Source organism: Aulonocara stuartgranti (assembly GCF_965226115.1).
Source record: "Aulonocara stuartgranti genome assembly, chromosome: 8".
NCBI lineage: Eukaryota > Metazoa > Chordata > Actinopteri > Cichliformes > Cichlidae > Aulonocara > Aulonocara stuartgranti.
In genome coordinates, this window is record NC_138959.1 from 5573908 (window position 1) to 5634855 (window position 60948).

At 40.8% G+C, this 60948-nt stretch overlaps 3 protein-coding genes across 4 annotated transcripts in view; 2 read left to right on the plus strand and 1 right to left on the minus strand.

Annotated features, from left to right (window-relative positions):
- psmd11b (proteasome 26S subunit, non-ATPase 11b) overlaps positions 1-2041 on the plus strand; it is an 8633-nt gene extending 6592 nt beyond the window's left edge. The window contains exons 10-13 of one of the 2 annotated variants that reach the window (XM_082543921.1): positions 500-535; positions 642-693; positions 784-926; positions 1021-2041. In XM_082543921.1, coding sequence (XP_082400047.1) covers positions 500-535; positions 642-693; positions 784-926 — 231 coding nt within the window. In that variant the 3' untranslated portion in view covers positions 1021-2041. Of the gene's footprint in view, positions 1-499; positions 536-641; positions 694-783; positions 927-1015 lie in introns of both variants that reach the window. The other variant, XM_082543920.1, reaches the window with a different exon arrangement.
- Positions 2042-3721: 1680 nt separating this feature from the next.
- LOC309712940 (vesicle-fusing ATPase-like) lies at positions 3722-35168 on the plus strand. Its single transcript, XM_082544160.1, has 22 exons — positions 3722-3834; positions 8082-8167; positions 8920-9016; positions 10984-11023; positions 13818-13984; positions 14214-14321; positions 14541-14616; positions 15035-15190; positions 17812-18011; positions 20512-20677; positions 20831-20905; positions 21572-21759; positions 22602-22697; positions 23853-24009; positions 24128-24261; positions 24431-24497; positions 24623-24702; positions 27182-27316; positions 27544-27657; positions 31859-31914; positions 32127-32199; positions 34201-35168. The coding sequence occupies exons 1-21, from the start codon at positions 3823-3825 to the stop codon at positions 32155-32157; spliced, it is 2241 nt and encodes a 746-aa protein (XP_082400286.1). The 5' UTR covers positions 3722-3822; the 3' UTR covers positions 32158-32199; positions 34201-35168.
- A 2378-nt stretch (positions 35169-37546) lies between these two features.
- On the minus strand, positions 37547-60207 carry wnt3 (wingless-type MMTV integration site family, member 3). The gene is made up of 4 exons (XM_082544438.1): positions 59800-60207; positions 47474-47715; positions 42818-43083; positions 37547-40193 (listed from the first exon to the last, which is right to left on the minus strand). The coding sequence occupies exons 1-4, from the start codon at positions 59877-59879 to the stop codon at positions 39714-39716; spliced, it is 1068 nt and encodes a 355-aa protein (XP_082400564.1). The 5' UTR covers positions 59880-60207; the 3' UTR covers positions 37547-39713.
- Positions 60208-60948: the final 741 nt, after the last annotated feature.

Here is a 60948-nt window from a genome sequence, read left to right on the forward strand (position 1 = left end):
CTGGGTTAATGCGATACCATCTCTTGGCCTGAAAGCTTGATTTTATAAGCAATAATGCTTCCCCCTCCCCTGCTGTTTGGTTTATTACACTTTCATTTTGGTGAAAACTTTGGGAGATACTGGCATCTTTCTCTCTAGAGTCACTGCTTAACTGAGTGAATATATTTTAGATGCATCACCTTATTTCCCAAAGGTATATCAGTTTGAGTGATCCTGGAGAAACCCTGCAATATCCAGAAATGGCACACGGACACACTGTGGACTATTAGCATGATGAGGCAGCTACATTAAAAGCCTTTCTATTTGATTTAACTCTTGTGCTAATCATACAGTTTATACTGCGTATTTCTATCAAACAATAGAAGCTGAAGTCTGCGTGACTGCAACAGGTCTATTACTTAATACTAGTACAGACTGATGTTATTGTTTGTTCTTCATCATTACAACTGAAAAATGTATAATTAAGATCTGTATTTAATTTGTGTCCTTCGGTTTTCAGATAGAACACATATCAGGTCTAATCAAACTATCTAAGGTAAGTGTTGCTGCATTTTGGATTTATTATTTATTTAAATTTTTTTAAGCTAACATTCAGTCTTGTGTATCAGCTCATTTTTAATTCCTCATCTTTATCTCTTTAGGGCGATGTTGAGAGGAAATTATCACAAATGATTCTGGACAAAAAGTTTCACGGTAATTGCGTTGTTGTATTAAAAAAAAGTATTTTGCAAAGCTATACTCGGCAGTCTGCTGTAATACTGTTTTTTTTGCACGCCGCCTTAGGAATCCTCGACCAAGGTGAAGGTGTTTTGATCATATTTGAAGAACCCCCAGTGGACAAAACATACGAAGCAGCTTTGGAAACAATTCAGAACATGAGCAAAGTCGTGGATTCGCTTTACAACAAAGCCAAGAAGCTGACATAGGTGAGTAAAATTAAAGGATTCGGTTATATGTGCAGTCTTCTTTCTCTCGTCTAAATCTATTTTTCTTCTTCTTTTTTAAACCCCCTCAGAGCAGATCACTGCAGCAGTGAGATGGAGAAACTGTGTGTTTGACCAGCGTGTGCAACATTTTCAGAGGGGACAAGGGAGAGTAACAGGAAGTCTCACAAACTGCAACAAAACAGGATCCCCCAACATCAAACCCTCCCCCCTCTCTACCCCTCCTCCACGGACAATTTCATCACTTTTTTTTTTTTCCTTTTCTTTTTATTCTTTTTAATTTTGATATCTCTTCAGGATTCTGTATAACACTCAGCGGCCATATCAGGCCATCAGGGAATATTGTACAACCACAATAAAAAAAGATGGAAAGGTTTAAGAATATATATATGTTTATATCTGCTGTAAGGTTCGGCCTGCCAAGCCTTAAAGCTGACTCCACTGCAACCTCAAAGGTGCAACTTTGACCTCTGTGGCCTCGGGCTCTGCGAGGCTTTCTCTTCCTCCTCCATATCTTTCAGAAGCACACTGTTCAGTTTTTGGAAGGTTGGGATGCTCCTTGGAGTGCTGATTTTTAGCCCAAGAGCTCCCTCTAGCTCTTTTTTTTTTCTTTTTTTTTTTTTTTTTTTTCCCCCCTCCTCCTCCTCGCCATATCAATGCCAACAGTTAGTCCCCTCTGTATTTCAGATATGTATTAAACACTTTCTTTGTTTTTGGCTTTTGTGTTTCTTTTTTTTTTTTTTTTTTTTTTAAAAAGGAAATCAGATGGTTGCCACGTCTGCCCCTCCTGCTATTATAATTTTCTAGAACAGACAGGATGCCATTTCACCACTAGTGCCATGTTTTCGGCGCTTCTGTTTGCCTCAGTGTTTGGATGCAATGAGATCGCAGGGTAGAGGTGGAGATCATCGCCTCTGAGCGTCTGTGAGTTAACCCGGGTGAACAGTTCTCCATTGTTAGTTCCTAGCACTAGTGTGGTATGCTAGCAACCAAACAATTTGTATGGTTTTGATTTGGTTTTTGATTTTTTTTTTTCTTTTCTCGTTTTGTTTTTCTCTTATAAAGACATTTTCGAAAATAAATATTTTGTATTTTAAGGATTTTGTCTTGTCTCTTGCAAAAAAGAAAAAAAAAAGTTGATAATTTGGGCCAATGGAGCTAGTTTGTTAACCACAAAGCTGCATGAGGTGGTTAGTAGGCTGGTGTTTCATGTTGCAAAATTCTCTGACATGCATTTAATGATGGTAGAGTATCCCAGATGATGTATACGATAGCAAATGTCTTTTTTTTTTTTTTTAAAGAAGAGGTGTTTACATTTAAAAAATTAAAATTACTCCCAAAATGGAGATGTTAACACCCTAAGAACAAGACTACACTTTTGTGTGCTGCTCTGTCAGTAACAACTTTACATCAAAGGGCATTAAATCCATTTTTTCTAATGGCTTTGATTTTCATTTTGCTTTTTTTTTTTTTTTTCACTAAAGGTAATTTGTTTTATCACATTGAATTAACCTTTTCTATGATTCTAAGCAAGATTTATTTCTTTTCCTCAAAAAACAAGAAGCACAAGTCGTTACTGTAGCTGTCATGATAATTAAGAGTTCCAGATCAAATACTGCATCATTATGAGTAACTTTGGATCCCCTCGCAGCATTTCTACAGATTTTTTTTTTTTTTTTTAACAGATTTTCCACATCTGAAATAAAGATTTCCATTTGCCTTTGAAATTTAAGCATCTTGTTTTCCAGCTTATGTTTTCATAAATAGTTTTCTGCTGTCCACGTGATTTGAAGGCAGTTATATTTAAGTTTTTATAACTCATAGAACAAGACGTGGTTATCAAATTGCACATTTATAGTAGTTCTTTATTAGAAGTTTTTCATGTGGAAACGATATGATTCCCAGAGCAGACAGATCATACACTCACTGGACACTTACATATGCATTTTCCCTTAAAAACAGCCTTATTGCTAAGTAGCACAGGTGGAACAAGCTGCTGGAAACAATCCTCAGATATTTTGGTCAATACTGACATTACCGCATCATATCAACACTTCCTGCAGATTTGTTGGCTGCACGTCCGTGATGTAAATCTCTCCCCTCCACCACATCCGAACATTGCTCTACTGCACTTCTTCAGCTACAGAAACTATTTTGAGAAAACAAAACAAAAAAGTTTCACACATTATCTTCTTCACAGAATCCACAATCCATCTGACTAAGCACATTTACATTTTAGCCACATTTTTTTGTTTATTTGTTCTTTTCTCCCATAATTCTTGTTCCCAATGATAATAATGCCTATATGTTTAATATGTGTTTTCACCTTTATATTGCAAATTACAATGTTGTATAATCCACAAATTGACATTTTAATATCTGATTTCCTAAAACATTTATTTCTTCAACGCCATTGTTTTATTATAGCTGGACTTAGGACCAGATAAGCCTGGTCCAAGGGCTACATAACTTTTGATATCCCTAAATAATATCACAGTTTGAAATTTCTGAGGGTTTCTAATATGAAAGGAAAACACAGGCATAATAAAAACTGAAGACTGTAATCTAAAACTAAGTCTAAACCCAGCCTAATGTTATTGTGGATCATTTTTCCCCATATAGAAAAGATTTCGTTTTATCTATTATCTGACACAGCCTTTTTTTTGTCACCTTGGAGCAATCCAACCTGGGAGAAGATCACTTTTATGGGTGTCTAAGGATTTCAGAAACAAGCTTCCCGTCGCTTGCGTGATGACGTTACAGTACGTGTTGAAATCCCGCCTCCTTCGACGTCAGTCTGTGCGTTTACCTCTGTCAGCGGAAGCTTGATGCAGAGTTTTACCAGAAGTAGGATAAAAAACAAAAACAGCCCACAGTGATGTCTACACGGGTGAGTTTATTTGAAGCTCAGACTCAGAAGTACACTTGGAGCGGAAAATATTGAAGAATAAGCCGGAAGTACACTTAGAGGACTGCAGGGGGGTTTGTACTCGGACAGTGAGCCAGCACAGCACTAGCTGTGTGGCAGATTCAGTTGTCATTCATAACTTCGTAGGCAGCCCGGAAGACAAATGGAGTATCTTATGACCAGTGTGAAACTCAGCATTCATGCAGCTGTTTTTGTTTCCCACCTGTGAATTATTATAAGTAACATTTGCCATATTTGGGCTGTTTAGCTGTGTTTTTAGCCTCGATATAAAAAACCTGCTGTTCAGGGTTGGATGTGTCTCTGAAGTGAAATGAAGGAAGTGTTGCGGTGTTTAATGGGTAAAAGGGAACAAGAAAGGCACATAAAGAGAAACGTTTACTGAAAGCCCAAACTTACTTTTAACTCAGTGTTAAAAATTGCATTTTTACTAATACTTTAGCTACTTTCAATTAACCAGTAATTAAGCCTGAAAAGCCCCATGTTACTGGGTATAGGGCTTTTCAGAGATATAGGGTATTTGGTGATTTTAAAAGTGTGATATTCTAATATATCATCCTATATATTAATTCACACACATGAAACAAACACATTTCAGCAGCATTTTTGTTATATGCAGTAATATATTTGCTTAGGTACTGGGGCCTGTAATTGAAAGTAAGGTTAGTATATCCAGGGTATGTTTCCTTTGTCTGGATTCACCCCTGACATGTCAATCAGACTAAGCAGTCACATGAAGCTGGTCATCATCTCATTAAGTTAACCCAGGATTTCCCAATCTTGCTACAAGTGTATTTGTAAGGGGAGGCGTTAACAGCACAGCCGCTGATTTTGCAAAATAAGATGCACCTTTAATAGCAACCCTGCTGCTGCAGACATATCAGCATTGTAAGAGAAAAAACTCTATACAATAGTTTAGCATTAAAAGTACTGTATTAATGTGTGTGTATTCTAAATGTTTTGATCAGTAATACTGGAAAAGAACTACTAGGCTATATTAATAAAATTTAGTGTATTTGAAGGCATCTCTGTCAAGACGTGAGAGAATCTGATGCATTATAGTCAAGTTGTATTTAATACAGTTAATACTATAGCATAATTCATGCGCAAAATATTAGTAACCATAGCTTTAAAATTAATGTAGTGATCGCCGTTTAGATTCACCTCGGCATAGTACAGGTGTTACTGTCAAAAAGAGAAAGAATGGGCTGTTCTCAGCCAGTGCAACATGTAAACGTGCATTTTGTCTGCGTACACACAGCCTTAGTTTTTAGTCAGTTTTGCTGTAGCTGTGTAAAACAAAGTGCCGCTGGATGAGAGTAAGAGGAAAGATCAATTATCTTCTTGTTTAAGCTCGTTAAACAGATGGTTTGCTAAAGGACTTTTATCAGATTTTTCCCAGTAAACGTCTTGAATGTTGATAACAGAAGTGAGGGCTGCTGTGGACTCTAGAAAAACATGTTCTTTCATTCCCCCAGTTCAACATCGCGGTCACTGTTTGCTGTGTGGAGCTAAGTTGTTAACTACACCCATATTGACAGTAAGCTTCACTGCTGTTCTGTCATCAAACTTATTGCTGAGAAAAACAGAGGCCTCTTGGGCTAAATCTTATAATAGATACTGAGTGTAGTTGCAAATGTGAGTCAAGTATGGTTTTACATGCCATGTCACCTTTCTGCTGTACAATAAAATTGAGTCTGTTCACCTGGACGTAGTGTTTTCAATGGGAGAAACATTTCATGATTCATCCAGGTGACTTCTTCAGTCTCAGAGGCTTTTTTAGGCTTTTTTTTGGTACTTTAGTACTCTTTTTGTTCAGAGAGGAAGGGGAGGCAGCCCACTGAACATGGGCCAAGACACCTTCCTGCTATTGTTTTCCCTTTTTCAATGAACAAACCTAAAACAGTTCTTATTATCACCAACAACTCGCCAAAAAAATAACAATTCTTAATACTTTTGACCTCGGATAGACTGACAATCTGAGATTATCAGGAGAGCTAAAAGGCACAAGAAAGCCTACTTCCTGAAATGCTCAAAGTAGGCCAAGATTAACGTTTTTAGATCTAGGTCAGCACTTAATCATCTTTTTGGATATTTGAGATGAAAGCAGGTTAAATCTTGGTTGCTTTCTAAGAAGGATGTAATGAGATGGGGGTTTTCTTGTAATTTTCAAGATTTTGTTTCTACAGTAATTTGGTTTGGTAATGTTTTTTTTTTGCTACGCAGCCTGTGTGTGTCAGTATAAAGACTTGTGTATGAATTTGCCTTGAGACATTTTCTGTTTTCATAGTTTCATAATTATTTTTTTACACAACAGCCTGATGTGGAGTCATAAAGATCACTGAGCTGCAAACCTAGTGTGCAATTACAGTACAAAATGATTCTTCAAGGCCAGTCTAAGAGTTGACTAGGCTACGCAAAGAGAGTAGTAAAAAAAAGCATGCATGCACGTGACTCAGGTGTGCAGAAAGTTAATGTTCTGCTGTGGCTTTGACATCATTGCTTTGCATAGTGCAACTGACAGGAAAAAACCTACCAGCACAGAAAAAAAAGATTGTACAGGCCCGTGGTGCATTGGACTGCTAGTTTTAAACCTTTTTAAAGATTAGGGTGCACTAAACCAAAATTTGAAGGCACACTTCATTAATACTAGCAATAAAAGGCTTCTTGGTTCAGCCATGACAGCACACGTGTGCTTCTATGCCAGTAAATTCAGCTGGGTAAATCCAAAAAGGAAGGAAATAATACAAATTATCATGTCACTTTCCCCATGATACCTTTAACTGGTAAAAGAAGTGAGGTAATGTGCTAACAGTTTTAGCTAAGTTGCAAAATTTAATTAATTAATTTACAATTAGTCTGGCCAAGTGTGATGATCTGATTCCTTTTTCAAATTCAAATCAAATTCAAATTTTATTTGTCACGTACACAGTCATACACAGTACGATATGTAGTGAAATGCTTGGACAACTGCTCGTGACCTAAAGAAAACAAAAAAGGAAAAGGCTATGAATAAGATAGGAAATAAATATGAAAAATTAAAAAGGGTAAATTTAACTAGGAAGGAATAAAATATAAATTAAGGTTAAAAATGAAATAACTGTACAACACAAATTAGAATGAAGGGTAAATTTAACTGGGAAGAATAAGATAAAGATAAATATATAAATTAAAGTTGAAAATAAAATAACTGTACAACAAAATACACAATACACAATATAGAACTATATAAGAATGTATGAAGAAATCTAAATCTAAATAAATATATACACAATAACAGCAGCTGTACAAGTATTAACCGGAAATGAAGAATATAGTGACCAGTGTTGTGCAAAAACAATGTCCAGAAAGTCCAGTGTGTGTGTAAGAACCATATGTGTGGGTCAGTACTGTGTGGTGGTGTGATTGAGAGACCGTATCGCCTGCGGGAAGAAGCTCCTCCTCAGTCTCTCTGTGTTGGTCTTCAGGGAGCGGAATCGCTTTCCTGACCTCAACAGAGAGAACAGTCTGTTGTTGGGATGGCTGAGGTCCTTCACGATCTTCCTGGCCTTAGTCCAGCACCGCCTGCTGTAGATTGAGTGCAGGTCAGGGAGCTCGGAGCGGATGGTGCGCTCAGCTGACCGCACAACCCTCTGTAGAGCTCGTCTGTCCTGCATGGTGCTGTTCCCGAACCAGGTTAAGATGTTTCCCGCCAGGATGCTCTCTATGGTGCACGAGTAAAAGTTCCTGAGCACCTTGGAGGGCAGTTGGAAGTCTCTCAAGCGTCTGAGGTGGTAGAGACGCTGTCGGGCCTTTTTCACCACGGTGTTGATGTAACAGGACCATGACAGGTCCTGCGTGATGTGAACTCCGAGGTATTTGAAGCTGTCCACTCTCTCCACTGGGCACTCATTGATGACGGGGGTCTGGTAGTTCCTCTCCTGCTTAGTGCTGAAGTCCACTATCAGCTCCTTTGTCTTACTGACGTTTAGAAGGAGGTTGTTCCTCTGGCACCAGTTCTCCAGATTCCTAATCTCCTTCAGGTAGGCCGTCTCGTTGTTATCAGAGATCAGGCCCACCATGTCATGTATGACCATAGGCCGACCAAACCTTTTACCCTGTGGTTTTTCTACACAAAGCCAACACAAGTGATGTAAAGACATAACTTGAGAAATGCTTTTATTTGTATTTTTTGTCTTTTGCAAAGTCACATTTTTTTTTTCTCTGTTCAGGTTATGCAAACGGCTCGATGCCCGTCAGACGAATTGTCGCTCACCAACTGTGCTATCGTCAGTGACAAGGATCAACATTTTGAACAGTGAGTCAGATTTTTGGTGTGCATCTACACAGGCTGTGTGTCTAGTTTCGTCAAACCAGTGGGTTTATGTATCAGCTGATAGTGATGTCTGCATTCAGATTTTTGACGTTCTAGTAGATCAGGGGTGCCCAATCCCGGTCCTCGAGAGCTACCGTCCTGCAGCTTTTAGATGCATCCTTGTTCCCACACACCTGAATCAAATGAATGGCTTGTTATCAGGCCTTTGCCAAACATGATGGCATGCTGAAGAGGTAATCAAACCATTTGATTCAGCTGTGTTGGAGTAGGGATGCATCTAAAAGCTGCAGGATAGTAGCTCTTGTGGACTGGGATTGGGCAGCCCTGTAGTAGATGGACAGACCCAGTTAACAGACCCCATTATGGGATGGATGTTTGTATGTCCATGGAATTTTCTGAGTCATGGTCTGATTAATCCAGTAAGATACAACTTAAAGTAAAATAGATACAAACTGTTGTTGTTATGCTGTTAAAAGGCCAAGAATGAACTGTCCATCATTCAGTTTATAATCATAAATTCATCAAAGACAATTAACGTAAACATGTTAGGTGCTTCTGTGAAGGACAGTCAAACATGTTACCATTACATTTATAATATATGACTTCATTCGTAACTCAAGCCAAGGTATCTTGTTTGAAAACCTTTGTCAAGACAAAAAAAAGTAATGGGATTTTGTTTGTTTCAAGTATTTGCTTCATGTTTGCTTTCCTTCTAATTCTTCGTCTCGATGCAGACACGTGATTGTGCGCAATTCAGCCCACAAGTATGTTTTCACCTTGAAGCCGCATTCCAGTGTGAACAGCAACACCATCGCCTTCAGTCAGGCTCAGGTAGGCTTAAATGTTTGAGAGTTTCAGATGATCCTTGGCTGCATGTTGTCACTGATTACTCAGTTCCTTGATGTATTTCCTGCAAATATGATATCTCGGTATTTTTACCGATACTTTTTTACCACGACTGTTTTCTGTAAGTACAGCGTCTTTAAATTCAAAGGTTGTAGATGTCAGGAGGACGTTAGCAGGTCTTAAATTGGGTAAAAACAAACTCAGATAAACTATAAAACATGACTTAAATAAATGTGTCATAAATGAATAAAGTTAAAATGCAGAAACAGTCTGTGCAAAATTAATTATCAGACCGTGCAATGCTCAAAGAAACAGCAAAATAACCCAAGAGATCTACCTCAGACTGTACAGGCCTCAGCTAGCATGTTAAATGTTAAGGTTCATGACAGCACCATTGGAGAAAGAGTGAACAAGTATGACTTGTTTGGAAGTGCTGCCAAAAGAAAGCCTCTTCTCTCCAAAAAGTAAACAGCAGCATGGCTCAAGTTTGCAAATTTATATGTGAACAACCCATAAGGATTCTGGAGCAATGTCCTTTGCACAGGTAAAGCGGAGATGTTTACCCATGATGTACAGTGCTACTTTGGCAAAAACTAAATAGTGGATATCAGTAACAACACCTCATGAGGGGGGGGGGCTTGTTTTTCAGCCAACCTGAGCACCTCGCAGTCATTGAGTTGACCATGAACTTCTTTACATACAAAAGTATTCAGGTTTTACATGTGAGGCCATCTGTCCAACAGATACTAAATCATCAGGGGTAATTACACACGCTGCTTCTCCATTGTTTATTTTTTGTTAAATAATAATTACATAGTGTAATTTATGATGTGTTTCTGTTCATCTGAGGTTGCATTTACCTAACTTTAAGACCTGCTGTAGAATAGATCATTTATTATGTCCTGAAATGTAAAACCTTAGACTTGACAGAGTGTACTTTTTCTGTTTTATTGATGGTATATACTGTATTTTGAACAAAAGCAGCAGGTGAGCTGTTAGGTGTACAGCAGTGATTAGAGTGATTGACTGGAAAATGTGACTTCCTAGCACGTATTTAAAAGCAGAGGTAACCTGCGTCAGGAGCTGCTGTAGTTTTCAGGAAACTTAGTAAAACACTTCAACATTTTCACCTTTTGACCGATTGATGTTTTTAATCAGTAATAAATAGCTCAGTGTTTTGGATGAGAGGTTTCTATGAGTTCCTGAGCCACAGCTCATTACCTACAGTAGATTGCAGTAGTCACATGACCAAGCTGACCAGCATGGAAACTAAAACAATGCACTGTTTGGGACACAGTGAGCAGCAACAGACACAAATTTGTGTCATAGATAACTTCCACTTATTAAAAAAATGCATGAAAACACTTTGATGGTGTTCAACAAAGCATATTGTTGTGTATTGCTCTTTTAATCTTCATAGCAGTTTGCAATCTGATATTCTGACAAGTAAACTTAAAAACTGTGGTAGTCTGAGAGCTCTTTGCATGGACCTCTTTGTTTGTCTCAAACTGTCTGTTCCTGCTTTTTCCTCTTTTTGCCTTGCCTCTCTCTGCCTGCTCTTCTTCCATCTATAAACTTGGCAGCTACGACCGCACACAGGTACTACTGAAACCCCCTCAAAATGGTCTTATTTTACCACAAGAATTATACTTACTGAATGACCATTTAAAACATGGAAACTGAGTCTGCCTGCTGTCTCAAATAAAAATGGCTAGTTGCCCATCAAAGACACGAGTGATGTATTTCAGTGGAGTTTTGTGAAATAAGACCATCTCGCAGAGGAATGTTGCACTGTGAAACGTGCAGTGATGTTTTCTGTGTGGTAGCTTCGTAGGAAATGTTAGTGCCTTTTAGACTGCTAAATGTTAGCAAGGTTGTTGCCATAGTGCGTCACATTTTAAGAGCAAATGATAAGGCGTGGAACTAAATCAATCACTTCTCTTTGTTCACAGAGAAAATGGGCAGGTATAATAATTGGACAAGAGATTGAAGGTGAGTTGAAGATTTAATCTTTTCAATGCATTTTTTATTTAAAGCTTTCCACATTTGGCCACTTGGGGGCAGCAGAGCAAAATGAATACAAAACATGAAGTTTTTTTTGCTTTTTGTTAATTTGTTTTCTCCCCATCTGACTTCTTCTGGAGAAAGAAGTCCCTCTTCACTTTACAGATATGTGATACCTCGTAAATAAGTAATAAAGTGTTCACTTCATTTTTCCTGGTTCATATTGGGGATGAATTTGTGAGACAGTACACAAGATTGACAGAAATCTCTGCATTTTCATCCTTTTTTCATCCTGTTATTCTCGAGGCTTTAGAATGCAGTTATACTGATATAGCTGATAATTAAGATAAATTCTGATAAAATATGGATAATTTCTCTTATGAGCAGCTCTCAGTAAAAGTTTCTTACATATATGTACAGGGTGCATAGACTAATGATTGCTATAGTAAATAGGTGTGAAACTCATTTTAGTTCACAAGCCACATAGGGCCCATTAAAGAGAGCCAAACTAATGAAACCAGTGCACCACCAGTCTAAAAACACCTCTGACTTTAGCCTGAGTTTTGTGTAAAGAGGTTTCAGTATATTCTGAAAGGTCTAACACAAAACCTTTTGTGATTGCTACTGTTACATGGTTGTGTATTTATCAACAGAGTTTCAGTATTTCTCTCATAGAAGTGAATACCTTTAGAGTCACTGGCAACCAGATAAGAAGCACTAGCAGGGACCTTGAGGGTTCTTTGATGTAGCGTGCATACTTCTGACTGCACACTGCAGTCTTTCTCACTGTGCTAACTTCTGATGGTCTTATCATACAGATTTCTAATTGTGCGTGAGGTTAGAGGGTATAGCTATTATTCAAGTGTCAGGAAGGAATGAGGGAATATGATTTGCCCGGCAGATTGAAAGACAGTTTAACAATATGTGTAGGTGTTGCCTCTGCATATCTGTCACAGAGGCTAGCCAGCATCCAGTGAAAGAGGAAGACTTTCCTTTGATAGATATTTTTACTTAGCCCCTTCGGCTAAAGTGGTGCGTCTTACTTGATTTGGGGGGAAGAAAAGAATAAATGTCGTCATAGTTTTAAAATTTGATCCCCGTGAAAAACATGAAAGCCCTTACTCTTATTCTTCACGTATTCTTATTCATCAAATCACTATGTTTTGGTATTTAAACCTACCATGTATTTAATCATTCAAATCATTTTCATAATGAATATAAATGTGGTAGCAGTGTCTTCTAGTGACTATGATTAATTTGGGCATATTGAATGTGGATATTTCCACTACCTGGCAGCAGTGGAAATATCAGCACGCTACTTGCAGACTATCTCATTTTCATAACGAGATAGCAGCAGTTTGAAGAGATTCAGTTTAGAGTGAAAGGGGATGATGGATCATATCTAATTCAGGAGCTGCCTGGATTTCATTTGGTTTCTCACATTAAAGGCTGAAGGAGCTGCTGGCTGCTAACGAGGAGCTAGTGATGTGGTTATCCCTCCATATGCACTAATGAGCTCAAATTCAGCTATTTAGTTAGCATTTAACAAGAGATGAGAGGGATACTAGTAGATATAGCAACACTCTCTTTAAATTCTAAAGTTATACCTATCAGAACGTAATAAGTAACCTGGTTCTTAGCAGGTCTTAAAATTAGGTAAATAAAACCTCATATCAACTGCAAAAAAACTACATATTGCATTTCTTATTGCTTATTTAATAAAAACTAAGCCAAATGCAGAGGCAATGTGCAAAAAACTAGGTATATTTTACTGCCCTGTGTTGCTAATCAGCTTTATAAAAGCAACATTTTATCAGTTTGCTGTTCTGGACACTTTAGGTGTTAACAAAATGCAAAGGAGGAATGATGCCAGCAGTAATCAACTGTAACTGCTCATCAATCTGGGAGTGGTTAAAAAAAGTCAATTTTCACATTCCGACACATTTTGAAGTCCATCATTCTGCAGTGAGAAAGATTATTCACAAGTGGAAAACTCTAAACAGTTGCCAGTGTTCCCAGGAAGAGACCTAGCACATTCTTCTTTGGAAGTGTTGCCTCCTCTATTTACAAAGAACATGGCAGCATGGCTCAGGTTTGCAAAATTGCATCTGAAACTTGTGGTTTTGCACATCAGTTTATTCTGCTTTTATTTACATTTTGTGAGGCTTCATAGCCTTTTCAAACAGACAGTTTAGTACAGTTTTTTAGTTTTAGTAAAGCTACTAATGTCATAACAGATTGAAATGTTTTTAGGCAACGGTGGTGATAAAAACAGCTTTCATGATGTCTTTTTTGAAAGTTTCTCCTTTTTCGTTTACATCAGCAGGCATAATAAATCATTTGGGATCAGTGTTTGGAAAGAGTCGAGGAGCTAAATAACAAGATGGAACAAGAGAAGCACTGACTTCTATCCAAATAACATGACTCCAGACAAATTCTAATGTTGCGCTTTACATGGTGGATATATGAATTGGCAACTGTTTCCTCACTTGTTCACTATGAAGTATTATCTTCAATGTAACTTTGTGTTTTGAAAACTGCTATACACATAAAGTGATTTTTATTATTCGGACAGCTTTATTAGGTGATATAATAAACATTTTTACACATGCACTACAGTCCTACACTTTTTCAAACATTACTTTAGCTGTTTGCAAAAATACCAACTGTCACATCCAGCGTTAAATAGTCTGCCAGCTCCCCACTACAGTGCCCATGAGCAATGATTCAGGTTAACGAGAAATACTTTGTGCTTTCATTTTGTTCTTTTCTGCCATCACAGTGTCAAACTACACGTTTGACAAGTCCAAACAGTGTGTAAGCAGCATGACCGTGGAAATCGACTTCCTGCAGAAGAAGCATGCAGACAGCAAGGCCTACGACACAGACAAGATGGCTGCTGAGGTTCTCCAGAGCTTCAACAACCAGGCCTTCAGTGTTGGCCAGCAGGTGCTTTTTGGCTTTAACACTTTAAATACTGATTCTAAAACAAAACCGGAGACCAGTTTTAAAATGAAGCTTAGTAACACCTTTACACATAAATTTAAGAGTAAATATGTGATCATTTAAACTTGTTTACTACTTAAATGTGTGTGTGCTTGTGTGCTTGTTAAACTGATTATCTATGTGTGTTTTTGTTCGTTTTGTCCTGTGCATGTATCTTCTTTTTTAAAACCAGCTCGTGTTGAGTTTCTGCGAAAAGCTGTTCATCTTGGTGGTTAAAGATATGGAGGCCATGGACCCCAGCATCCTGAGGGGAGGACATGGTTCTGGGAAGAAACAGAAGGTATCTGGAGAATATTTTTAATGCTGTCCCTTGATGTTCACTCACCTATATACCATGGTAGCTATTAATTTTAATCCATACAGTTTATCTTAAACCTTCAAAAGGGCCAGATGTTGTACCTGAATGTTGATTTCAAACAGGTTGATGCTGTTATTGAGGCAGTGAAAACAGGGCAGTGTCTCAAGCCAGTTATCATCTTACTTTTGCTTGTTTCTTTAGATTGACATTGGTTTGTTGGTGGCAAACAGTCAGGTGATTTTTGAGAAAGCAGAGAACTCATCCGTAATCCTGGCCGGTGAGTGTCGGACTTTTACTTTTTCTCTCATTGTAAAAATAGATTCTCATATGCCTACACTTAATACAAAGTGCAAATGTGACTGCTAAAACCACTACACCTGTTACACCTGCATTTACATACATCTACATTAACTACATCTGAAGCAATTCTCTAAAGTACCACAAGGGGGCACACTTCACTCACTTAGCTTGGCCTTTGGGGTTTAAAGGCATTGGGTGACTTATTAATGCAATACTTTAAATACAGAAACCAAAACTGGCTCAAGGAGAGTTTAAAGTTACATTTTAAAATTTTAATTAACTTTGATGCACATCAAAATAAAGCTTGCAATGTCTAAGACACTAACAAACGGAGGAAAAAGGAATTAAGTGTACTGTTGAGTGAATAATAAACATTTTTATGTTTTACCCTCCAGGGAAATCTAAGACTCGAGAGTCACGTCAGTCTATTATTAGCCCAGACTGGAACTTTGAGAGGATGGGCATTGGCGGCCTTGACAAGGAGTTTTCGGACATCTTCCGGAGAGCCTTCGCCTCCCGAGTGTTCCCTCCAGACATAGTTGAACAGATGGGTAAGCCCCCCTGGTTTTGTCATCACGTATTCATTTGTTTGTGTCTCTTTTTCCACTTTTTATACTGCCATGCTTAAAGTCTGATGATGATTTAAGACATCTGTGTGATGAGGCCATAACTGGCCAACAAAAAGAAGTTCGGTTGTGTCAAAATCTATGAAAAAATGACCCTATTTCTTACTTCATCTATGATCTCAGGAAACTGTTTCATGATGATGTTACTGTCTAAACTGTTTCTACTCTTATTGGCTCTAATATGGAGTTCATTTTTTAAATTATCATCTCATTTGGAGTGATAAAGCACTGATCCTCAGTGTTTGTCAAAGAATTTCATAGTCACTCGATATGAGTGCATTTGTCCATACTTGATGAACATTAACAACCAAAATGTGGAAAGAAAAAATCAATCCTAATAATCACTGTTTTTCTCTGTCTCAGTATTTCTTCCACTGTTCATCAGATTAAAGAGATTACTCATGCTAAATGTAATCAGTGTTTTCAGTTATTACATTCAGCTTGTGTTTAATCCTTTCGTCGACGTAACACAAACATAACGTCGAATAATTCCTCTGAGAAATGCAGCAGCATTACCTGAATCGGCAACCCCCACAGTGAGGGAACAATCAAAGCAGTGTCCTTTCTGGGTGCCTGGACCGTGACTAAATTCCCTGCTATCCCCTCTCATTAATAAATCTTTGACAGCAATCAGATTACAATGATGATTCATTTGCCAAAAGGACAGCAGCTCATTCTAATGAAAGCCATCAGGCGGTCTTTGTGACTAATACGCAAACCCTTGCTTCTCACACGCATTCACACACATCTGTCCTAATCCTTGCTCCAAGAAGCTAACAGTCTTGTGAAAACCTGCTGTAAGGACCCCCAAAGCATGGCAAATATACACTTTACATGAGTTTCCCAGACTCTCCATACCTGCAGAGCTAAGAGCGGCAGTGTCCAGCAGTGTGCGAGCTGACCTTTAAACAGTTGGTTGTGTGCAGGGATTGGCCTTTGGCTGTGCCCAGCTGGATGTTCTAATGAGATGGCATGTCCTGATAGCGCACCCAGCAAAAGGTAAAGTGGTAATTGGCAGGCGTGGGGAGCAGGCGGTGCAGGTGCTGACAGAGCGGCAATATGCGTGCATACGTCACACATGATGTGTGTGTGCCTGAGATGCTGAGAGCTTCACCTTGTCTCCCCTTTGCTCCCAGAGAGGTGAAGCAGACAGAGAGAAGCTTCAGTGCTTGCTCTTCCAAACCCGACACAACCACATCACTTCTCCCCACCTTGCAAGAGAAGCCAACCCCCTCGTCTCTACGCTCTCACCTGTCAGACTGGGCCGCTTTTCCCTCAGCAGGCCAAATGGCAACTCAGATGGTTATCTGTGGCCTCTCAATTAGTCTGAGCTAAATGTCATTAACCAGGTGCAAAAGGCCATTTAAAAGAGCCACACTGTAAACATTACCGAGTGGAGAGCTCATGGATTCCACGCATGATCTTCTTGGAGAAGAAGCAAGTCTTTGAAGGAAATCTTAAGTGCTGGAATTATACGGCTTACACTTCTGCTCCTTGGTCTGATCATTAAGTTCATAATCTTAAAATTAACAGCAGCTCAAGATATTTTAAGGTGATATGAATGTGCATCAATGGAGGTGAGGTAGAGTAGGAATTGCAAAGAATGCCTACTCTACTCTGTTCATGTTCATCACACATTTACCCCCCAGTCAAAGGGGGAAAGGTCAAAAATGGCTGTATTTCTTAAGAAAACTAAATTCATATTTCAGCTTCTTGTTAATATCTGTAGACAAACTATAGAAACTTCATCACCTAACACTAACACCTTACTGGCTGACTAAAACTTTGCAGGGCGTCACTGCAGTCCCTTCTCAGTCAACAAAAAAGTAATCCATTAAGATCATTTCTATAAAAGGCTAACATATAGCCAACTTCTTACGAAGGATTGAATATTAAGCTTGAGAATGACGACAGAGCGATAATACACCACAATACTAGGGTGTATGCCAACATTTTGCAGCTGCTACATTGTATAAAGCTAAATTATTGTCCGAAATCTTGGGTAATGAACAACACTTAAAGCAAATGCCTTCTCCTGTTGAATTACTATTTTCTTTTAACTGGAGAAGCCATTGGTCATCCTTCTTACGTAACCTCTGGGCTCTCCAGTGTAACTAGCAGATTTCCAGGCCAAGACTTCCTGTTCTTTTGCTTGTCTATGTTTACTAGTGCATATATATATATTTAAACACAGCTAAAATAAAGCTAAAACATTAGTGGTTTTGAATTTGCATTTCAGCAACGTAGTTCTCCACGGACTGTTTACCTGTTTGCAGCCAGAGCCTACTCAAATGTGGCTGATCAATACAACCTGGACTGCAGACAGAAACCGGATAGCTTCTGGTATCAAATCTCTTATCCCTTTGTGAATAGATTTAGCACATTCTTATGCAGACATCTGTTTAAATAGGTAACTGTTTTGGAAACATATGATACAATTTATGCATTTTGCCACTGATTTCTACTCATTTTCTAGCTGTTAAAGTGAACTGTGGGTGCTCGGTTTAACATCAGCTCCTCTCCTCTGCTTGTCCATCTGTCTCCAGGCTGTAAACATGTGAAGGGAATCCTGCTGTACGGGCCCCCAGGCTGTGGTAAAACCCTGATGGCACGACAGATTGGCAAGATGCTGAAGGCCCGGGAGCCAAAGATCGTCAACGGCCCTGAGATTCTCAACAAGTATGTGGGAGAGTCTGAGGCGAACATCAGGAAGCTGTTTGCAGATGCAGAGGATGAACAGAAGAGGGTGAGAATAGGACACGATGTACATTTTGTATTGTTCTTCCACAACAGAGCCAGCTTACCAAAGCAGAGCAAACATAAAAGTCCTGTTTGTATTAATAAACGAGTCTGTTTTGTTGCAGCTTCCAAGTAATATTGGCTGTGTTGCTAGAACTTTCCTAAACTTCTAATCTAGAAGTCATCAAAAGTCACTGTGTTTGTTCAGAGTATTTTCTCAGTAGCTATTAGTATTCTTCCAGCATCCCAGTGAAATACCGATAAGCACTGCAGAAAAAATCTAATTTCTCAAGAGTGGAGAGATCTGCCCTTTAGCCAGACATAGCTGTAATGACTTTTTAAAGTTTGTGCGTGTGTGTGTGTGCGTGTTTGAAAGGGAAGAGGGGCCACTGAAACCCAGCAGTGATAGTTGGTTTGGATGGTGTGACATAAGCCTCACTCTGCACCACTTAATGAGGGGCTGGGTTCTCTTTGACCTCCTATAAGACCTCCCTACAAACCCCCACACACACCGTGTATGTGTGTGACATTAACAGCTCTACACCTGCTTTAAATGCTACGTCAGAGTCTGACAGGTCCGTAGATGGAGCGATAACCCCCCACCCGGCTGCTCCATCGCTTTTTTTTCATTCATTCATAAGAGGCTCAATACTTGTATTCAGCTCAGGATGAAAGAAAAGCAGTCACGGTTTCTTCTTGCTATGCTTCTGTGTCTCAGCTGAAAAAAAATGTAATTTGATTTTATATTTTACAAGGTTATTATAGTTTAATAGTATACTTTTTAGTAGTTTTATTTTAGTTTTATTTTAATGTAAATTTACAATTTCCTTATATTTTCCTTATATGTTTGCTGTGTGGATTTTACTTTAAATTTGGTTTTTATTGTTAAAAATGTAATTTTTTCTATTAGTCTCACTCTTGGGTTGAGTATCTTTTCATATAATAGGGGGCATTTTTAAAAAACAGTTTTTACAATATAAAAACTTGACTCACATTTTCCACTTTCAGTAAAAAGTTTACTTTCAAATTTTATTTTATTAACAAAAATATGTATTTTTTGTTTTTATGTTATTTTAGGAAGCTTCTTTTTTTTATTCTTCTGCCTCTGCAAGGTGCTAGATGGAAAGCCATTTTATGGAGTTCCACATTAAATCACTGTAAATTGAATTGGATGTCAAGAAAATACAGGTCAGCCAAGGAGAGGTAGTACCCAGCTGTAATAACACTGCTGTGCTTACTTTTTGTTCACTAAACATTTAAATGAATGTCCAAACCAGAACTTCCTATGGTTTGCCAGCTTCAGATCTTACAAAAAAAATGCCTGAGACTTTACTTATTCCAGTTTCATTAACCAGATTTTCTTATTTTGAGAATTTTAGTAGCCAAAAAAAAGTCAGTTTTCTGCACATCTTCCAATAAAATGCAGCTGTATCAGGTGCGTCTAAGCTCCAGGGCAGAAAACTTTGGGAGGACAGAAATGGACCGCAGCACACTGATGAATTTTCAGCCTTGAGTTGTGCAGGCAGATGAACTTTTCCACAGAATTCAATGGCCAGCACCAACATACTTTACCCGAGGACCCGAAAACTGACTCCCAGAACTAAGAGACAATTATAATATTGTAAGACCTTGAAAATAACAGACAGCTCCTTAAAACCAACCCCCTGTTTATTTGGTAAACTTATTCATACACCTATATGTTTAAGAAATTAAGCTACAAGCAAAATTAAGCGTGTTTGAGAAGGAAAAAAAGTTTAAAATACACATTTGTGTTTGTCTATAGTTTATCTTTTAGACATTTTTGCAAATTGGTGCATGTTTAAAGGTGTTGATATCTCTTTTCTTATACTCTGTGTATATACAGCGCTTATATCCTCCAGATGTTCCAGATATACTCCTTTCAATAAGTTTTAACAGAGAGGGCTTTGTTCATTTATCATTCAGTGCATGATTTAGTGCAAAAGATGGACTCGTTCTGGCTGTTGGAAGTAATTTCTGATTTATAGACAAATAAAAACCTTTGACTTTTATATGGCAATAAAATCAAACAAGAACTATGTATCTATACTATCCAGTTCTGATTTCAGTTTAGGAAAAGTGTGTCAGGAAGGTCATATTTATCTAGATAAATCTGAATTTTTATATTTAAGCATTACCTTTTCTAAGGCTTCTAATATAAAGAGAGAATGTTCCTTAATTGATTTGTAAACAGGGAAAGTTTTTTTTTAACCCCCGTAGTTCATCTGTGTTGTCTCCCCTGTAGTAAATATGATAAACATGCATATCACTTTTGCGCTTTCAGGTAAGTAGGTGTAACTGTGTAACACCATCTCCTGCAAAATTACTTATATCCAGCATGACAGATGTAGAAAAACTGGATTTACTCAGCATTATCGAGGCGATGTCCTCCCTGCTTGTGTGAACAGATGGTATAGGATAAAGGTGCAAAGCAGGTATTTACAGTTTACACATTAATCTTCTTCCTCTGCGTCTGTGTCGGCGAACAGCTCGGTGCCAACAGCGGCCTTCACATCATCATATTTGATGAAATTGACGCCATCTGTAAGCAGCGTGGCAGCATGGCAGGAAGCACAGGAGTCCATGACACCGTGGTTAACCAGCTGCTATCCAAGATCGATGGAGTGGAGCAACTCAACAACATCCTGGTCATAGGTGCAAACATGCAGACATTTTCTCGCAGTATATGTAAACTAGCATAAACACTTTCACATTTAAATCCTGTCCTGTGTCACGCCTGAACAGCCAAACTCTGTCTCATTACTTTTGTTCTTCCCTTTCTTCTGGTTTCTTTTCTTTCTGCCTCAGGTATGACCAACAGGCCCGACCTGATAGATGAGGCCTTGTTGAGGCCAGGAAGACTGGAGGTGAAGATGGAGATTGGTAAGAAGTAGCGAACACACAGAATTTCATTCAGTAGACTTAAAACAGCGTGTCCACAGCATGTCTTTTGTCCTTTCTTCCTTCTCTTACCCAAACTGGTCACGGCAGATGGCCCCGCCCCTCCCTGAGCCTGGTTCTGCTGGAGGTTTCTTCCTGTTAAAAGGGAGTTTTTCCTTCCCACTGTCGCCAAAGCGCTTGCTCATAGGGGGTCATCTGATTGTTGGGGGTTTCTCTGCTGTATTATTGTAAGGTCTACCTTACAATAAAGTGCCTTGAGGCAACCTTTGTTGTAATTTGGTGCTGTATAAATAAAACTGAATTGAACTGAAAAGAAAGTTAAAATGATTATAAAGAACATATTTTTAAAACCTATGAAGTAATTAGTTAAAGTATTTGCTCAAATAATTAATAGAAAATCAGTGAAAATACTTCTACTGTGGGTCAGAAAGTCTTAAAAACAGTGTAAATAAGTAATACTTGTGCTATCAAATGAAGAAGTAATGTATCTTATGCAGATTTCTGCAAGTTAATACCAGCAGCCTTACTGGTAAAGCTCAATGGATACAAGGCTGTTATCAGCTGTGACTCTTTGACTGTGTGCACTACAGAACCAGTACACCACACGCGGTCACTTTCTCCATTTCCTTTTCCGCTTTATTCTTCAAGGCTTACCGGATGAAACTGGGCGAATTCAGATCCTCAACATCCACACAGCGAGGATGCGGGAGAACAAACTGCTGGCTAGCGATGTCGACGTTAAAGAGCTGGCTGTGGAAACCAAGAACTACAGCGGTGCTGAACTGGAGGGTCTGGTCAGAGCTGCTCAGTCCACAGCCATGAACAGACACATCAAGGTCAGTCCAAGGAGCTTATTTACTGTCCATTTATTAATGTGTATGTTTTTTGGGTTATAGAAAACAAGGAAATAATAGTAAAATGCCCTCAGAGCAATATGTTCCTCACTAATATAAGAGTTAAAATACTGGCAAGCAACCAGTATTTTCCACAAGCCAATACGCACTATAAAAAGCAAATACAAAGTTTAATTAAAGGGCAGTAAATTTAAAAAGAAAACTAAAGGAAGAGAAGAAGGAAAGTAGAAGTAATGCAAAAAATGTATTCAACTTTTGAAAACCTGTTCTTTTTATATTAGATACATTATTTTCAAAAGCACTGACAGGAACAGTGTCATGTTCCTGGCTTAAGTTGCAGGCCACACACCTGGTGGGCATAATATATGGTATTATAGTGCCAGTTTAAGCAGCCACCCAGGTGTCGAAGGGTTGGGTAGGTATCCAGGTGTGTGTGCTTGTGTGTGTGCCCTCCCTTAAGTGTTTTATCAGGTGCATTGGCTCAAATCTATACTGCTCAGTAAGGCACAAAGATAAGGTGAAGTTCTCATCTGTTAAGCATTCTGCCCCCGCAGAGCAGCAGATATTGGAGGGTGATGATAAATGACAGACACATGTCTGATGGCAGCGATGTTTCTCTTCACTCCTTTAGGCACTTATTCTTCCCTCCCTCCGTCTCTCTGTCTGACCTTTCTGCTCTGAGGGAGTACATTGTCTTCTGACACATTTTGCAATCTACATGTGCAGTACTTCATTTAATGGATTTCACGAGACAGGGTACGGAGTTCATTCGAAGCAATTTGCTGTCTCTGTACCTGTGCTGTTTGTCTGTTGCTCTGATGTAGGCCAGCAACACAGTGGAGGTAAACATGGAGACGGCGGAAAAACTGCAGGTCAGCAGGATAGACTTCATGGCCTCGCTGAATAACGACATCAAACCCGTAAGTTACTGTGCACATGTCTCTCTTAAGTTCTTAAACATGAAATGCAAAGTACAGTGAAATAAAAGTAACATTAATAATCAAAATAACCTGAAGTTTAACTCAACCATTCCCACCTTCTCTGGCCTTTTCGTTATTCCGTAACATGATCTGTGAAACATCCTGAAATATTTGAGAGAAATGTTGTTTCTAAAATATAAAGGAAAACCTGAGTTTTGGATAAGTTTGTCGGTTTGTCTTATCGTACGCCATTCACCATCACGTTTTAATCTAACAGCCACCACAGACAAGAAGACTAATAAACGTCAAACTTGGGCGCATTCTGACATCAAAATCCATGCATGATAAGTCCGAGTTTTAATCACAGACTTTGAGATTTTGCAGTCCAGTCATGCTGCTGGTGGATCTTTGCAAAGAGAAAAACTTTGAATGATGGTGCAGAAACAGAAGCTGCATGTGACCTGCTTGAGAAAACTGAGTGCTCCTGTTGGTTGTTAATAATATTTATGTGATCGAACACTATTTGCATGAGTCGAGATTTTTAAAAAAAGAAAGAAGCTAGGCTAGGATTTAGCTTGTTTGTTTTTATCAGGCTCACTTGAGACACTTAGAGTTTAAAACCACCTTACGCTAAACGATCAGTTGTGCCACAACCTTTGCAAAAGTGTTTTGACTTGCAACACTTAAATCTCTTGAAATTTAGTGGCAGGCTTTGAAAGATGCCTTTTCTCCTCATTAGACTGTAACTAAAACCTGTGATGACAGTATTATGAAGTCGAGCTGATGTCACTAGTCTAAGTTTTGCATATAAATATAAACATTTTTTTCCACTCTGGGCATGAGTTTTGTTTTTGACAGGCTTCAGGGGCCTCTCAACACTATTTTACACCTGAATTGAACCTGTTCACCTGCTAAATGTTATAAGAAGCAGTCCAGGTATAAGCAAGAATTATATCCACAATACTTGTAAATTATATTTATTTGTGATTAAACTTCACTGGATTCAGATGAAGCACTTGTGCAGGTTATACAAGACTACAACACAGAGGAAATATCTTTTTTATAACTAATATTTCCATTCTCGGTTGAGCTCGTGGAGGCAAACAAAATTAGAGTCTCACTTTCTGTTTTCCTCTCCTTGTACCACTTCTTCAGGCATTTGGAACCAACCAGGAGGACTACGCCAGCTACATCATGAACGGCATAATCCGGTGGGGTGACCCAGTGTCAGCAGCCCTGGAGGACGGGGAGCTGCTGGTGCAGCAGACAAAGAACAGTGACCGCACGCCACTAGTCTCTGTGCTGCTGGAAGGTAACTCTCACACGTGTCATGCAACCCAAACACATAGAGCAAATAAAATAAGGTGAGGACAGCGGCCTGCTTTACTAACAATTAAAATGGTTGATCAGTGATTTCTTTTCACCGCCAGGCCCACCTAACAGCGGCAAAACGGCACTGGCGGCTAAGATTTCTGAGGATTCCCAGTTTCCATTCATCAAGATCTGTTCTCCGGACAAGATGATCGGACACTCTGAGATCGCCAAATGCCAGGCCATCAAAAAGGTAACAGATTTCATAATGCAGATACAGTGCATATAAATACCGGATGTTTGGGTTAAGATGCTAGTGTAGTAATGTCATTTTTAAAATACTAGTAGTTATTTTTAGTGTTTTCTGGTGTGTTTTTTCTCTGATGGCGATCAGGTTGTACCTTTTTGTTTCCCTTTGGCAGATATTTGAAGATGCTTACAAATCCCAGCTGAGCTGTGTGGTTGTGGACGACATCGAGCGCTTGTTGGGTAAGACGAGAGAGCCCAAAATATTTTGCGGTCTTCTACTCAGTTGCCTTCTGAAGTTACTTTTTATTTGAATCAGACTTGATGAGACCGAGGAAATGAAATAATAAAATTATGTTTGTCGTCAGATTACGTTCCTATTGGCCCTCGTTTCTCCAACATGGTGCTACAGGCTCTGCTGGTGCTGCTGAAGAAACCACCTCCAAAGGTAACCAGGGTTTATTTCTTTCTCACTGTCAGTGTTGCTAGTCCTGAGGTGGCAGAAAGAGGGCAGCAGATCTTATGGATGCCAACATAAAGTCTTGCGAGGAATTGTTAGAGGTCTTTGCCTGCAACTGGCATGTGTGAACGCCTGTGTGTGAGTGTATGGTTATTAGCAAGTGTTTTGGTCCAGGCCTGTTGTGCTCGGAGTGAATGGTGGTGGTGGAGACCCATTTCTCATAGTTTCTTTAGTTGTAGTTTGTGTGTGTCTGTTGTTGATGGGTTTGTGAATGAGGGTATAGCTCACTATATGGCTGCATGTGCATGAGAAGTGGCGCGGGGCCTGGTGTTGAATGCCTGGCTGCAGTGCTCCTCTGGGGTTGTAAAGCGCTGGGCCCAGCGGGGTGCCTGGGGCCGGGGGAGGCCAGGGGGACACGGAGGAGAATGAGCTCTGTGAGAGAGCCAGGACCTGGCAGCACTGCCGCCTGTGTGGCACCTCATCTGCATGCAGCATCACAACCCCCCACGCCATGGGGGGGCAGGCGGCAGCCATAATCCCCCTGTCTGCTCGCCACTCCTCTGCCTCTCCTCCTTGGTCTTCTTCTGGTCGTTCTCCAACTCGTCGGCTTAGTGCAGCGACATTTCTTTTGCTTCCCCTCTTTCTTCCCCGCTCATGTTTGTCTTCTCTACTGTTGCCCTCTGCTCCATTATGCTGCATTATGCTGTCTTTTTTTCTTCTTTCTATTGTTTTCTATTTTTTTAACTCCTGTTGTGACTTAGAGCCCCTGCTCAATGTCGGCCTTCACCTGGGCAGCCAGAAATCTCCAGAATATGACGAAATCAGTCGCCCTGTATTCCAATAACCAATAAGAGCTTTGGCATCAAAGACTGCCTTCATCAAAATTTGGATAACATGAGAACTTAATTACAAAATGTTCACAATTCGACACTTCTGATTGGCTTGTTTGTAGTCGCGGGCAATGAGAACATAACCCGGTGTGATACAGAAAGTGCTGATGTTGCAGTGTAAGCCATTAAAGGAGCAGAGTAGAAGCTTCTGACACAACTTCCCCACCGTCCTAAAAATGCATACAAACAACATGTTTAATAGGGTGGATATGAGTGAGAAAACAAAATGCAAAACAACCTTAATTTTAATTTTTACACATATCTGTGATTAAACCAGCTTCTCATGGACTACATTTAATAACTGTTGTTTAGCTAATAATAAAATTACTGTTGTCTAAGCAGGTGCAGCTTGTTTTTACAGGCCTGTGGTCTCTCAGCATCAGATACATCACATACCAATGAAACATGTCAATAAAAGTAATACAAATGAGATAAAATGAAGATTTTCACCTTCATATCTGTCAAGCAGTGAAGTTGTTATATATGCTGCTTGTGTTGCTAGAACTTTGACTTTATCAAAGACTGTATTCTGAGGAAGTTAACACGGCTGTAGAAGCAGGGTTGGCATTGTGATTGCGTGTATAGACCAGGTGTATGTTACATGCATCAGCTGACTTGCCTTAAAGCTGTAAAACTATACAAATGATGGACAGGTTGTTGGTCAGAGAAAAAAAAATGCTGGAACTGGGGTGGCCAAAATGTTCGTTATTATAAGGCTTCATAATATGGCTCAAAGACCATAGGTGACACATAGGTGTGCCCAGTTTTTGTATAGTCTGGCTGAGTTCTAGATAAGAATCAGAATCAGAATCAGAATGGGGTTTATTGCCAAATGTTGAGCAGGTTTACAACATTAGGAAATTGCTGCGGTGCTTCAGTGCAAACATAGTGTCATAATATAGCACTTAAATAGACATGGAAAAAAATAAAAGTAGGGATAAGAATTAAAAGTGCTACGTGGAAAGATATGTGCATGAGATATACATGAGATATATACATGAGAATAAGAATTAAGAGTGCTACGTTGAAAGATATATACATGAGTGCAGGTGGTGATCAGTGCCAAACATGGAATGATGCAGTGACACAGCGTAGGGTCATGTGTTAGTGGCGGGTACAGTCATATGGTTATTGTTCATGTGTCCAACAGCAGAGGGGAAGAAACTGTTCTTATGGCGAGAGGTTCTGGTGCGAATGGACCGGAGCCTCCTGCCTGAGGGGAGCAGGTCAAACAGACTGTGTCCAGGGTGAGAAGGGTCAGCTGAGTGTCCTGGAGGTGTACAGGTCCTGCAAAGATGGGAGTCTGCAGCCAATCACCTTCTCAGCAGAGCGCACAACACGCTGCAGTCTCTGTTTAAGTGTTGAAACCATCCAGGACACGCAATCATGATGCTTGAACCTCTGTTAGAGCCATCACACACTTTCATCTGGACTGCTCCTGTGCTTTTCCTGTACATTATCAAATGGTTATACATCATTGGTCTCTCTTTTTCCTATGACCAATAGGAGGAGACCAGCTGATGAATGTGAGGGAACGATTAAAGATCCAGACAAAATGACATCTGCTTCTCTTTCAGGGTCGTAAGCTGCTCATCATTGGCACCACAAGTCGTAAAGACGTCCTTCAGGAAATGGAGATGTTGGATGCTTTCAGCACCACCATCCACATTCCCAACATCTCAAAAGTAGAGCAGCTGATGGAGGCCTTTGAGGTAAACTACACAACTATGAAACTACAAATTTCTAATGTCTGTTTCTAAGAATTGCATCTATGATGCAAGATGCTTTTCTTCTGTGAATTTCTTCTTACCATTAGACTTGGCGACATTGTTTTTGCTTACTTTTTTATTAGAATTCCTGAATGCAAAAAATGAATGACAGAATTTAAGTGTTTCTCTCTCGCACTGATCGTTCCTGTGTCTCTTTCTGCTTTACATAGCTGCTGGGCAGTTTCAATGAGAAAGAACGGGCCATGATAGCTAAAGCTGTACAGGGCCAACGCTTGGGGATCGGCATTAAAAAGTTGCTGATGCTGATTGAAATGGCGGCACAGGTGAGAAACTATTATGGTCTTTTTTTTGACTTTTTTCAACAGTTTAGTTAGTTTTATGTTGTAGTTAGTATGAATTTTGCGGTAATGCAAGTTTTTTTGTCTTCTTTTTAAAAAAAATATAATATTTGTGGGTTTATGTAAAGTGGATGGTTTGACACTGGGGGCACACTTTCACGACTCCTATAATTAATGATCACCATTGGTACACAGCAAACAATACAGCTTTTAAACATCAGCCTGTGATGACCCATTGTGTGTAGTTTCGTACTTTGGGTTTGCGTTTAAATTTGCATTCTCAGATGTGCTTTCATTCCCTTTTCCAAAAATAAGCACATCTTTGCTTTAAATCTATTCCAAAAGAGATTATTTTAAGTAGGTTGGTAAAATTGCAACACAAAAAGATGGGTTTTTGGCAGCTTTTTAAAAAAGATCATTAGATTCTGAAGCCGCTGTAGCAAAATCTCGGTCTCGGTTTCAGCCTTGCATGCACAGCAAGCAGGCCTTGATCACATGACATCAGGCACCTGCTGGGGCTATATGGATGCATAAGTGCACTCTACTCTACTCTTTATGTTGGTGCTTGTCCATGCAAAATTCTAAAAGTCAAATCCAGAATCTTAAAGTCAGAAGTTAATGGGCAGTGACATGATAATATTTAGAAGACTTAGTCAGAAGCCTCGCAGCGGCTTTTATTGAATAGGCTGCAAACGTTCCAAGGAAGCTTTGTTAAGACAAGTAAACTGTGAATTACAATTATCCAGAAGTGATGAAATAAATGCATTAATAACATTTTCCATCATGACACAGTGGAAACTGGCAATATTTCTTAAGCGATAAAAGCGAAAGCGAGATTTAACATGACCGTCCAAAGTGAAAGCTGAGTCAAAAATTATCCAAAGGTTGCTGATAGAAGATTTAGGAAATGTGGCAAGGGGACTTTCCATTACCTCAGGCACAAATCTGTCAGGGGCACATCAGAAAATAGTTAGCCTCCAACTTTTAACAGAGTCTAAGCACCTCTGAGAAATCTGTAACTTACAAATGTCTTGTGGTTTAAAAGAGAGATACAACTGAGTGTCATCTGCATAGCAATGATAATAAGTGCTCAAAATGTGCAGAAGGAGCAGATCTAACAGAAATATATCAGCGATCTCATATATCTCATAGACAAACCCAAACATCTTCTATGACTAGTTTTCAGTTCAGTACCGAACACAAATTAACTCATGTATCCTCAACCCAAGAGAAAAAACAACGTTGTTATGAGTACCGCGATTGACGGGGTGATGTTGACCGAGGCTGGGCTGTGGCATTCTGCACGTTGCCATATGTATCTGAGCCTCTCCTGCAGCTTTGCATGAGAGCGCCGCCTCAGATGTGATTGTTCTTGGTGGAAATCGGATCGGACAGAGGTAACAAGATGAAGTGCTCCAACCCGTACTTGTGCCATTCTTGTGACAGCACCCTTCCCTGCAGCTGTTTCAGCAGGACAATGCCAAACCCTGCACTGCCAGAGTAGCGCAGGCTTTTCTGGATATCAAAACCCTGGAACACGATGTGCATCGACCCAGCGTGTTGCAGGCTCCACTCCTAGTTGAGCATAGCTGCAGACTATGCTCATCAAGGAATGGAAAACAGTTCCTCAAACAACACATCTGGACTGCTTGGATGTCATACCTTGTATTAAATGTCTTGTATAAGCAACTATTATGTTGTTTGTCTAAAAATCTATTTAAAATGTGAACTTATGTTTCTTTTTTGACTATTTTTGGACATTTCTTATGCTGTTGCAGCTCCATGTGTACTAGTTGTGTTAGACAACAGAAAGGTCAAGTTATTTTGGGGGTACGAAACTTGTGAAGCACAAGAAAACAGTCTTTTCAATAACTCACTCATCACCTCCCATTTTATTCAAAACACAGATTTCATACTGGCACAGGCTTTGCGTTATTATTATTTTTTTCTGTCAGTGTGGTCTGAGCTTGAGCAGGCCGTCCCTCCTCTTCTTCGACATCTGGCCGGCATTCTTGACAGTCAACAGGATCCGTCTGTCAGGCACAAAAAACTGTCATCTATTAGCTGTAGTGAAAAACTGTGTGGCTTTGCTGATGATTTGTTGAGGAGAGGGATCCAGTACATTTCTAGTTCACAAACCATTCTCTCCAATACATTCATAGTTGTGAAACCGTGCTCTGCACAGCTTTCCAAGTTGTATTCACGTGTTGCTAATAAGATACTCATCAGAAAAGTCTTAGGCTATTCGTGGTCTGGTTTTACCTACGATTTAAGCAAAGATCAGCCACTGAAGGGGGCAAATGTGAGGGGTAGGTTTAAAAAAATAAATAAATCAAGGAGACATGTACAAAAATGAAAACATAGACCACCAAGTCATAGCAGATTTTTGGTCTCCTTTCAACCCACCCGTTATGTAGAGGGATGCAGTGGGTACAGAGTCTTCTCACCTTCCTTACTTTGCCTAAAGGGATTTGTGGCTTGGCCTCCAAGTTTTGTTTTTGTGCATTTTTCTGTACAGTAGCAAGCGGTGTAGTTCTTTTCTGCCCTGTTCCCCTAAATGATTTACTTGGAAAGCCTGTAGGGACATTGATCCTGTCAGGACACAAAGCATAATCAACCTGATTGATCATAAATCGTTTACTGATCGGTACTTGGACTGGTGGAGGCTTTAAAGAGGACTTTTGTTTTGGGTTTTTTTTTCCCATTACAGACAAAATATATGATTTTACAGCAGTAAGAGTGAGTACAAGTAATCCCTGTGAGCCAAAAGCTTTAAACTGCTCTAAATGTGCGGTTTTCAGCGGTTCCATTTTCCTGCTCTTTGCCTTGTATGAGCTTTATTTGTGAGCATAGAAGCCCCACCCACCTGCCTTTTAAGCCTTTTGTTTACAAAAGGCAGCCAATAAGGAAAAAATGAGGATGCTTAAATGAAAGGGTGACAGAGGATAAACCGCTGCACGGCAGCTCAGTAGTTTTGAGTTATGCAAAACTGCTTGAGCCCTTTTCTATAAATATGCAGCTCAAAATGAATAAAATTAGTCCCGGTTAGTTTTTTAAATGAATTTGTTCCAAATAAGTAATAGTAATACGTTTGTTTAAAATTAAAAGATGTCATCCTTTAACTGTTTACCTCCACTGAAATAGACAAACAGTATCGAATTAGTCACTGTAGTAACCTGTGACATCATGTCCAGCTGTGGTGATTTTATTTTGTGAAAACAAAACCGAGAAGGAAAAATAAAATGTAACAGGTAGAACAATTAGAAACAGGAACTAAATATCCTGTTACTCGATTTGCCAAAATGATGATTTGTGTGTCCTAAATCTTTACTCCTGTGACCTGTGAGGAGATCACAGAACCAAGCAGGATTTAATTAAGTCGCTGTCGTACGTCACAACAGGAAATCTACGTTCCAGTGATCATCTCGTTCTTTGCTTCTCTCATTTTTTCCCTTGTTTCTTACAAATTTCTCAGATATTTCTAAACTCCTGAAGTAAAGTTTTAAAACTTGAAATGTTTCACTCCAGCTAATCGATGTCTGCTGCTCAAAGCCACGATGAATTTTCTTCGTCCATCTCAAAACCTCATATTTCAAGTAATATTTGTTTACCAAACCGATGACGGACATCCCACCAGCAGCATCAGACAAACCCAAATCACACCATTAGCTCCTTTCTTCTCCCGACTGTGTCTCTGTTATGTTGCCTATGTGTGCAGCCTGTTTGTTGGGGCTGTGTAATTGCTGTGGTATGCTCCAATGCTATGCTCAGTGCCCCCCCCCTCACACACACACCCCATTCTGAGCTTGAAGAAGTATGAACCTGTGTTTGCCGGGACATGCTGCAAACAGCCGCACTCACGTACACATTTGCGGTCTTTATCTTTTTTCCTCTCATTCCAACGTTTCCGACTGCTCTCATGTCTTAACTCTGGTTGCTACAGGCGATTCCAGACATACTGTAAGTTATTGCATAGGTTCCCATTAATTTTGCTTCCTTTTCCCTCCCCTTCTCTTCAATCCAAACTGAAACATGAACTCCAGGACCCGCCGCCGTTGATAGCATGCCGCTGTGATGTTTAACACCTGAAGAAACCCGTGCATGTTCACAAAGAACCTGCTAATAAAATATATAGTTATTTTATCGTATGACTGTTAGCACTAAGCATGCATATCTGTCTTTTCAGATGGATCCTGACTACAGAGTTAGGAAGTTCGTGAGTCTGCTGCAGGAAGAAGGAGCGTAAGTATTCCTTTCCTGTTTCTAACCACATCACCAGAGCAGGATTGACATTGAACACTCACACCGCACACACGTCTGTCACTTTCACCAGCTGTCAGTTACAAATGTAGCAGAAAGGAAAAAGTTAGTCAGAAGCACAAAGTGTTTACATTTTAATCATCGTACCAAGTGTGATTTATAATACACATTTTGTCCTTTTTCTCCCTCTACAGACTGGTTTCTGATAAGTTTGTGGCAATCTAGACTCAGTGGAGCCACGCGGTGAAATAGAGGCATCCTTCAACGGTGAGGCCGCTTTAAGCTGAAACGTTAAATTTTTTAACTCATCATATCCTGTCGAGGGTTGAGGAGAGCTGATGTGAAAGTCTGTGATTCCACTCTTTGAAGAGTCACAGTCAAAGTTTCGAAATAACGTTATGCGAGTCCAGTCAAGCAGATGTAACCACAGAATAACGGAGGATGTCGTTAAAATGCGCTGACTCAAAACTGAATTACCAAACTTACCTTTGACTAAGTAGTTTTACAGCTAATCTGTGCGTGCGTGGAATCGGAAGCATCACACGAAACAATTGTCACAATAAAAACACTTCCACGGGGCACCAAACACTACTGTAAAAAACCCAACAAAGTGAATGATTCGGGTGTTTGAGGAGACACCTTTAGCAGGAACAGCTTGAAGTAACCATTTTCTATATAACTTTATCAGTCCTTCATATTATTGTGGAGGAATTTTGACTCCCTTTACAAAGTCACTTTAGTTCATTGAGGTTTGCGATCATTTTTTATGCACTGCTTTCTGAACTTTTTGAGGCCTGGACTGCAACACCTTGATTCTTTCGAACGATCCAGTCTTGGCCGAGCTTCAGCTGTTGGGTAGATGGCCTCACATGTTACTCTAGAACAGTGAGTAACAACAACCCCCGGGCTGGTCCGTGAGTCGTTTGGCACCGAGCCCCGAGAGTTGAGACTCGGGTGTGAAATTGATGGTTTTCAGGGGTTTTATCGTTATTTTTTAATCGTTTTTATCGTTATCTAAGTTTCCCTGGGTCTTTTTCCGTGTGTTATGAATAAATCTTCCTTTTTTTGGTACTGGTACTGGTTTTATTTGTTGTATTTATCAGCGAGACCTTAAAGGCCGGTCTGTGAAAATATTGTCGGACATAAACCGGTCCGTGGCACAAAAACGGTTGGGGATCGCTGACCTAGAATACTTTGGTATGCATTGGAGTTCATGACTACAAGGGCCCAGGTCTCGTGGCTGTAAAACATGCCATCACGGCGGTGTCGCCACGCGTGTAGCTGTGCTGCCATGTTCTTTATGTGGAGAGAACAGACATGTCTCCTGGCAATGCTTCCAAACGAGCCATACTTGTTCAGTCTTTTTAGAATTTTACTGTCATGAGCTTCAATATTTAATATGCTAACTGAGGCCTGTAGAGCATGAGAAGGAGCTCTTGGATCCACTCCTGGGAACACTGGCACCTATCTTGAATGCTTTCTACTTCTTTCTGAAATTGTTTAAAAATTAAACCCTTCCCAGATTGATGGGGAGCAACAATTGCTTCTTTAAGCTCATTGCTGATGTTTCCTTTGTGGCATTAACACACCTGAATGCTCCAGACCAGCAAACTGCCAAAACGTCTGCTTTTATTAAGGTCCTGAAACTTGGAATTAGTGAGGTTGTATTTACTCTGCATGCTGCTTCTGTGTTTTGACTTAATAAAAAAAAATGACATGCTGTTATATGTCATGTTTTGCTCTAAATCTCCAGCATTTTAAGACCTGTTAAGGACCAGATTATCGTTATTATGTCCTGAGACATAAAACCTTAGAATTTAAAGAGGGCGTGCTTTCTTTTTACCTTGACTATGCATGCTTGTAAAACTGTGACGTGCATTGGGTGTTGTTCAGTTCTGACAATGATTTTGCTCAGAATGTTGGCATCATAAAAGCTCTCTAGGTGAATGAATACAAAGTTATTATCATTCCATGTCTTTATCCGAATCATTACAAAAACGCAGGGCAAAGTTTAAGAAAGTTATGTGTCTAAGTTGCTAATCTTACCTTCTGAAATGAACCGCGGGAGGACGGTGCCCACGGTGATAAACAACAAGTCTTTCAACAAGTAGCGGGAGCTTTGCTTCTCATCTTGGCATCAGAGGCTTATGGTATAGCTGGTGCACAGCGTGCCTAAAAATAGGTCGACTAGACAGGCGCTCTCCTGTGGCAGCATGCCTCCTTTGCCCGCCTGCCTCATCTCACTTTTATTTCTCTCTCTTCACTCAGTTGCAGAGGATCAGAAGACTGATAAAGGATGGCAGGAGGAAGCAAACGAGATATAGATCCCATCTCTCTACATCCTTCTCATCCCTGAAGCTCTGCGTGCTTCTCTGAGCTGCAGACACCAAGCAGGCAGTCTCCTCCTCTGCAGCATTATGTGATAATATAAAATAAGAGATATGCGCAGTGCTTGTTGTATCTGGGTGTCTGCTTGTGCTGCAATCTCTTTGTGATGCCTCTAGCACTCCATTGGGATTTTATATATATGTATACAAAAAGAGTCGGGGCAAAGTACATGTGCACAAACACTAATTATGATAATGTTTGTTTATATAGACTTTATTTGTAGGAAGAGATCATTCCATGACTTCTTTTCTTATGTTGCACATTTCCTTGCCTCTGATCTTTTTATCGTATGAATAAAATAATATTACTAACAAAAAACATTGTAGTATCTGTAGTTAATGTTGTTTTTAAAGGGACGTTACAAAGGAACTTGTGCTGTGTGTTCCATTATTATAATGTAGGTTTTCAGTTGCTGTTTAGTTCAGACACTGTTTTCTACAGTAGCATGTAAAAAGTTCCTGCTCCCAAGAAAAATAAAAAAAGTTAACTATTAAATGTTCTCATGGCTGTTGAAATCATAAGAATGTCATAACTATCACTTAGTGTAATTACCTCCTGATTATGAAATATTTGAGAAGAGATGAACCCATTCACACATTTGAGGTTAACCTCCACAGCTTCTGGGTTGAGCAATGATTGTAGAGCCTGGCAAGAAAACACTCAGCCATTTATGGAGGAGCTACTGCTGCATGTGTGCACGTTTCTTGATGCAGTTCTCCAGGATTGTAGTAAAAAGTAGCAAAATGTTGCTTGAGATATTAGTAGAAAATCAAAATGATGTCGCTGTATCATTTTTTTTTCCTTTTTTGTATTTTCTGCAAGTGAGGTTAAATTTGAGCTAAAACTTGTGAATTATGGGAAGCTGAATTCATGCACATACATGTTTTTCTTTATAAAGAGATCACCTCATCCTAAGTAGTAGCCAGTGTATTATCAAGAACTCCGGGAGATCACTGGATTAGGCAGGTGCCATGGTAAATGGTAAATGGCCTGTATTTATATAGCGCTTTACTAGTCCCTAAGGACCCCAAAGCACTTTACATATCCAGTCATCCACCCATTCACACACACATTCACACACTGGTGATGGCAAGCTACATTGTAGCCACAGCCACCCTGGGGCGCACTGACAGAGGCGAGGCTGCCGGACACTGGCGCCACCGGGCCCTCTGACCACCACCAGTAGGCAACGGGTGAAGTGTCTTGCCCAAGGACACAACGACCAAGACTGTCCAAGCTGGGGCTCGAACCGGCAACCTTCCGATTACAAGGCGAACTCCCAACTCTTGAGCCACGAATGATAGTTCATTTGCTCGTTCTAACTGGATCAACAGCAGTAGTTTTTAAGAATCCTTTGAGACTCTTTTCAGCTTTAGATTCATATACATTTAATGCAGTATGTGGGTTTGAATCAGAATAACCTACCTACTTCCACAGAATGGCTCATGCATGTGTTTCTCAGATATCTCTGGAGCTGAAAAAATGACACGTGCATGGAAGTGTCTGCAGTTCACTGAATGACCACTAGAGGCTGCCTCTTAAAGTGAGTTACTTCCCATGCACTCTTGTTAACATGCTCAAATGTAGAGCAGCTAAAGTGGGATTTATCCTTCTGGATTAAATCTGTATGTTGAGCAAAGAGTATGATGTAACTGCCAATCCTTCTGAAATCCTACACCATAACTTCCCTATATGAGTAACTACATGTCACGTCAGCACAGCCTGCAATGACTGTGATTCGCTCCTTCAGTATTATTGTTTCCTACTACACATTTCTAGTTGCTTCTTCTACCATAGTTTTTTCAAACCTACTTGAAGAGAGCAGATCGACCTGACGATAGAAATTCCACCGCAACCCAAAGCTTTGGATGTGAAATTGCAGAGCAATGCAGGGATACCACATATAAATCCTAGCAACAGCACTAGCCAGTCGAGTAGACAATATTGTATATAGATCCAACAGAGAACAAAATTAAACCAGTGGTCTGTGTACTTTGTTTGAATTTTAGTTTTTTTCTATGTTTGTTCTTTAGCATTTATTAGCTAGTATCTGGACCAAAGACTATAAAAGATGGACAAAGCTGTGCTTTAAACCTGCATTCTTTTTATGGCCACATGATGGCGATACTTGTAGTTACAAGAGGATTTGCAGTCCTATAAAAATCTTTGGAACAATTACTTTCTAACTTGACCTCCATAAAGACTTTCCTTCCGTGTTTATAACCACTCGATGGCATCATAACGGCTACATCTATGTTTTGCTAGCTAATAACCAAATGTGCAACCAATGCGATGTGATTGTGCAGCTGGAAAAAGTCACATACACGTCTACTCAAGTTGGAAAAGAAATATTTGGTTAATCATGAAAAAAGTTTAGCCTCTTGTCTTTACTTGCTCCGCAATATGGAGTGACACAGATCAGGTAAAGTTAATAATTAGAAGTAATCTGGTATCATTTAAAAATTAAACAATAAGATGCAACATGTCACAAACATGTTGTTTTCAGACTACAATGCAAAAGTACCCAACAAATGACTTCCCGACTTTGGAAATTTGACTGTTTAGCTCATAACCATAACCAACCACCTACTAGGAATAACTTAAAGCTCTTTTCTGAACTGACTGATCTCTGTTGTATTTTAGGCCTGCTTATAGAAAAAGTTGACTCGGTGAATATCAGCAGTTAGCTGGTCCCTGCCTGTGCAGCTATCCTTACAAAAACTCAGAAATTAGTTTTAATGGTCATCAAACTGCATCTTTATTGATATATACTGAGGTGTCATTAAAGATAAAGGGAGGTGGTCAAATGTCGTCTTTTAGAGGCAGAGTGTGAAGGAGCACATTAATAATAACTCTCTGCTCTCATCCAAATATGGCCTCTTCAAAAGCAACCAAGATGACCAACAGCCAAAACCCTCTAACTTCATAAACCAATGGGCGACTTTCATGTGGAGAAGCCCATCTTTTATATACAGTCACACAAAAAAACTCGATAGGAGTTTGTTTTTTCACAGGACTTTTCTACAGTACCGTAATAATAATAAAGTATAATTAAAATTCTCCTTTAAGTGGAATCAAATTAAGTAAGTGAATGCTGTATCAAAGGACGGAGTATCTAACAGACCTTTGTTTCAGCCTGCATTTCAACTTCATGTAGAAAAGTGAGGCGTGTGTTTGAGTGTACCTTTGCAAGCATAAAGAAACATGACACAGGTTTTCTTCTTCAAATATATAATCTTAGTTCAGTCATACAGATATATACATTGTATAATAAATAATATTTATAAAAACATAACATTTACGATTATAAAATAAAAAGGGAATTATTCAACTTTAAAACATTTGTACAAAACTTTGGATATAGCGGGGAAAGATGAGGGGCCTTTGGGGGTCTCGGTAGGGTGGGGGGACTGAACACAGAAAGGTAGGCCCAGGTAGGGAGGGCTGTGTAGAAGATGACGTGAACACTAAGCTATGTCCCAAAGAGAGGACAGCCTACACACTACTGGGTAACTTGTGTGTTTGTTCTTGAATATAATTAATAGGAAGCAGGTGGGACTGTCAGAACATGTTGTGTGAAACCTCTCTTGCTTTGCTCCACCATTGTGAAGAGCCAGCTCGCTGTCCGTCGGTCCATCCATGCTCTTCTGTAGTAGCTTGTCATGCACACGCACATACGCATCCCTTATAAATCATCCGTTCTACGCTTCATGTTCTCAGAATCAGATGTTTTTTTAAACTTCGTGAATTGGCAGTCTTTACAATCCACCCACAAATCATAGCAATTTTTGTTAGTGGTCTTTAAACCGGTTTCTTTTGTTGCAAGTTACAATGTGCTGACACTGAAGTCTATGAAAAGCATTCTTTTGATTAAATGGCAGTAATTTGTTTTTCCCAATATTCTAAAAATCAAAACATGACGGCAGGAGTGTTTCGGGGTGTACTGACAAGAATACGAGTTCATAAATCAACCGTAAAAACCTTAACTGTCCAGCTGACTGAAAACACAGATGGAAGGATGTGACAGCCAATCAGATCTTTCTCAGCCCATGTTGTCTCCACGTGTCGTCACATATCCCCTTGTTTTCTTTCCCTTTTGTTCCCAGAAGTAAAAGATTTTTGTTGAGACAAATGTTTTTCTGCACCGAAAGTGATATAAAATAAAACAAAACAAAACAAAACACCAGAGTTAATATTGGACATAAGCTGGACTCAAGTTTGATGCACAAATTCATAACGACACAGCCATAATAGGTGACCTTCACACATATAATCAGAACTTTTCTGTGGTTAGTTTTTACCCCCAGACTCCGTAAGTTTGAATGGTGAAGTTGCATGACATTTGTAGAAACCATGAGCGATTTACAGGGTGAATGTGGTAACAGCGCCGTCATTCATAAGAACTGCTAGCTTGCAACCAAGAAGAATTTGCTCACATAAACAATGCTCAAATGTTTACCACCTGGAGTTATGAATAGTGCACATAAATACATATGCACGGGTTGTTAGTTAGCAGAACGAGCATGCCTCCTCCTGCATACCTCAAACCCCAGCTCAGTGGTAATATTTCAGAAATGTGGGTTTATTAAAAAATCAGACTGAAGCACATGTCTTCTAGTTGACTGTCGCAGTAGTCAGTCTGCAGGGAAGGAAGGGATCAGCTCAGTAGTTTAGAAAGGACAGGACTGCGGCACTTCCAGTGCCTCAGTTCAGTTCAGTTCAGTAGTTACAAAGTGATGGTTTCCTGGGGCTGCTGACGTGTTCAGTATTACTTAAGAGTACGTGATTGGGTAGAGAGGTTGGTTAAGTTAAAAAACAGCAACAACAACAACAACAAAAAGGTAAACCAACCAGACTGGCTGGAGAAGTGAGGTGTTAGTTAGAAGATGCTTTTTACTCAAAAGCAAGGAGAGTCACTGTTTTTGTTTTTTTGTTTTTTTTTACTGCATTAATCTCACATGTAAAAGTGTTACTGTACATGCCGAAAACGCTGTGTTGGCATGAAGGGTGGGAAATAAATAAAGACAAAGGGGAAGGGAGGGGTAGTCATGGCCCAATGCTGCAGGGTGAGGACGAACGAGGGGAGAGTGGCAACTCTAGCTTCTTCCCGTGAGAGTGGACCAAGTTATCCATCAGGTCAACACGGGACACATTCTGCTCAGATATTATGTAGTTATGGGGGTAGTGGTTTGGAAGATAGATTCTTGTGCATGGTTTGTACAAAAAATGGTACAGAAGTATCCATTACTGATGTGCCATTACCCATTAGGGCTTGAATGTGTGTGGATGAATATGTTTTTGACTGCGCTTGTGTGTGTGTGTGTGTGGTGGGGGAATCAAGGAAGTCATGCAGGAGGTGGGGAGTTGAAGGTCCAGCAGTCAGCTTGTCTGTCTCACTTACACGTGTGTACGTCGTAGACGCGCACACACTCCTGACAGCTGACGTAGCAGCACCAGTGGAAGATGCAGTGACACTTCTCTTTGCGTTTCTCAGTCCGGGTGTTGTGGCCGCGTCCGCAGCACAGCAGGTCGCAGCCCTCAATGCCGTGCGACGACACGTTGCAGACACGATCGCGCGTCCCAAAGGAGCCCGTCTCTGGGTTGGGCTCGCAGAAATTGGGCGAGCCCTCGTAGTACACCAGGTCGCGCTCAGTGGGGTGCTTGAAGAAGGCGTACTTGACTCGCAGGGTCTCCACCCAGCCACGAGACTCGCGGTGCTTCTCCACCACCATCTCTGAGGCGCTGTCGTACTTGTCCTTCAGGTAGTCGCCCAGCATGCGGAAGTCCGGCTGCGCCCACCAGCACGTCTTCACCTCGCAGCTTCCAGAAAGGCCGTGACATTTGCAGCGCAGGTGCATGTGATCCAGGATAGTCTGAGAACGAGAAAAAACCCCAGAATAAAAGTCTGTGCGTGGGAAAATGTTTTCTCCCTTTTTCAAATGTTGCAAAAAAATGCTAGATGTGGCAAATATTATACAAATTAAAACGCATATATTTAAATTTATATTTAATTCGTTATTTAAAAATGTGTCCGACAGTTCAAGAAACACATTTAAATGTCCTGGCGATTATTTCCCAGGCTTGAAAGGGTTAATATTAGTTTAGGTAGGCCACCTAATTGCAACACGAGGCTGTACTCACACTTGCCCACCTATTGTGCATCTGCAAGCCACTTTGTAACCCTCCTCTACCTCAGTGCTTCCTTTTCATACCGTTTCTCTGATAATCTGTGTAATATCTGCTGTCAGTGTCTTCTCACTACTTTCTTTGTCTTGGCTGCACATGGAGGCGCTGGGAGTCCCAGAAATGAACCATAAGTCCAAATATGAATTGCTGCAGATGGAAATGACAACCTTCTTTTGACTATAGTGACTGAAATAAAGTGAAAACCACATATTTGGCATCTCAGCATGCATCCAAGATTTTTAAGCTTTTCTAATAACACTTTTCCTCACTAAAGCATCATCGCTTGAGCGTCATGACTCTTGCCCAGAAAAGAAAATCTGCCTCATCCAGCTGGATTCAGAACAGATTTCACTGACAATCCTGAGTCACTGCATGAAAGGATAGTGCGCTTCTTAAACACACAGATCACTTTTTGTCTGTATATGTTCGGTATGCTCCAAAAAATTAAAATAAATTCTCACCTAGCCAATAAATCTTTAAGTACGCTTCTTTTGACAGAACGTTGGAGCTGTGAGGTTGGTGAGATTTTAACTACAACTGTTGTCCTCTGGGTAGAAACAAGTTATGATTTTTTTTTCTCTTTGTGCAACGCATTGCTCTGAAGTGTAAAATGTGCTGGTCTTAGTTAGATAACTTCTTTGGAAGCTGCCACAACGGAACAAGATCTGGTAAAGCTTTATGCTCAGAGATTTAGAGTGAATTCGGTAATGCAGACTAACAAAACCACTAAAGCCTTGCAAAGCAGGCCAAGAAAAACAATATGCCAGTGGCTGCACTTTATTGAAGTGTCATGCAGCTGTGGAGTATGGAGGCTCTGCGCCGCTGCTAATTCTCTCTGAAGTTATTGGCTCACGTTGTGAGTATGCTCCCGTGGGACGTGTTTTTATGTTTTCGGTTTTTCATTGTGTTGTGCTTTAGCTCAACAGCTATATTTAGCTGCAGAAATCCCCCAGCTGGGGCGGAAGGCAGGTGGCTGTGGCACCTCTGGGTGAGTAGAGGGGAGAAAAGTGGACCAGTGACATCACACCGTGAGCTTGTCATGCCAACATCAAATCCAAGGCCCTCGGGGCTAAATAACGAAGCGTGAGAGGGCCAGGTGGAGAGGACGGGTGACTCCTCTGACATTACCTCTGTTCAGTGAGCTCCTGTGGTCGCTCTGACTGCTGCTGTGGGCATCAAAGGGCTGTCTTGTTGCCGTGTGGTCCCCCTGTTTTGCCTCTCAGCGAGCAGCCTGTTTTCTCCCAGCAGTGACAGCAGCCAGTGATGTTTTAAGACTGAGCTGATTTGCTTCTTTTTCTTCCCCCTCAGCTCACTTGGGTTATTTGACTGTCGGGGAATTTCTCATTGGGATGCAAGGCATGAAAGGCAAGGTGTGGGGGCATGGCGGGTAGATGAATGTTGCTTAGATCAGTAATTAACCAGTCATTCAAAGTCAAGTGCTCGTTTTCAGATGGAAACTTGGGATTGTGAGGACAAGTCAAGTACCTATATCATGCCTGTCACATGAGCAATCAGTAATCCAAAATAGTAATAGTTTCACTCAGCTTTTTGTCCATTGTTTTTACATCACCGTGGTTAAACGTTGACCAATAATTGTAACTAACTAACATGGCTTATCAGAGTGCTTCATCTGACAAGTACATTTAGTCTGAAAACACATAAAACATGTAAGCTAATACTAAAACTGAGCTAAATATTCAGATAATAAATAATCATTATTTTTGAGATATTTTGTCATTTTTTTCTTGAGTCTGAGGTTTCTTCCTGTATAAAGGGAGTTTTTCCTTCCCACTGTTACCAAGTGTTTGCTCATAGAGGTGCCGTCTGAATATTTGGTTTTTCTCGATGTTATCATAGGGTCTTTACCTTACAATCTAAAGCACCTTGAGGCAAATATTGTTGTGATTTTATACGATACAAATAAACTTAATTGAACTGAAAGTTTAAAAAAGAAACATTGACTTTGATTACCTGTTCTATCTTTGTTTTTTATGCTCTCTAACTCTTATTTCCAAGTGATCTTTGGGTTTAAGTTGTGCAACGACTTTGAACTTTTCCCGCAGTGTCAGTGTTGAACCTTACTTTGTTGTTGTGACTGGGTGAAAGCCAGGTTCTAAAAACTGGGGCAAACTCTTCTGAGATGAGTGGGAGCTCTTACAGTAGCAGGTTAATATCTGTGGTTTTAAAGGTTTTCATATGGATATTATATTGTAGTACCCACATATTTTTGGCTGGTTAATGTTATTTTCCATGTGAAAAGTAGAAAAATAACAGTGCAGCTCTGCAGGTTCCTAATAGTAAATGTGTTTACCGTGCGTCCCGCCTCGTTGTTGTGCCGATTCATTGCTGAGCGAGCGTCTGGACGGTTTTCTCTGGCATCCGCAAACTCCCTGGACACCAGCACCCCAAACTCTGCATCCTCGCTGCAGCCACCCCACTTCCAGCCCTCCCCTGGAGGGCCCTTGTGGTGGGAGTCGCACCCACACATGGTCGACGTGCCCTCGGCACATGAGCGTGTCACTGCAAATGCAACGCCCGCTGAAGCTATAGCATGGACGAATGCTGACTCTCTGGTTGCTGAAAGAGACGGACGAAGACAGACAGAAAGACAGAGAAAAGGAGAAGGAAAGGAAGTGTGTCAATCTTATGGTAAACGTAGACAAGGTGATCTTTACTACTGCCAACATCCAGACAGATGTATTGAAAGGGATACCTTCAGGCGCTAACCTTTTAACACAACATTTCATCTTTGAGAAGGCACATTAATGGACAGGTATTTGCCACTGTAATAAAGCAAGAAGCCTATAGAAGAACTCCTTAACATCTCCTATATACAATATAATATAAACAATGTTTAACTATGTTTACACAGTTCTGATCATCATCAGTGACGTGGAAGAACCACCAAGGAACCTAACAGCAGAGTCCCTGCAGTGACATCAGCCTATTGTAGTCTAACGCTCAGTGGGATCTAAGTGACCCCCTGTCATCCCTGAGGTGTGCTGCTTTGCATCTGGATAGTGTTTCAGGAATGTTGTTACCCCCCACCCATTCCTGTTTACAGCCTAAGGCCTTCTGGTGAAACCTAGCAGTGTGTCAGGCTGTTTCTTCTTCACTCTGACGGATGGAGTTACGCTGTCTTTGAAGACAACAGCTTATTATGTAACCAGACACCATTGTTTCACAATCACAGCACACTTACTGTGGCTCACCCATTACACTCCACCAGATATAGAAAAACACACACTATTGGTGTCCTGTGACTTCGATTCCAAAAAAAGGTGAGGGGCTTTGTTAAATGAAAACACAAACAGATCCAATGATTTCAGAGCGCTTAACCTACATTTAAATAAAAAGACATTTTTTAAAGTTTGATACCAGCAGTGTTGGGCAAGTTACTTTGAAAAAGTAATTAATTGTAGTTACTAGTTACTGCTTCAAAAAGGTAACTGAGTTACAAGATTCTAAAAGTAATTAATTATTTGATTTGAACTCTACATTTCACCTTTAAAAACGATTTCCTTTGCCTTGTTTGGTATCATTGTTTTCAGCACAACCTCACGTGTCTGAATTTACAGTTATGTTTTCATTTTGGCATACTGTATTAACACAATTGATCTAAAATCAGACAAAAAACATAAAACCTGAGTAGAAAAAGTTAAATTTTTTACTGTAACAACCACAAACATATTTAATGAATCATATTTCATAACTTTAAATGCAAATATAAATTGTCAATTTTAAAATATTCACAAGTTTTGCAAACAACAAAGTTATTTGCAGCTATTTACCTCTTACCCCTTTTTTAAATAACCATTTCAAACTATTTACAGAACAATCAGCTGTTCTGCTCAATAACATGCCACAAAAATTATTTGTGCCACCAAAAAAATAATTTCTGTCCACTATAAAGGAGAACATCACAGCCTGATACCTGCAGGTCTGACAGCAGCAGGTGTATCACTCCTGTTTCTACCTGGAGACAGCAGTCGCCTCATTGTTCTGACACACAACACAAAACTATCCACAACACTACACGCTAACTACACAAGACAACACATTAACTACACACTCCAAACATGCTAAACGTCACAAATCTCTCACATCTCAAAACTCGCTCACTCCTAAAACTTCCCCCTCTTCCTAAACAACCAAATGTCATGTTGTCATATCATTTTTTTTATTGGTCAACATGGTACATTTTTCCACCAACACGAACGGGCTGTTTTTTCTTCTTGCTAGCGCTGTCCTTAGACAGTAATCCTGGCGAAACTATTCAGGAAAAAACGCCGCGTATATATTGTTTATAGGTAGCGCCCAGATTACTTACAGCTACTTCTCTGCAACTGATATAAGATGCGGTAAGACAGTTCTGCTCAGTTGCCATTTCATATGACACCAAATGATTTCTCCCTGCACCAAGACTCTCTTACTGTGGAGCTATGATGCTGCAATATCCCCAGAAAGTGCTAAAAAGGGTGTTCCCCAAGTGTTGGCTGAACAGAAGCACCTGTATTCAGCATTAATGGTGCCCTTACAGATCTCCAAGCTACCTATTCTATGTGCACCGACGCCTCACTGCATCATTATGGATGCTAACCTTTGAACTGTGTACTAATAATGTTGGATGTTCTTCACTTTACCCTGGAGGCCATGATTTTCCCATAATTTTCAAAAGGAATAAAACATTTCTGATGGCCCGAACACGGGGACAGTTTTCCAGTTTGCATAAATCTTAAATGAACTCAGGCACAAACAAGTTGGCAACATCAGGAACATTTCCAATGTTGCCTCTGGGTTATTAGAATCGTTATAGTATTTTATAGTCCTTGTCCCACCTTTTTTTTAAGCATGTTTCTAGTTTTGGATCCAAAATAAAGAGATTTCTCTCTTAAAAAATCTGAACCATATTGCTTTAACACCATTAATCAATAGAATTAGAAATCATTGTGCAACATTTTTATTTACATTTTACCTAGCATCCCAGCTTTTTCCCCTCTATGATAGTTATACAGAACAGACCTTCAGGCTTTCAACAGCTGGAATATCTGATCTACGGAATTGCACGACTTGAGTTTTGAAATTTGTATGAACACGACTGGAGAATTAAGCTCCTATTTTGCTGACCACACTGGCAACTAGAGCTAGAAATTCTTTGATGGATCCACTGCCAAAAACTCAAGGAGACCACTTAACAAGCCACAGACAAAGTTTACAAATGTTTGTCTGGAAGCTAGCCATATTTTCCCCACCCACAATTTGACTGCAGTCAGTGTCCCAAAACCAAAACCCTTTTTTTTTATGTTGGCTGCTTTTGAGAAAATCTTGAGAAATACAGACAGTGAAATAACGTTAATCAAAACTATGTTTGTTAATTATTTTTGATATCTTTTGTAAAACTGAAACAATAAGAAACTGTTTGTCTACACATTTCATGTTTATTGTTTATCCCTAATGAAAAGAGGTTTTCATCTAAATGTCCAATGAACGACACTGGATGACATACTGTCCTCATGTTGGGCATCCCTACTTGCCCTGGCAAGCCTAAGTGGGCCCTCCAAAACAGGGGCCTGTGAGCCCCGGGCCCCTGGAGCTCTGGCTGTTAGCCAAGGCTAGCGCTGCTCCTGCTACCTGCTGGGCCCATCAATCCGCCTTTGTTTCCCTTGTGTCACACCGTATTATCCACACAAAGGGTCCAGCGACTCACGCCCCCACAGCCCAGCTCTGCCCGGAGCTGGCATTCCCTAAACTCCCCAAGTCCCCCTCCTCTCCCACCAGCCACCCCTCCGCCAACACCCTGATCCGAAATCCCATACACCACCACCCACTGCAGCACCTCAACCCCCCACTTCCTCCAGGCATCCACCAACAGCACCACGGCAGCCAACCCACAGCTTAAGGTGGCCAGGGTACTGGTTGGTAGCTCTTGCTTCCCTAGCATGAGCTTCTCCATTAATCACTCCCAAAGTGGCACACTCTTCATCCTTACATCCTTACCTCCTTCCCTCCATCCTATCCTTCCCTATCCCACTGTGCACACTCGGGCTAGGTTGGGAGAGATCCCCTTTCAGCCTGTTTTCATGACAGAGTCAAAAGGGCGTGTGAATGGGGTGTCCGTGGGAGCTGGACTGTGTGAGGCGCGCACTGGCCTTCATGCACAGTAGGGGTTGAGCGGAGCCCCCCGGCCCTTTTCTATTGCCTGTAATCTCATTTGGCCTCCCCTCTCCCTTTTATTTGACTGAGGAGCTTGGACTGCTCACACTGCCCATTTCTGCCCAGATTCCTTCGCCTCTGACACACAGGCTAATTCATTTCCAATCAGCAACCTCACACGCAACACACAAACGTCTGCCTTTATAATTAGGGACTGGAAGGCCTTAAGCAGGACACCTGTGTGCCTTGTTTCCCACTGTCAGGTCTGGTGGGACTGCCTAATTGACGCAGATAAGTGTAGGGATAGTTTACACTTAGCATTCTGCGTGTACAGCACCTGATGGATGCCTCCAGTACATCAGCTGTCAGGTTTTGTTGAGAGATTTACCGCACTGACCTTCTTTCATGTACGAGTGTGTAAACAAGGTTGGGAAAAACCAAAAAAAAAAGCCCATGAGTTTGAAGATAAATGCAATATAGAAGATAAAGATGACTAATGTGTCAGTGCTTGTACCTGCACTCATTTCTCAGTGCAGCCAGGAAAGGTGGATATTATTGTAATTGCCCTAGTTAGTCGTTTGTCAGCAAAAGCCCAGGCAGCTCAGGCAGTGCTGAGCCTTAGGGTGGAAAGTGTTAAACACCAGTTTTGTAACAGCTTGCAGTAGCCTTACCTTCAAAGACTGCATTTTAAAGTTGGGTGTTGTTTGGAAGAGATTATTTAGATCCCTCTAGATCATTTTTTTTTACTCAGTAAGCCTGTATGTCAGTACAAAAATCAGCATGAAAGATATAGCAACCTAAAAAAAAGTCCTACCTTTATCTAGAACAGGGCCGAAAATGGCCAGGTTGTCCTTGATGGTGGTGCAGTTCCATCGGCGACCCCTAAACTGGTGCTGGCACTCTTGGATCCCCAGCTTGACTCCTTCAGCGACACTGGGCATAATCTCAATGTAGTTGCGACAGAAACGCAGCTGTTTCGGTACGAGGCCGGGGATAGAGCCACACAGGATTGGTTGGGAGCCCAAAGATGAGTACTGCTGCCCCAGTGCCAGGGACCTGTGTCACAGAGAGAGGGAAAGCATCGTTAAGTGAGATCAGCACCTCTGTGTTAAACACACAAGTGCAAAAAACACTTATTTATTATTTTTTCCTGAGGATTTGCATCAAACCTCAAGACATATTCAGCAAAAGTGCCTAAATAATTGTACCCATTGAACAAATTTGGTACTGCTATCTGACTTTTAGGAACTTTGACATTTTTATTGTAGGTTTTATAAGCAAAAAATAAATAAAACTAACCTGTACATTTCTCACATTAGTTTGGTATTCTTTCAAAAGCCCTTCCCTGTGCTTCCCTCACATCTTCTGTGCCCTCTGTGAACTCAGTTCCACAATAGCAAGAGTGGTAACCTGCCAGGGAGGCCTCACTGAAAGGCAACCTGCTCTGTGAGTGGAGACTGCTTCTGTATTCATTAATCTCCCATTACACTATAAATGTAGCCCTGAGAGAGTACAATGATTCATACCTGAGTGTTTTATTGATTTATATTGTTTATACTAAGAGCTCCTCTTTATTTTGCTTCCTTTTTTCTCACCAGAGAGAGGAGGCTAATAAGCCCACTTCAGGGCAGGGATACAAGCTATTAGTACTGACTTCTCAAAGTGTTTCCACTTGTTAGCTTGCACAGATCTGCTGATCTAACTGATAACACACACAAGAACCTGTCTGTTTAGTTTGGGGAAAAGCCCCCTCGTGTGATTTTGAATATATGAAAACACCTGCCCTTGCAGTACCGTCATTAATTTGCGGTTGTCCTCTGGAGGTGATGTGTTAAGAACACTGATGGTGATGCACGAAGATGGCACGTCTGAGGCGATGCGCCTCACCAGAGGACTCGTGCAGATGTGTCTAAGCAGGGATTAATCACTGCCAAACAGTCGAGCTCAGCATGTGTTGCCAGAAACCATTATAGTTTCACTCAGGTAATTAATTTTAATTGCTTTCTATTTCTCTTGAAATAAAAGACAGAGAGAAGACGTGTGTGTCATGCCCATGTTTTAACACGCTTTTCATGTTGACAAGCTCAAACAGAGCTTCTTCCAGAAGCTCTCTTAGATGCCAGATTTATATTTCTTGTTTATTTATTTCTATGCATAGCCTTTATCACCCCATGAAAAATATGTGTTTGAATACAAGCTTGCCCAGCTGCTAATTGTTTTGCAATGTATGCATGTGATTTGAGTGTGTACAGGGTAAGAGGTGTAAAGATGTGCTGGCAGTTCACAGGAGTCTGCAGACTCTGCAGCACTTAGCGAGTCTGACTGGACAACGTGGCGCTGGAGGCCCTTAGAGGATCACGCGGGAACAATTGATGCCGATCAGATCAGAGCGCCACTCGGGATGACCTCAGGACACCCGCAGGGCGCAACCCAATCATAGCAGGCACTGACTCTGACAGATGAGTGCAGTGCAGTGCCCCACCCGAACACACAAGTGAAGCCATTGAAGTTGGGAAGAAAAAAAATCGGCTCTTAGATACTCATGTGCGCTTCTACATGACGCTCCCACCAAACCCCCTGCACCCACATCTTCCTTCTTTATACTGTTTTTCATCTAAGCATTGGTAGCCTTAGATTAATATTTTGCCAGGTATTAAGAGTTACTAGCGGAGGTAGCATTCTGGCACATGAAACTGTTTTGCTTTTACAGACGACCTAATGTAATTTGATCATCCCATAATCAGCTGAGCCAATTGTGTTGCTGCTGTGAGGTTTGTGACTGACACAGATACACAATAAACAATTCTTATGTTTCACGTGGAAGCTCATAACAAAACTTGATCTGATACTCAAAAATTATCGAATGCTGCTACGCACAAGGAAAAATACGCTTGCTGTCTATTAATAACTCAAAGTTAACATGCCATTTTCTCCGATTTCATGTTCCCATGCGGAGCTAGTAATTTGATAGTGCTCATCAATCTCCATTCATGTTCTTGTCTTGAGTTTACCCAAGCGAATGTAGCCACATTATCTCATCTGCCAGTCTCAATCCCACCAACATCAGAGTTCAAGTGTTGCTGACTTCACTCCGTCTGGTGACTGAGTGACTAAGGACCTTAATTACACTGTCTGCTAGATGGGTTGCTGCCCATTAATCTCTCAGTCATGGGATAGACCAGAGAGGATGATGAGCCACTAGATGAATGCTGGTGTCACATGCTCCCCAACAACATCAATGAGCTACCTCAAAGACAAATCTCTCTTGCTCAAGTCAGATATTTATGAATCAGACCACTGTGCCATTCAAAAGGATGAATCTGTTTGCTGTGGTGGGCAGGATTTCTGATGGAATCAATTAGCTAACCACATGGGACTTTGTGGTGGTCATAGCGTGTTTAAACAACAGGCTGTGGATCTGCCACGCTATTTGTCTTTGTTTGCAAAGCATGTGCCTCGCTTGATCCTTATGGATAGATAAGATGAAAGGGATACGTTATTGGCTAGGTGTTAATGAGAGTTACAAGACTCATTGTGCAAACAGACACACACGAAGATGCATGCACAGAGACCGCATGTGTGCACTGCTGATCCTGCCTGCTTTGCCTCACTTCTCGGAAGCTACGCGCAACGTGTCTCAACCGAGTGAGGGAGCAGCAGACGCAGAGACCTCCAGAGAGGCAGAATGCCGGGGGAATCTGCTGCAGGGGATGAGACGAGCAGAAGAGCAGCAGCAAACGGCAGGGCTTGGCAGGTGCATGCCCGGGCACATCCGTGTGGGGCCTCTTCTGGCCTGGGGGTTTACAGCTTGGTTGGGGGTTTTCTCAGTATCTAAACCGGACTGATGTGAAAGTATGATGGGCCACTGGAAACCACAGAAATGAAGCAAAGGAAACAAAGGGATTCCACCACACACCTTGCTGAGAAATGGGAATTCACGCAATCAAGACTATAACACTGTCAACAAAAACTTTTGGCTCAGCCACTCCCAGTGCAATAAAGTCACTACTGCAGTCTCTGCTGCTTGGGGAGGAAATTTAGGTGCAAGGCATGTCTTTATTGCACATTTTAGTTCTTGTTTTGTTTCTGAGCAAGCTCAACCTGAATAGAAGAGTCGACTCATGTGCTGTGTCGTGGGAGGTCTGCGTTACAGGGTTCAGTGTGTGACAGCTGCCTATATCCAGGGACACGAAACGTACCAGGTGACCTTCTGAACTTGTTGAAAACAACATGACATTTGACATCATTGCCGTTAGCACGATGTGTCCACAGAAGTTCATGACCAGGGCCGATAAGCACAAATCTAAGCAGCTCGGGAGTGTTGCTCTCCAGCCTGTTTGCCTCGTTAAGCAAATAGAGGGTCATTATAGGTGAGTGCCCACAGGGATATGAAGGTGTAATCAAATGTGACTTCAAAATGGCTTGTCAGACTTTACCAGTGTTGAAATACACAAATTTACAGATTAGTGTGGACAAACCTGCCGCGGGCACCTTACGCTGTTTGAAGACTTGTTACATTGGTGTGATAATTCTAGACAGTAAAAGACAGCATGACTTTACAAGAGCATGCACCAACAGAGGTCATACAGAAGAGCTGAAATTCAAATTTCATAACTATTGAAGTTTATCTGTCAAATTTGGCACAGATTGCTACACTGTCACTTTGTGTAATCATCAAAATATTATTCTTTGTGTTCATTATGTTAACATCAGGGCTACTAATGTTATCACTCAGCAATAATAGTGTCACTCATATTAATCTGTATGTTTGTTTATTGTGTTTTAAATATTTTCTGTAAATTTGTCAGGAAGAGCTAATCCCAGATTTTGTGTTTCTCAGTAATTAAGCAAAATTGTTTATTTATTTTTATTATTTATTTATTTACATATGGTGTAAAAAGATGTGCTTTGTCTTGACTAGAAGCATACTGAAGAAAAAAACTCTTTTTTGTACTTATATTTATTAATTATAACTATTTGACACAACCTGAACAGAGGAAATTAACCAAGCTGTTTCATCTAGCTTGTATGTTTTTAGCTTTAAGCTAACAGATAGCTCTGTGTATAGTCATCCTACTTTTAAAGTAAAAGCATTACAGTATCGTATACTACACCTTTAATTGTTCTGCTTTTGGCTTATAGCCACAGTGAAGCGTTATTTTAACAACAAGTTGGGTTTTCTTAGCGATCTCTACCATGTGTTGGCCTATTGTTGGTGTGCTAGTTAACTACACGCTCAGTCACATTTTGCTGTTTTGCTAAAGCTGAAAAACTAAAACTTTAACTGATTAGTACTAGAAGTACAATGACCCAAGCATGTTGTAATTTTACATTGTTGATCAATGTTTAAAGCTGATTGATGATTACAGGCTAGTGTATTTTATGTTTATTATATGTTTTGCTTGTAAAATGTGGAAAGTAACAATTGCAGCTATAGTTTGTAAGTCTAGTTAGTTAGTATGCTAACCGTGGCTGTGCTTGTATATATGCTGGTAATGATTTTATTGGTTTCTAATTCCAACACAATCTTTATTTACAGTACATGGCAACAGATGAAATGCTAAATTTGCATTAAACATATTTGTAAATGTCGTGTAAGATGTCAGAGAGCAGGTAGAACTAATGGTGCATTTGTCTTCTTTAATTATAGAGGCCTGCAAGTATGTTTGAGTTTTTATGTTAGACTCTGTAAATTATTCCAACTAATCAAATTGTTCTCCTCTTGGGCAGTAAACTAGGAAAGTGCAATATGCAAATCTTTAGTATACCTACAACAGTGGTATACTAAAGATGCTACAGATGAAAGATTTGTCATTTACAAACAGATCTGATGCTTTCTTCAAACTTTATTAGAATCTATAGAAATCCAATATTTGTGCTCTTAGTGAGAATTGATAATAGGTACCCAGGCCAGTAATAACCACTAGTTTATGGGACTATTTGTTGTCTTAAAATATATCTTTTCCTCTTGCTTTATCGGTGTCCATTAATATGTAAGGCACAATTAACACCTGAAGGTGATCTGAATGCACCTAGAGGCTGTTTACTAACCCCCAATTACCAGACGTCAAACCAATACAATGTGTTAGGTGTAGTGAGGTTAAATGGTAACGTCCAAATAGAACAAACATCCTAAGCCATCAGTTAGAAAATAACCAAAAATAAAGGTCCAGTTTAAAATCCATATGTAAAGTTAGCATGTCTAACAAAACTACACACAATCATTGGATAGTGGAGTGGTGTGGGAACATTCCTCCTGTCTTCATGAGATCTCTATAGTAGGCAGATCCGAATTTAACACTCGAACCCTTAATCTTAAGACAATATTAGGAGACTATTGCTGGTATATCTTTTATATAATTTGCTTCTTTTGTGTTCACGGTTCCAGTAAAGTTCTGTTTGGCTTATGCCTAGATAGCATAAAAGATGGATGTTGCTACTGTGAGTCAATTGCATTCCTTTTAATGGCCAGCAGGAGGCGACTCCTTTGGTTGTCAAAGACTACATAAGTCTATGGGAAAGCTGCCCTCAGTGCCCTTTCTCCGTGACCTCAGTAAAGATTTTCCTCTTCACTTTATGGGCTCCATCGCTAACTTGAGGGTATATCAAAGACAACATGAAGTTTATTTTGCAAATCATTGTCATTGTTGGAGACAGAAAGGAACGATCATGCTCACTGGGTAACATATTGTAAATTACTCGTCATTAGCCAGTGAGCGTGTGATGCTTCTATTTCACGCTCAGATCCACCCCTGCTTTTCACATTTGGTCTCAAAACACCAACATGTTGAGGGCAAAAACGCTCAGCTCGAGATAACATTTCCCTAACCACGTTGCTTTTATGGTGGGTATGAGTTACGGTTGAGGATTAGGCCAGAAAAAAGGGTGCAGTATGTAGCAGAAGACACCCACTCTCTACCAGTGGATGTCCCACATTATTAGCTATGCTTTTTGCACGTCGATGCAAGCTGATTTCACATGGACTTCATATTAGGGAGCTGGAAAGTTAGACATTTGTTCTCATATGCACCTCGCTGACATGCTAGTACAGTTCAGGGCTGCAGTGGCTTTTCTCCATCAAATGTTTCTTTAACATCTGAGTTCATAACACTGGCTTTGAGTTGCAACATATGGCTTTCTGGTCCTCTTTCTCAGCTTTTGGGCTACATCTACATCCACCTGTTATTGTTATCAGTGCACCCTAATATTTCACTCTAAAACCAGCCCTGATGTGTTCCAATTGTTCTTAGCCGTGTCTGAATAAGTTAACTTATTTCGCATAGAGGAACTTTATAGATATTATAGTTGTTTTGTTAGCGTATGCTGGGTCTGTGCCTGAAGCATTGAGTCCCATGTGTGTTGTGTCACTTCTTCTGTGAGAGCGACGCTCCTCTGCAGTAACAAACTGCAAGACTGTTGTTTGCATTAAACTCTAATCTGCCTCCGATATACCGCTATATGTTGATGCTGCGGCTCAGCTTGGGAGATTTGCCTGGAGGATGTCACATTGCTAAACGAGGCCGTAGCAAAAGCAGGCGGCACCGTGCGCCAAAAACACTGCCGTCGGTATCTCATCTATGAATCCCCCCGACAGAATCCACAGAGAGATAAAGACACTCGAAAGAGAGTAAGTGGGCCAAGGAAAGTTGCCGGCTTTGCCCGAGGATGGGACTTTTCCTGGTGGAGGCTGGAATGCAAAGCTGCTATCTGTGTTTTGTTGTCTTCTCTTTTTCTTCGGCACACTTTTGATTTGTAGTCCAACAGCTCCTGGCTGATCAGATAAAAAATGACAGGACCCCTGAAAAATGTTCAAACCTGTTCTGTCTTTCTACCTCCTTCTGCCTCCCCTCCTCTCCAAGTTCTCTCTGCAGACTGCTGCGGAGCATGCGGAGTTAGGACAAGGAGCCCCTGCAGTCACAAGTATGGAGACGTGCAGAGGGAAACTGAACATGGTGTAAACTTGTGAACCTCCCTGTCAGGAAGAGAATGAGAGCAGCAATAGCTCTGCACTGAAGTGCTCTGGGGAGTATAAGGCACTGATAAATGAATGTCAGAGCGGGAACTTGGCATCTTTCTCTGCTGGTAGGTGGACACAACAGAGTCTGAGCTGTTGTCTTGAGAGGACAGAGCTTATTTGAGTCCTGAGGGAGTGTTTGAATGAACCGCAACTCAAACAGCGCATTGTCCCCAGCTTCTCTTCATGAAAGGCAGCTTGTTGGCACTCCTGCTCGAATTGTCAGCGGCAATGCATCTCATGCAAATCATAACTCACACTGAACTGTTGCAAATCTCTTACTGTATTTCAGGAATTTCATTGTGGTCATTTCAGACACCACAAATTGTCTTTAAAAGTAATTTAAAAAAATTAATGGCTTTAATTAAATAAAACACGGTTAAGAAAGCCCGCCGGTTCACACACACTTCACTCAGAGCTGCTGCTGCAGTCTGAGACACTGCCCATTTCTTTGGACCTGCTGTTGCAAGACCATGCAATCTTTATGCAACTTTTCTCTCCTCTACGCGTGTGTCAGTCTGGCAACTCATTGGCTGGTCTGGTGGCTTAACCTCTCTGGCAGTGTTTAATTTTTCAGGGCTGTTGTTGTGGTCAGAAAATCTTAATAGCAAATAAAAAAAAAATATAATAAAAAATACTAATAATAAACTGAATTATTGTCAGAAAATATCAGATGGTTTTTTTGCTGTGTATCTGCATGCAACCAGAGAATGTTCAAATGTGACTGATTAGTAAAATTCTGGCAACAAAAGGAAAACAGAAAGCTTTTGGTTCTGAAAATCTTTCAATGAAACATTCCCGCGTGATTTACTCGATCTTTTGTTGTTGTTGTTTGGAGAAATTTTTAAATTTTGTGGTTGCAAAGTAAAAAGATCTTCTATTTGAAATGAGACCCCTTCTATTTTTGAATGATAGCCTCCTCCTTTTCTCGCTGCATCTGCCAGGCGTTCGGCTGACCTGGTCAGTGACCTGAGGGCTTTAACTGAACACAGGCTGCACAGGTGTGATCGGCACATCTTTGTCACTGACCCTGTCTGTCAAAGAAATTGCTTGCCACTAATAATTGACCTCTGTAACAAGCCACAGAGGTGAGATCAGCCAGGTAATGAAGACTTTAAATAATGTGTGCATGTGCGCCTCCACACGTGTCCTCTAATGATCTCTTCGCCCCTGGCCGTGGCTGTTTTCCCTTTGAGTAACTGTGCTGCCCTGTGGTTTAAAGCAGCTGATAGCCATGCACCAGGGGGACTTTGTCATTTCCTACAAGAGCACATCCCATGTCCTTTGGTGGTGGGAGAAGATTAGGACTCGCCGTCGCTGCTTTGAAACTCCACACTCCTTTGAACCTCTTACCTTGCTCGGTTTTGCCTTGATAGTGTCATCCCACAGTCTTGTTGCGCTGGGTGAAGTAAAGTAATGGATCAGAAAATAAGGGCAGCAAATCTTTTAGTGAGTGACTGAATCAAGTTTCATCAAGTCAAATTTTTCAGTCAGTTTCAAAACCTCATCTTTGAAACACGGTTGCAAACATACAATTTTTTTCATCTGCTAGAAGAAAAAAAAATTGCTGGCTGCAAGAAAAAACAGAAACGTTAATGCTCATGTGACACCTTCTGCTTATGAGGGACGGCCAATCAGAAGGAAATAGGCTTAAATGGCTTGTTTTTAAAAGACAGTGTGTGAACCATGAGGCTCCACTGAGGCCCAGCGTACGTCCAAGAATAACTCTGCGTAGCTGGAAGTGAGCATAATGGGTCCCTTCAATGCATATTTAGTCATATTACAGATGTTTTAGGATAAAGGGAATCTTAACATTTGTTACATAATCATACTTTTTTTTTTTTTTTTTTAGAAATGTATTATTGTTTTGTACCCAGTATCCCTGTGGACGTCAATTTCTGCTGAGACATTTCTCTTAAGCTTTAGCCCTAAATTGCCTTTGACCCTGGCCCTATGGCAGCCTTCAGCCGTTCATAATGGAACCCGAAAGTTTCTTATGAATTACATTCTTATGGATTTTCCTGCTCTTTTCTTCACCTTCAACTGCAGAATAATACCTAAACATCCTTGATCTTTTCAAACAAGACTTGCAGACGGGAGGATTTTCTCGTAGTAAGGATCATTTAAGTGGCCCCCTTTGCCAGCGGTAGGGGTTTTGGAGTTGCGGGGGGGTGTCATAGCCAGATAATGACATTCCTGAGACCAGGAGATGGACTCTAGAGCCCCATTTAAGCTGCTCAGGTTGAACCGGGAAGGAGATCTTGAGAGGTATGCCACAGATATTATTGAGGCCCCAGTGGTTTTCGAAACTTCCACAAGTAATGCAGATTGAACCAGGAAGTTGTATGTATCCATAGCAAGCTCCAAATGTTAATTAAAGGGCATTAAATGTATTATCTGGCACTTGTAGGAAATGGAATTTGCTAGTTTTTTGTGTCAATGTTGCAGATTTATTTTTTCTGCTTTATTGTCTCAATAATTCTTCACCTGAATGGAAGTTAAACTAATAATGGTCACCCGCAGTTGCACTTACTGCTCATTAAAGACGATTTTCAAAAACATTTAACAGACTCTTGCGTCATTCCTTCATCTCTTTCTCTGTCATTCCCCTCTTTCTTTCTCCTTGCCATTGTTCTCTATTTGATTTCACCTCTCACAACAGCAGCTATGTAAATTTAAAGTAATCTTTTAATGACAAAGAGCACGGACAAAACTGACAAGAGGTGTACAACTTCTCTGCTTTCTCATGTGGATTTAGCAGCGGTGATGATAACAGAGGATCAGGAAAACAGCAGTTATTGGATTTAAACATCTTGTGGCCGAGTTAAAACCGATAATCACTGCCGGTGCTCGATGGCTGGAGTCAGTTCAGCTGAGGTAATTCATCGCTGAGAGTGGCTGTCATCATTCACTTACAGCTATCACTGTTTATGCAAGGAAAACAAACACACTGCTGGCTGCTGTTCTGAAAATAGATGAGATCCTACGCCACACTAACTTACGATTAGGAGTATTAACAAAGCTGGCGTTTAATAAGAGAAACATATTATGTCATCGTTCTTGGGTTAAAAGGTGAAAACAAACCGCGGCAGTAAGTCTAATAATAAGATCTTTATTTCATTTTTCCTTCACCACACAGAGAGCATGGTGTTGTCAGATAACTGGATAGAAACGCTGTGGAACCTGTGGATTATGTGAGGTCACATCTAAGCTTCGAGCTTTTATGACTTCTCTCAAAACCTGATGTACAAACTCGCTGTTTTTCCAACATTCTTGCATTTCAAGAAGGCAGTTTACTGCTCTGTCTCTCCAAACCCTCCTCATTAGTTTGCTATGGCTTTTCTCTCCACCACACCTCATCCTCGTCCACGCATATCTGCATATCACTCGAGTTATTTATGCTCTGTTTTGTTTTCAACACCCCATCTTGTAAAAAAGCACGGCTGCCAGGCATAAAGCAGTCAAAAACTCCTCTTCCACTCAAACCCGTCCCACCTTGGCTGGAGAATTTATGGCCAAGTCATCGCCCCTGAGACAGAAGCGAGGAAGAGGCTGCCTGGGCCCTTGCTGAAACTCGGCACCCTCTTGTTTTTGATGCACCAGCTCATTTTGTCACCCTTTGGACATACTCTATACCGTGGGGATGGTGCCACTGACGGGTCCCGTTCCTCAGCACCTGCCCGGTCACCTGAAGCTACCTGTTTCATCTCAACTTCGCCTCCAGTAACATCTACCCTAGCCTACACTTCAGAATTTGTTACCCAAATCAAAGGTAGCGCGCACTGTTAAGGTTCAAACATTACACCAGTGTCATGTAAGCTCCTTGAACAGAACAGCTGCAGGTAATTCACACAGAGAGAATCCCGAGCTCTTTGTCACTGTTGTCTTAGGGTTCTTGCTGAATCCAGGAGTGGGTGTAAAGTCCTCTTTGCCATTAACACTTCAGCCCTGTGGCCTGTGTGCTTGGCAGCTGCCTGCTCTGTAAATGAAACCAGAAGATGCTCGCGGTTTGGACAGCACCACGGTGGGACCACATGCTAGTTGGGCTACTAAAGTGCAGTAGCTCTGACAAGTATTGTGTCGGGTGCCAAAAGAGCTTTGTCATACGCCTACACAAATATCTCCAAAATAGAAGCTTTATGTTACAAAAGAAGACCAGGAGCTATGAGGTCAGCTGCATGTCGCTGAATCTGTAATGAGATAAACCTCTAAATTTCAGTTGCTGGTGCCAAAAGCGATCTGGGATAATTTAACAAAGAGTAAAACCCTGCGGCACCTAAACATATTGTCTCCTCACAAATCCGTAGTGGTGGGGGTGAATTGTATTGCAATTGAAGTAAAATGTCCAAAATGTACCGATTTAAGCGCAGCCTGTGCCCCGTGGTAAACCGCAAATTTGTAATATTTTCTTTTTTAATTGTATGGGACTTTGTCAGTCCCAAAAATCTTTTAGATCCACTTCACGGCAGGTTTTTTTGGGGGGGCCGACGGCCTGAATGTAGAACAGTGACGCACAATAACAAACAAAACCAAAATGACAATGATCTTATAAGCCATTATTGTTGTACTTCCTAAGGCACTCCTAAAATTACATGGTTGTATTTCAGAAAAGAAATTAATTATGGTTTATAAATAGGGGGGGCTGTTTTTTGAGGCTTTGTTGAGTTTTCATGCGCAGCATCAGTCCTGTCATTGTCCCTGAGTGAAAGACGCAATTTATGTATTTATGAATGACTTTAACTGTTATGTGCAAATACTCCGAAGTCCATCTTTTGCTGTTGACATCAGCATGGTGACCACTCGCTGAAGTATTTTATCCCCCTTAAATTAAAAGAAGACACCCACGTTTGAATGATTTAAACTAAAAATTCACCCTTTTTTGCATCATAACATACTCCAACATGATAAATAGACCTGAATGTGCAGGGGAAAAGAACGGCAAGCCTTTTCCGTTACACTAGTATTTGAGGTTAAGATTCTTTGGACTGGGCTGGAGAACATTTTTCCACGCAGTCTACTGAAAGTGCACATTCTGCCCTCTCAGAAATGATCATTTGACCAAAAAAAGTCTCTCTCTCTTTATGCAGCTATAGGGTCTGATGCTGAAACTGTGGATTCGTACTCACCACCAGATGGGATAGCCTCCAAGCACCCGTGAGCTGGACAACCACACACACATCAAATATCCAATCAGATACAAATCCATGAGGTAAGCCTTGTAGTGTGTGAGAGGGTAAGTAGATCAATACATAGAACTTCCAGTAGGCAATGAAGAAGAGTTTCCAGGAAGAGAAGCTTTAGGGCAGCTTGATTGTTGAATGAGGGGAAAATTAAAATGATATTGAAGCAAAAAAAAAAAAATCTTCCTCCTCTTTTCCCCCCTTCTTTGAGTCGGGCCAGGAAAGTGTGTCTGTCTCCTAGTAGTTAAGAGAATAAGTGTCTCTTACACACATGCACACACGCTCCTACCCGTCCTCTCCTTCCCTCCCTCTCTCTGAGGTTCTTCCCTAAGGTAGATATATTTTTCTCTCTCTCTCTCTCTACTTTTTTCTCCCTCAGGATGCCTCATCCACAGGCCCAATATTAAAGGGGGGGTGGTGGGGGCAGCAGGGGGAGAATGAGGTTTGGAGATGTCAGCTGGCAAGCCAATCACAGAAGATGGCCTTAGGTTACGAAAAAAAAAATTATTATTCGTTCCCATCTGTCAATCACACGCCACCCCCTGGTAATGTGAAAAAGAAAGGAAAGAGTGAAAAGAGAGAGGGAGGGAGGGAAATGAGAGAGGGAGGGATAGGGAGGGACAGATGAAAAAGGTAGAGTTGAGTTGTTGCTCAACTTGCTTAATCCCGGGATCATCGGGAAAAAAATGATCCCCCAAAGTGGTTTTGGAGGTAGGCGATGTAGCCCGGCTCCTGCCCAGGAGGAGCCTCACACACGCTGACATACATGTTGACACGTTGATTTTTTCGGGGGGGTTGCGCTCTGACTAATTGATCCGGATACATGTGCGTACAGTGCACACACACACATGTCAACACACGCACGGGCACATATACAGTGAATTTTCTAAATTGTTGCCCGCCCTCCCCAACAGGGGAGGACATAAAAGGGAACACAATAAAGCCATAAACTGTGGCGGTAGCTGGGCCAGGCATGCAGGGGTTATATGCTTCAGCGGCCCAAAGGCGACACATTTTACATCAATACCATTGTCATTCTGATGGGCTGTGGGGCAAGCAGCCGTGGGACGGGGAGGAGGAGGAGGGAGTGGAGAG

Bases quoted from the DNA above. Each gene is read 5' to 3' on its own strand.
- LOC309712940 (XM_082544160.1), top strand. The intron at 9,017-10,983 runs GTAGGCTTAAAT...CTTTGTTCACAG, and splicing joins TCGCCTTCAGTCAGGCTCAG to AGAAAATGGGCAGGTATAAT. The intron at 24,703-27,181 runs GTAACCAGGGTT...CTTCTCTTTCAG, and splicing joins TGAAGAAACCACCTCCAAAG to GGTCGTAAGCTGCTCATCAT.
- wnt3 (XM_082544438.1), bottom strand. From the start codon at position 59,879: ATGGATTTGTATCTGATTGGATATTTGATGTGTGTGTGGTTGTCCAGC. The intron at 47,716-59,799 runs GTGAGTACGAAT...TCTGTGACACAG, and splicing joins GGAGGCTATCCCATCTGGTG to GTCCCTGGCACTGGGGCAGC. The intron at 43,084-47,473 runs GTAGGACTTTTT...CGTCTCTTTCAG, and splicing joins CGGCCCTGTTCTAGATAAAG to CAACCAGAGAGTCAGCATTC.